Source organism: Brachypodium distachyon, chromosome 3 (genome assembly GCF_000005505.3).
Source record: "Brachypodium distachyon strain Bd21 chromosome 3, Brachypodium_distachyon_v3.0, whole genome shotgun sequence".
In the NCBI taxonomy this organism is placed as follows: Eukaryota; Viridiplantae; Streptophyta; class Magnoliopsida; order Poales; family Poaceae; genus Brachypodium; species Brachypodium distachyon.
Genome location: NC_016133.3, coordinates 22,435,073 through 22,504,351, shown reverse-complemented (window position 1 = coordinate 22,504,351; position 69,279 = coordinate 22,435,073). Strand labels below are relative to the sequence as shown.

The following is a 69,279-nucleotide window of genomic DNA, read 5'->3' as shown; positions in this document are numbered from 1 at the left end:
ACGGGTGATCCACCCCGCCCACACCTCTCTCTCCAAATCAATTTGATCTCTCTGAATAAATATGATCTCTCGCTCTCTTTCTATAGCTTTGTCACTGTTTTTTTTTTTCGGTTTGTGCAGGCTTGCGTTCAAGCTGGACAACCTCGGGAAGGAGATCATGGGGATCGCCGTGCCAGGGGCGCTTGCGCTCATGGCCGACCCGCTCGCCTCGCTAGTCGACACCGCCTTCATTGGCCACATAGGTTTGCTTCGCTTCTCTTTTTCTATGCAGTCTTCGTTCCCAAGTTTCCAATTAGTTTTAAGTTTTAACCTGCTCAAGGTAACATTGCAGATATATTCTTTTTGTTCTTGGAGATTTTTGCATATTCTTTTTCTCGTGGGAGATAAATACATATTATTTGGAAGTTAAACTGCAAGAGTTACGTGATTGCAATCTGACAGTATATAGATATATAATTTTACAAAATGAGGCACCAAAGGGTGACTTTCGAGTATCGACATATTCTAGTAAAGCAATAAATCAAGACTCGTACGTGTTCTGTTATATTTCCATAGTAAGAAAACAAATAATTAGCTTCAGTCAGGCTCACTCTTCTTCTTCTTTGGACTTGCCGTACATTCTTCCAGGATGCACAGACATTTTTGTAGTTTTCCAGCTTACTTCACATTTAGTTGCTATGATATGTTTCGTGACAAACAGGTCCAGTGGAGCTTGCAGCTGTAGGTGTATCTATTGCCGTGTTTAATCAAGTATCAAGAATCGCAATATTCCCACTTGTGAGTGTCACAACATCATTTGTTGCAGAGGAAGACGTTACTTCCAGCGACAGACAAAAAGTTGAAACAAACAAAGAGAGCGAACACAATGTTTCAGATAGTGAAATGGACGAACTCATTTCTTCTGAAGGTAAAACTATGTGGTTCTTGTACAAAGTTAGATGGTTAAGTGATGCTGTTAATAATTTTTTTTGAAGTTCCTAAAAAAGAGATACATCTTTATCTAATACTGACATTTGTTACCAGATACTAGTGCCACTTCCAGAAAGTCATCTTTGTCAAGTTTGGTCAATATTGAGCATAATCGGAAAAGTATTCCATCGGTTTCGACATCATTACTACTTGCTGGGGTGCTTGGCCTTCTTCAAACTTTACTGCTTGTTTTCTATTCAAAACCTATCTTAGACTTCATGGGTCTGAAACCGGTAAATGTTCCACTGTACCCTATTTTCCTTTGGTAATGTCCACACAAGCATTAATGGTTAACATCTCTTCTTTATTTCTGTTATTAAGTTTACTTAATAGTCAGATATGGGCATAACTTGATTTAGAGAATAAATTATAAATGCAAAACATAACTATTGAAAATAATTGCTCCTGCATCTTCATCTCTGTATGAATTTGGTTCATAAAACTTGTGCGACTTGAATTTAGATTATTTTCTGGAACTAGTTCATTGTTGTTTCTTCTCTTCGATAAATTTTATTTTATGTTTTAAACTTGAATGCACTTTTGAAATAGGACTCTGGAATGCTGAATCCTGCATTACAGTACTTGGTACTCAGATCTCTAGGTGCTCCTGCTACTCTTTTATCTCTTGCAATGCAAGGGGTATTTCGTGGACTTAAAGATACAAAGACGCCTCTGTATGCAACTGGTATGGTAGTATTTCCTTTCTTGGGTAGTACTACCTTTATTCTCTCATATATTACTTCTAGTTTAGGAGAAATAAAATGGCTCCTACATATGTTTGTAACTATCTTATAATTAGATGGCAGCAAACAATAATTTCATTTCTAATAATATACTAGGGTCCCTATAATAATAATGTAAATCTAACTTCCGTGTCTGGTATATCTAAATGTTTGTATGTCTTTATTTCGTCAAAGTTTTACTCCCTTCAGTTCACAAATAAGGGACATTTCGGACATAGACACAATCTTCCAGATGTAAGTTTGACCAAGAAATTTATAATAAATTCAGCAGTACTTTTCAAGGAAAATCTATACATATGAATTTTCAAGTTTTCAATCTAAATACTAAAAACGAAATTGGCAGTCGAAGTTTTAAAAGTTTGACTGAAGGTATGTCCAAAATGTTACTTCTGTGAACAGGAGGGAATATACGGCGATGGATGTACACATTTTAAGTTTTATAAGTAAAATATACTCCCTCCGTTTCATAATTCTTATCTCAAATTTGCTCAAAAATAGATGTATCTATTCCTAAAAAGTGTCTAAATACATGTAATATTTCGACAAGAATTATGGAATGGAGGGAGTAGAATGGAAGGAGTAAGTGACAAGAAAGATGTATAATTAAACCATAGTTCTAAAACAATGATATTAAGCAGTCCCTTCCAACATATATATAATGATTTTGAAGTTCATATTGAAACATAGTCGAAACAACACATCTTTTATATTTTGGAGGTTCCATTTATGTAAGAATTAATTGGAAGATTCCAAGGGAAGAATTTATATCACACCTAACACAACTTAACCTTTTCTATGATTACCAGTGGCTGGAGATGCAACCAATATAGTTTTGGATCCAATATTTATGTTTGTGTTCAAGTATGGTGTCAGTGGTGCAGCAATTGCTCATGTTATATCACAGTATGTAGTACTATTGATTGTTTCTTTAAAAAATACTATTTTTATTCACACTTGATACAAAATCATATAATTCATGTGTCTATCACTTGTAATAGTGTGTAGTGGCTTCTGCAGATATTTCATTGCAGCCATACTATTATGGAGATTAAGGCTACACGTTGATTTATTGCAACCCAGTTTGAAACATCTGCAGATTGGCCGGTTCCTTAAGAACGGTAATATATTCTTATTTTCCTATAGTATTAGTAAACTTTAATATTTTTCATAAACAATTGTTCCATGTCTATCATTAGTATATTGAGTTAATGACTGCTGCTCTAATTATGATTCTCTTCTATTTTGACCATAGACCATTGCAATTCTCTTGTTAGGATGTAGAATTTTGTGAAGCATTTACCATGTTAGTTTATCTTTTTTTAATTGACCTATGCTGTTGCCTTCGATAACATCCAATTAATTTCACGGTGTTCAAGTACAATGTGCTTGTTCAGTCGCTAATACGTATATGTAAGCTCTTAACCTTTTCACACTTCAGGTTTTCTGTTACTTGCCAGAGTTATTGCCGCAACATGCTGTATAACACTATCAGCATCAATGGCTGCACGACTAGGTTCAACTCCCATGGCTGCATTCCAGATTTGCTTGCAGATCTGGTTGGCTTCTTCCCTTCTTTCTGATGGATTGGCTTTTGCTGCACAGGTTAGCAAACCCTTTCTTCTCTTGTTTGACTTGCTAGCATGTTGTACATGCCATTTATTCGACCTACATTGCAAAAATAAAATACCAGCTACAGAAAATAGGCCTTCATAAATATTACAGTACTGTTGTTTATTTCGTGGAACTTCTACTGTATTTAAGATGCAATTAACATGTTTCACTACTTCGGTTTCTAGATGTTCTAACATTGAGAATAAATCATGATATTAGTTAATAACTGCATATTCCAGTTTTCATGTTGTCTTATGTTTAGTGCTTATGATTCAATAATGCCAAACATTTTCATTACAGGCTATACTTGCAGGTGCATTTGCTCGCAAGGACTATTCAAAGGCCACAGTCACAGCTTCCCGCGTATTGCAGGTATGGTTTTTCTGTTTTTATAAACCCTTTTTGTCACCTTAGTGAAGGGTTGATTTTTGCAGCTCGGATTTATTTTGGGACTTCTCCTGAGCGTACTTCTTGGAGTTGGCCTCCGTTTAGGTTCGAGATTATTTACGGAGGATAAGGATGTACTGCATCACATTTATGTAGCAACACCGGTACAGTATACTGAATTCTGAGAATATGGCAATCTTTTTTAATATCTAATTACCTTCCTGCAATTTTCTAACTCAAGAGATATTATTCTATCTGCAGTTTGTCGCTCTCACTCAACCAATCAACGCTTTAGCTTTTGTTTCTGATGGTGTCAGTTATGGAGCGTCAGATTTTGCATATGCTGCATATTCAATGGCAAGTCAAACAACCTCTTGTTATTCTACTTGTATCTAATTGGCAGCCATTTGTTCTGACACACTTCTAGTGACTCTTAATCCTCAGATCCTCGTGGCTATTGCCAGCGTCATTTGCATAGTCACCCTCACAAGTTACAGTGGTTTTCTTGGAATCTGGATAGCATTATCAATCTACATGAGCCTCCGAATGTTTGCAGGATTCTGGAGGTACAAACCTACAATCAGCTAAGCACTCGCCTTGTTAAATGGATTTTTTTCTTGGAATTTGGATAGCATTATCGATCTACATTCTTTCTATTAATGAATCGAGACGCAATCTTTTCGTTTTCTCGAAGAAGAAAAAAATAATCTGGAATGTACCATAATATGAAAACAAAGTGTTATTTGGCGTTGCATTTCCAGTTGTCGTGGATAAAACTATAACTGACTATACTATATAGTGTTCATTTTTGTTGAAACAGGATGTATAACTTGCACTAATAATCTAAAACAATATAAATTGCATTACAGAGCTGAACTTATTCTCCTCGCACCCGCCCTCCCAAAAAGAAGAGAAAGAGAAAGAATCCAATACTAAGTTTTATTTTTAAAATACCTGGCGTGTCTATATTTTCTATCATGATCAATTTACGTGGCATTTTTTCAGGATTGGAAGTGCAAGAGGACCATGGGCTTTCCTTCGCAGCTGAACATGTACATTCTCGTACAACACATGAAGGCAGGATATTTACACCTCTAAACAGCCCTAGAATAATCACTGTATCAACTTGTAAACCTGAAACATTGCAACCATGATCAACAATAGTATTACTAGTGCATGCAAAATGCAAGACTGACGGCACATCTGCTCTTGATAATCAAGTTAGTGAAACCACGTCTCACAGAGGAACTCGCAGCCCAGGACTAATGTGCAATGCTATTGTCCAGAACTAGCTTACATGCAGAGGTAAATACGAGTCACTACACAATGTCACCCTTGATGGGCATCTTCAACAACTTGTATATTAGCCTTGTACTAGCAAAGTGCCCTGCGCTGCTACGGAACACCTGCATTACGACGGAACCGTAAGTTGTTTGATTTTTGTCACTATTATTTATTCTTCTTTAATAGTTCGGTTGATGGGGAATTGGGTATTGGAGAAGGGAGGCAGCAACTGTGGGTTGATTGGGGAGGAGGTCGGCAAAAAGAAAAAGATATTAGAAAAGATTGGAGTTTGAAACGATAGAAGAACGTGAGGTCACTGTGATTCGGACGGGCCCCATTTTTCAGTTGCCAGTGTTCAGGGAGGAGATGCATGAGAGGTGAATTGACGATCACCAAGTGGAAACTTTATAAAAAAGAAATATATTACCTTGTGAGTTAAGTGTCCATTTGAATAAATCAACCAACAATAAATCATACTATTGCGTACTTCCTCCATCCACAAATAAGTGTACTTTTAGTTTTGTTCTGAGTCAAAGATATCAACATTTGACCAACTTTTCTGGAAAACGTAGCAACATTTATGACCTCAAATTAGCATCATTAGATCTGTTTTGAAATTTAGTTTCATAGTATACCGATTTGATTTCATATGTGTTGCTACTTTTTTCAACAAAGTTGTTTAAAGTTTAAAAAAAAGTTTGATTCACAACAAAACTAGATGCACACTTGTTTGTAAACGGAGGGAGTATTCGAATAGTGTATACTATACTACATATCGGTCAGGAGGCCTGTGAGAAATATTCCAAACTAGTTTTTTCTTTCCGAAAAGGAGGATAAGCCCCCGCAGGGCCCCGCTACATATTGATATGTGTTGATGAAACCTTTTTCAACGTTGTTTCTCTAGTGGACGGAGCTGCTGCTAGCAGGCGCTATATATATGTTGAATATTTCCTCTACGCACATTTTTTATTAAATTTGAGGTTTTTGAGTCGATTTGTTTTATTTAAAGAAAAAATCAAGAGAAAATCTAACCAGCATCTTTCCTGACAGCACTGGCCAGTCCCAGGTCCAGACCCCCTTCCCAGTCACCTGTCTGTCCTTTTTCCCGTTCACATTCAACGTAGCAGAAGCCATCGCCTGCATCTTCTTCCTCATCTCAATTTTGATCGCGTCTAGGAACACGCTGGTCTATGAAACATGTTTGGGTTACAGCCCGCCGCATGCATCTTTGCTCAGTGCTCTGGCCAGGAGGCGATTTTGTTTTTCCTGTAGCTCTTTGGGGTTGTGGACCTTTCGGATTGGTATGATTCTAGCTGATAGTCGTTGGATCAATATTAAACGAGTGTTCCCTCAAAAAATATATTAAACGGGGGTGGCGACGTATCTTTCCCTGGTGGGGGGAGTGGAAAGGAGAGCCGAGAGCACATGGAGCAAACTGCTGCCTGGTTGCGGGAGGTTTTGTGCCGACCTGTAACACCGAAGCCGCCTTTAAGTACATCGTCATGAAGGATGCCAACGGTGGTTTCCAGCTGATGCTCGAGCAGGAACTTCAAGACATTAGAGTGTTTTCTTGCCTAGCAGGTGGAATGGAATGGAACACTTCTGTTCCTATAAAATCGGAATGAAATGGCTTGGATTTTTTATATCCTACCAACCAAACACTTGTAACCATTCATTCCAATCGGAACCAACTGATTCTTACATAAAAAAGAGAGATGTTAGACATATTGAGGTGCTATATCCTTATATTCTAGGAACAAACATAAGTCATTACAATTTTCGAAACCATCTCAATACATACTACATAAACTCAATCAAACCAGTCCGTTTCTGTTAGCTGGGCGGACATTTTGGACTCAAACCAAACACACCCAACGTGTCCACAGCACATTCAAGACATAAAGCTATCGGGGTTGGGAAAGATAATGAAACTGGCGGTTGGAAGTCAATCGGAACCCCATTTCAAACATCATGGAGACATAATCCATAAGCGATCTTCGCAGCAAATACAAACTGTAGTATAAATATGGCTGCAATATCGAAACTAACAGGAGCTGCTAGATACTGAATACAAGTTAGATGGGAGAAAGTAAAATGGAATGTAAAAAAAAGATCACATGTAGATGGTCAATCCTCATTCACACAAAAATTACAGGTGCATAGAGTATTTTTTGAGAACACAACCCTCTATCCATAGTCCACTCCACTCTGAACAACACGGTGCAGCCAAACTGCCCAAGCTGACATAGCCTGTTCAAAGAAAACCATCAATTTGGACAATGTTGCAAAGGATTTTCTACAATATGGTGCAACGGTTCCTTTCTTCAGCGGGAGGCGCCCCATTTTGCTGATATCTTGCAGAATCGGATGGATTGTAGGTGAATTGGCTCGTGTCCAGACCATACTGCATTAGATAGGAAATTGGAATATTTTTCAATGAAAAAAATAGATATGATCAATGAGATGATAATGATCAATGCTGTTAAAAACGGTCCATGGTGTAATGTACCTTCTCTCGCATCCTTTGGCTCCATGCATCGTTTCTGCTAGCACGCTGATCAAGTGTTGGGACAGGAACACCAGTAGCAGGAGCATTCTGGGAATGGATAAGAGGCTGGCGGATGCTAGTGCTTCGGGCAGTTCCAATGATTTCATCATCACTGTCATACTCAGCAGGTTTGTTCAATGCCCGGACAACCACAGCTAACAAGAAAAGCAATACCTGCACACGGGTCAGCATTAGTCTATCTGTATTAGACCAACCATATCTCAAAGAGATAAACAAACTTTTAAATGCTGCCCCCTTCCCCTTGAGGCCCTCTCTCCAGCTCCCCTCTCTTTCTCCTCTGCCGGGAGTGGGAAAGGCAGGGGAACTCAACACTTTATGTATATTACGGTGGGGTAGTTGATGCCTTAAGAGGCTTGTGGCAATATGCCGCCTCTCTCACTCTCTCGCTCACTTTTTTCTTCTTTTTGTTCTTGCTCTTTCCTGGGCAGTGGCCTCTTCTGGCAACTGATGTTCCTCTGAGATCTTTCGCTCCCTGCAGCTGAGCAACTCTTGGGAGGACAGCAGATTCTGTGCGCACAAGGGTTGCTTGCATTCCCCTATTTATCCAAATACAACCTGCATCAAGGCTAGAGCCCAAACGCCAATCGATTTCAACATCATCTTCAAACACTGGTGATTTGATAGAAATTATTCCATTCTGGCCCAAGGAACAGACAGGCAGGCCAGCTTGGATCTAATGCAAGATTTCTTTTCTCTCTCTTGGCTTCAGATCTGACTTGGGGAGATGAATTGTTTTTGGATTACCCTCTGTATCTTCTTGAGGCTGACTTCCGACCTAGACTTTGACGGGGAGATGCTGTTCATCCCTTCATCCTCCATTGCGGAGGCCTGCTTTGCAGTGTCGGAGAACAACTCAGCTTCGTCGACATCGACGATAATGCCTTGTCTGCTCCGACAGCTCCGGCCATTTACAGGTCCCTTTCAACTGGAGCAGCAACAACAACATATACTCCATCCGTTCCAGGTTCACTATGTTCCTCCAATGCATGAGATACTTCAAGATTTGTTGGCATCAACGAGGATCCTTTTGGGAACCTTTCTGCCTAGCCAGTGGCAGCTGGAGCCTAGCTTGCAGCGATTCAACGTGGTTTCCGGGAGGCGACAGGTGTCTTATAAACTCAGATTTCATTAAGGACTTAGATGTAATTTTCATATTTTAGAAAGTCCAGAATGTAATCTGTAACTCTGCTGTAGGATGTCTTGATCTTAGTATGTATTAATATTAATGCATGAAGTTTACAAAAAAAAAACTGATTATCCACAACTGAATCATCAGAAATTTCTGTACCAGTTCATGCACTATCATGGCGTTTATCAATTAGCAACGACTCATGCACAAAGAGCAGATTAGAGTCAAGATAACAGTAGAATGAAATATGTATCAGATACACAGCATGGAACTTAGTCTGGTAACAACCACACATTTAGGAAAGGATTAGTAAAGTGTTTAGTGTGTATGAAGACCTAGTGCTATTGAAAAAAAGGGGCGCACAGAGAATAGACTTGTGTTTGCTCCTACCTCAAAAACAACAACACCAAGAGCAACCCATCTTGCAATCTCCCAGTTTTCCTCCAGAAAGTCATACATGGCATCAAAGTTCCGTGTATAATCCACTGGAATTACCTGAAAAGAAGTTACACAGAGCTTCAGTGAGTAAATAAAAGGATGAGGCCATAACTTATTATACAGATTACCACCGAACAGAAGCCTCACATCTTTCCAGCTATGGTCGAAAAATATGAATGCAGCTGCTCCAGCCTCAACAAGGATCAACAATATGATCAAAAAAGAATACTTATAACGTCAAGGGAAACAAATGCATGGATTATATAGTGGAGTATATGTTATGGAAGTACATTTTGGGACAAAACTAGTAGTAGGCTAGTAGCAATTACATATGACCAATTTACAGATCTTTTTGCATACTGATGGTCAAATATTTTGATCCACACAGATACGAGGATAACTTATGTCTATAGTAGGAAATAGTATCCCTTTGAGTCAAATCACAGCCTGATCACTTAGCAAGTTCATATTATCAGTTGGTTACTAGTTATTTTAACAATCTTTAGGACTTGGTTGCATAGGATGTTAATTGTCAAATGATGCATGCCAAATTTGGCACTGACAATGATTTTGATAGAGCCTATATAAGTGCCCGTCTTTCAGAAAAGAGAGAATAGAGATCAGTTGGAAGACAAATTATCAGGATACGCAACACAAGCAACAAGTATTTCTTGTCCCTGCACCAATGCAGCCAAACAGAGAGACGATGAAGACAACAGCGCCTACACCAATGAACAAATAGATGAACCTGCAGGGCACACATAAACTCTTTACCGAATGCAGTAAAAAATTGCAACAAAGGTTGACAGACAAATATCGGAAAACTAACGATGCAACGTGGAAGAATTCTAATATAACAGAATCAAGCTTGAGACATTAATCAGTTGGGCTGATCCACAACAAATTCATTACCCTAGAGTTTGAGAGAGCGAATTTTGGTGACCATCAAGTGTGCCAATCAATGGTCAGATGAAAAATTCCCCTACTCCTTAAACAAAGCTTCCGATTTCCCTCAATCCAAATCAATTGCACAACCAGGGATACCAAACTATCGCACGACAGCAGAAAGAAAAAAAAAAGAGGGATGCGCAATCATCTCACCATGCTTTGGGTAGTTTATCGAAGAAACCGCCGCCATCTGCGAGGCCAACGACGGTGAGCATCGGGCGGCCGAACAGAAGCAGGTCAGCCGGCGGCGCGGGAGACGGCGGTGCCCCGCCGCCTGAGATCCTCATCCACTCCACGAGCAGGTAGATCCCGTACCCGACCATGGCGAGGCCGGCGACGGTGAGGACAAAGTTGAGCAGCCTGAGCAGGCACTCGAAGAAACCCCGGCACGCCGCCATCTCCGACCAATCTTATCAGATACAACCTATCACAGAAACGCCCTCAGATTTCAGGATTCCATGGAAGAAATTCAAGAGATCGAGCCGAATTTTGCGCGGCGATCGGAAGCGAAAGAGGAGGAGAAGGAGAGGAGGGGGGAGAGAGACCAACCTGTCGATGATTAATTCCAGGCTTTTCCTTTTCCTTTTTCTTTTTTTGCGAGAGGTTGTAGAGCTTGAAGAGAAAGGACGAGGGGAAAAGAGGCGAGCTGCTTAGGTGGACGTGGCACGAACGAATGGACCGCCGGCCCACAAAGCGGTCGGACGGGACGCCGTTGACGGCTGCCATGGACGGCCGAGATCGCTTGGGTGGTCGATGACGTTAATTTCACAGCATACCTTACTCGTAGAGATATGCGCTGGAGAGATGCTCTGGACACGTTCGCTGTCGGGTTATGCCCGGCCCATAAAGATCGTGCACTGTTTTTTTTCCTTTCCTTAAACAACAGGACCGTGCTGTACGTCCGTGCATTGTTTGCCCATAATTTTATCGCCAACTTTCATGACAAACATCATTCTCAGTTTATTTCAGTAACTGCTAAACGCACGTGCTTTACTATGGGATCATATTGAAAGCAATTGCGTCGATTTTCTAACAATCCACAGAATAGTCTCAATGGAGTTTGATTCTGTTTTTTAGGATTTAGGAAAAATGGTTTTGCTATAAGAAGTGAAGGTTTGTTTTCTGCATTTAGGAAAAAAAATGTACTCTCTCTGATCTTAAATTGTTGTCGTGTTTAGTTCAAATTCATACTAAAACCACGACAAAAATTTAGAATCAGAGGGAGTATGTTATTTGGAATTGAAGGAGCTAAAAGACTAAGAAAGCCACGAGGTGACAGACTGCCGCCACCGATTGGTTCTTTTATAAGAGTACTAGTACAGTGTCCGTGCGTTGCCACGGTCACTTAAAATGCGTTTGGTTTGCCGTGAAGCAAAAGTGTGTAGAGATAGCCATTGATGGCGTGTATAAAGATATTTCTTTTCTGTGTTTGGTTGTCTAACATGGATGAGCCAGGTTGATGTTTGGTTTCTAATTAACCTGGATGAGCTGGATTGTGGTAACATTTGTGTCAAAATGAGATTACCTCCTCAATATAATGATAATGGTTAAAATTCTCCAAGATTTAATACAACATTATGCGTATATGACCAGCAACATAAGTCACCATTATTACCAACATAAACAAAAGAGAAGAGAAGGGGGAGGGGTCAGTACGAACAGAGAAAAATAGAAATAGAGACAGGGAGAGACGGAGAACAACAGAGAAGGGAAGTGGAGGAGGCACGCGCGGTCGGTGCAGGACCAGCTGCTCGACGATGGGGTGCACTGAGGAAACGCCTCGCGTGGGTCTACCGCCACCGCCCCCTCACCCAGCTCCTCTGTTGGTCGCCTCGTGCGGGAGGGAGCAGCGTCGACGGTGAGAGGGAGCGGCGCCCGGGCGGCAGAGAAGAGCGGCACCGACGGCAAGAGGGAGCGGCGCCCGCGCGGTAGAGAAGAGCAACGCCGACAGCAAGAGGGAGCGGTGCGAGCAGAGCAGATGGGAGACACGTCGGCGGCGGGACGTAGCGTGGCACGCACGACAGAACAGAGCAGCGCCGAAGTTGGGGGGATAAGTGCCGGTAGCGGGCGGAGGGAAGGCAGGAGGAGAGGGAGGGGGGCGGCGGCCACAAGAGGTCAGGAGGAAGAGGAGTTGAGGCACATCGGTATTGGGATCGGGGAGAGATCTGAGAAAGGAGACGCATATTTGCAGAATAGCCCATATAATTTGGACCGCGGGTTGAATTATCCAAACTTGAAGGGGACAAATTTCAAAGTTCACGGACGAACGACGACGAGACGAAGGAAACGTTCCTCCCTTTATTATTTTGGTAGATAAAGAAGTAAAGATAAGCAAATGTGTGTACAAGAAAATACAAGCAAATGTGTCACCTTGCTGGAGATTCGAGGGACATAATAGATCAGACAATAATGGGAATTGGTAATGTTTAGTGAAGAACAAAAAGTACAAGAAAATACATTATCTTTTTAAGCAGACTATGTGAAATGCCTGTGCTTTGCAACGTATCAACAAAATAAAATGCCCGTTCGCTGCAACGTAACAACAAAATAAAATGTCCCACGTTGCAACGTAACAACAACAACAAAAAATGATAAACTCGAAGACATGCATCAAATTTTACTCTTTTCGGTCTTCTGGGACAGCACCAAAAATTACGAAGGCATGAAATTAGTTCCCTAAAGGAAGACATGAAATTAGACGACTATTATCCAGTGTTTCTTCTACAGTGAAATAAGAAAGGCAGCACGGAGACGTAGTGGAGAGGAAGGAAGGTGAGATTTAGAAGGCTGAGGTTTTGATATGTTTCTTTCCTGGCAAAGAAGAAAGGGCCTGATTTTTGCTGAAATTTGCAGGCCTGACAGTGCAGAGAGGAGGAAGGACGAAAGACGACGAACGAACCAAAGGGCCTGATTTTTGCTGAAATTTGCAGGCCCGACAGTGCTGAGAGGAGGAAGGACGAAAGACGACGAACGAACCAAAGGGGTTGGACAATGAGGGAACCTTACGTATTTTTTACATAGAAAAACCATGGAAGGAAGCTTGCGCCCCTCCCATTCCACCCTGGGCTGGGTGCGCTACAATGACACGTGGGGTCCGCCTGATGCCCCCTTTTGACATCATCTTTATCGACATAAAACAGGAACATTATATACATGCTGCTAGATCAATTTTCATAATTATTGCATGTATAGGTAATGTTCCAATGCATACGCTTAAGATTTTTTGCTCGGATACGAAATGATACCGCCAATATTTAGGACTACATTTAGAAAATAGAACAAAATAATTATCAGCTATAGCTCTTATGTAGGAAAAGAGCATATAGAAGGTGTTGGTCATGTCGCTGCTGGATCCATTTTCATATTTGTAGCATGCTATTCTAGTGCATGCTGAATATACGAATGGTACCACCAGTGATTAGCATATACCCTATAGAAAATGTATCATCTTTAGCTTTGAAAAAAAAAGCTAGTTGCAAATAGATACTACTCCCTCCAATCCATAATAAATGTCCGGAATTTAATACAAAATTGTACTAGTCCTAACTTTGTATTAATTCCCAACTTTATATTAAATCCCCGACGCTTATTATGGATCGGAGTAAATACTAGATACCAACTTATTACTAGATACCAGCAAACTACTATTTACAACAGTGGAACAACCAGAATAGTGTCAACAGTGAATATGACCAGCATATGCTACATAAATCCAATCAATTTAGCAAAAAATGGAAATTAATCCATTAAATATGACCGGCATATGCTACAGAAATCAAATAAGTTAAACAAAAGACAGCCTAAATCAAGATTCAAGATGCCGGTATAATATAGAGAACATTGCATGGAAATGAACTGGATAATCATCACCAATCAAACTTATCTAGCATATCTGGGTTTTGCAGATCATGAGCCAAAAGCCTGCTGCGTTGCTTATACCATATGTTGTTGCTTGTGGTTCTTAATTATTTCTAAAGCAAAAAACACAGATGAGTCAGTAGATTGAAAATCTTTAAGAACAGTTGGGACTTGTCATATGCAAGAGCAGTAAGAGGCCGAGAAATGCCCAAAACTAATATTGAATCATAGTCTTATATTCTTATGTTAGTAGGGTCTAAATAGGCCGATAATCTTGTAGGCTCTGTGACCACTGATTTGCTACCTAGTGCGACAAAGATGTAAAGGCAAGGGAATGATTAGCACAATGTGGTTTTAAACATCCAGCATCACCACAAAGGCAGGGAAAATATCAGCCAGCAAAGGGAAAATTAACCACAATATCTTGGAATTCTTCCCAAACTCGACATCTTTACGTATCAGGTAGTATGCTGAAAATCACAAGCTCTAATGCTGCAAATCTAGCAAGCTAACACACAAATTACACCAGTACTCTGTTTTATTCTCTGAAGGAACACGTTACTTGTATTAGGTAACATTGTACCTACTGGGTACCATCCTCGGGAAAGCGCGGGTCGAGTCCACCCTGTCCATGCTGCCCTCCGGCGCCAGCAGCCGAATTTGCGACACCTCCTCCGCCGCCGGTTGCCCCCGTAGCAGAGGGGCCACCGGCGCCGTGCTGGAGCTCGATGACGAGCCAGCGGACGGCCTTGCTCATCTGCTCGAGGCGGACGGCGCTGATGGGCTTGATGCCCGGGGCAGCCAGCGCGGCGCTCGCAGGGGCGGAGGAGGAAGATCCCGTGGCCTCGTCAACGAGGCACTCGGAGCCGATGCGCTGGCGGATGGACTCGACCAGCTCCTCAGCGTGGTCGCAGGCGACGCGGAAGAGCTCCCAGCGCTGCTTGAAGGATTCGAGCGCCAAGTCCGTGGCCGCCGTCTTTTGCCCGCCCGACTGCTCGCGCGCTTCCATCACGGCCAACGCGGCCGTCACGAACTCCTTGTACGAAGCACTCAGCTCGTCCACCGTCGAGTCCATTCCGCCGACCGAGCTTTTATTTCTTGCGCAGCCTCAGAGCACGCTCAGCCAAATCCCCCAATTTGAGCACGGCGGGCTCGCGGACACACTGCCGTCCAAAATAAGCAGCAACAGCAGCCGTCAGAGAGTTTTGGAGATGGGCAGATAGCTAGCGAGTTAGAAACGGCTTGCTTCAGATCTGAAGCGGACGACGTAGACGAGGCGGGCTTCAGATCTGCGTGGTCGGAGGAGACGACGTCGTGCCGCAGCCGGAGGAAGCGGCGGCGGCGTCGTCTAGCAGCGTTGGAGAGGATGGCCGGTCGGGCTAGAGGAAGTAGCGGTGGCGGCGTCGAGTTTCAGCTCCGGCGATGGAGCGCGCGATTGGGGGTTCCGCCAGGACGTGGAGAGAGCGAGGGATTTGGGGTAGTGCGGGCCTGCCGGGGGGAGGAAGTCAGGGTTCGGGACTCGGGAGTCGGGAGTCTTATCGGGCCGAGTTTTCCGGAAAAGTCCGGAAGCCCGGCCGGCCCCGGCACCAAGTTAAACGGGCTGGGCCGGCCCGAAGCATGGCATGTGCCGCATTTAAGGCCCGACGGGTCGGCCCGGTCAGACCTGGTGGCCATTTGGTGCCGGCCCGGCCCGATCCCTTTATTGTCGGGTTGGGGGCCCGTTTAGTTGGGGCCCGGCAGGCCCGATAGCCACCTATACTCGGGAGGAGGCAGACAGGCAAGGCAGTTTGGTTGCACCCTGGGATCCATGCCCGGTAAAATTTCCTGTGGTCTTTCGACTCTTGCCTAACAGTAGCCCGAAAAATGAGGTAATAACGTGGCCGAGGTATCAGGTGCAAACGTGCAAACTTCTTTCGTAGTTCATTGGATCATAAACGTGTGGCTGATATCAAAGGTGGGCACCCCTCGAGGCATTTAAACAAGTAAGCACTGCAATTTCTATTTTCCTTGCGACGATTCAGCAAAACAAAACAAACGAAAAAGAGACGAGAGGATTCGTCTTCGATCCGTCAGGCCACCCAGCCACCTCCGACTACCGAGCGCCAGCGCCGCACCTCCGATGGGCGATGGCGATGGCGATGACCAACTCCTCGAAGGCGACCTTGATCACCCACAAATTGGTGACGTTTTTGCTCGCGCATCCTGGGCCGAACACTGAGGGGAGCCCTCCGCCGGCGCTGAAACTACAACGACGCAGACCACCGCCGCCCTAGAGCCCTCACGATGACGGCGACCTAGAGCTCTGCCCTCGGCCAGCCCCGTCTGGGACCACTCATCCTCTTGCCAGCCGTGACTCGTAGTCATACTTCGCGAGTACGCATCACCGCAGCTCGTCGTAAGCAACAACGTTGTCGTTCCTCTCTCACCGGCCATGAATGTGCCTCCTGGTAGCAGTACACTTGTAAGTAATGGATTTATTTGATGGTTGTTTTCGTCCTCTGCAGTCTGCACCCTCTGCACAAACCATAGGCTAACGCGTAGTTCTTTTTCTTAATTGATTTGGTAGTCCAAACCCATGATTGCAAGACTGATAGCCTCGAGGGTGTCCCGATCTTTCGATGAGATACCTAATTATCGATTTGGTAGGAGGTGACGTTGACGATCCGACTACAACCTAGGAGGCAGCGCCTTAGCGATCGATACACCAACTCCAGAAGATTATTGATCCCGCGAGGGCACGATCAACCTGACCACGAAGGTCTTTGTTCCTGCAAGCAATCGAAGAACAAGCAAGAACAAGATGAAAAGCAATCTGAAATTGCGAATAGGAGATATGAAGGTTCACGAATCTGAATATTCAATATAGTTGGAGTCTTGATGACGGTAAAACAGGTGGTCTAACCGACACACGCGATTACACGAAAGTAGCAAAGGCTAAACTTTATCTAATCAAAACCCAAGGCTCCATAGGGGGGCTCATAGGGTATATAAAGGAGGAGGGAGAGATATTTTCGTCCACCTTGAGTAAGGAGGCTGAAATCCAACTCTATCTCTAACTTTCCTAACAAACTACAACTCTTTAGAAAACAGAAAAACAGATCCGTCAGCTTGTTTTGTCCGCCACGGTCAGCATGAGTCGAATCTCTTGATGGGGCTAGATCCGTTGGAAAGGTCTTGTAATTACCTTTCCAACAAGTACTTGTTTGCTTGATTTAGACTCCGGATGCGGCCTGGGTGATTAAAACAAATTCGGGTCTCCTGACAGCTCGGACCCGAATCGGATTCAACTTTAATTCGTGATATCTTTCTCTAATAAGCTCCGAATCATGTGTCGTTTGATTTGTTGGAAAGTAGACTTGATAGGCTTCACTTTGAATCTCCCTTTGCAGGCTATCACACTTCATCTTCACTTTGGACTTGTAAAGTTCAATAAGATGCCTACATAATAAGATTACACAAGATAGTAGCTCCGCCTCTTTGCAAGTAACATATTGGAAACATTTTGTAATTGAATTCACCTGATTATAATTGTTATTAGATACACCAACAATTAGGGTTCTAATGGTCGTATCCATGGTTAGCATGTTCATATCAAAGACGAGGATGCCATGATATGGAATTAAATCCTCCTCCAATCGATTTGGACGGCTTCAGTACATTCATAATTTGTATTTACACAATATATAGCAATACAACAACAAATATGCAGAAATATGCCTGTACATCCACCGTTTGAGTACAACAAAGCTTTAGTTACAGGAAAACAAAAGGAGATCCAGTCGTAGAGGGGAAAACAGCCGTGGAGGTGAAAAAAGCAGGGGACGAAAGTCGTTGTCACGTGAACGTGGGGGATCCAGGGCGGAGGTGGTCTCCGCTATCGTGGTTTCAGTGGCGGTAGACGGTGCCAGCGGATGGCCAGCCACGATCGGCGTTCGACATAGGATACGACTACAGCACTGTCGCCGTTGGATGAGGAATCAAGGTCGCCGTCATGGAGGCGTCATCTCCGTCGGAGGTGCAGGACCCGTGCTCGTCCTTCGGAGGCGGATCCATGGCGGCTGCATCGCCTGGCCTGACGGATTGAAGATTAATCGCCTCTATTGTTTTTTCGCTGAATTATTGCCGAGGAAAATGTGAAGTGCAGGGGGTGTCTGCAAAACGTGTTTAAGTGGCTTGAGAGATGCCCACTTTTAATCCGAGCCACACGCTTTAGATCCAATGGACTACGAGAGAAGTTTGCACGTTTGAAGTGAATAACGGTTTTCACCGGATACGTCGCCAATAACGTGAGCCATATAATTGTCTTGCAATCATATAACAACTTCAAGATTGGGCCCACATGATACATGAACTTGTTAATCAGGTGATTAGTGATTGAATTAGTCCGAATTGTGACATGTGGCTGCCACACTCGACCCTAAGGTGGTGTCTTTCTGCGTTCTTTTTCTCGGATAGAAAGACGTGTTCGGTTTTCGTCTCCATGCGACCTTTGTGATGGAAATATGCAAAAAAAGACCTTGTTTTCTCTATATTTTAATTTCTATTGTACACTTATGTATTCTATACTCTTCTCGGTCCTCCCAGTCATCTCTTCATTCCCTTCTCTCGCACCTCGAACACGATGGCAACCAAGAGAATCGTGTCGGCACCGACAATGCCGCATAAACCGCAACTCTGATGATGTTGGACGAACCGCAACTCCGACAATGCCATATTACGAGGGACTTTTTTGTAAAGCATCATTGAGCGAAGGGTTTAAAAAAAATTAGGGACTGGGTATAGATCAGTTGAAAGATCGAGTATGTCACAGAGGGGGGGGGGTGAATGTGACCAATTTTAAGTTTTTTTCAAAAATGAAAACTGAAGACAGTCACAGTACATCAACAACAGAGATTATACTTAGCAAGTTTTAGAGTTGCAGCGGATTGAAGAACGATGAACAAGTTTATAACGGTAGAGACAAAAACAGTTGTACTTCAACAGAAAATACAGGAGTGAGGAACGATATCACCAGAACATGAAGACACAGAGATTTGTTTTCTGAAGTTCAGATTGTTGGCACAATCCTACGTCTCCGTTGAGGGGGCTGAGTGACACAAGACTTGCAGACACACAAATCCACCCAATCCTCCTGAGCTAAAACCAAAGTCTTGCCCAGTTACTCGTGGTAGATCTTGAGGTGATCTCCGAACCTTCACAGACTGGTTCATAGAGAATCACAAGCTTTGATTGCTCTTTAACACTGACTCCTAGCCGTCTAGGTGATGCCAATCACCAAGAGTAATAAACTTCAAGTGCTCGGCTAAAGAGGGGATCCCATTCTTCACGCTCAATTCAGTCTTAAGGGTTTTCTCAGGTGTACTTCAAAACATCTCCTTCGGGATCACCACCGAAACCAATCGGGGTGGGTCGGCTTATATAGTCTGGACCTCCGCCGATCTAGCCGTTGTGACCCGTTGGATAAAGTGATCCCTGAGACTCCAACTCACACTTTATCTCTTTGTTTCACAACGGTTAGATTATGTGGTCAAAACATAAAGCGACAAAGATTTTCAAACACATTTGAAATCAGAGTGAAGACTTCATGCGGAAATTTTTGTGAAGCTTGAAATGCTTCATTCTTCACTCCGACGAAAAACACACACAAAAAAATGGTTTTTGCCTAAGCTAAACATGAAGAATAGGGTTTCACCTAAACCAGCTTCACACTTCAAATCCCCCTTAATAGTACGGCGTTCCTATACTCAAGTGAAGAAAAAGCTACGGAAAGATCTATGAAGAAAGCTACGCTTCTCGTTCTTCTCTGTTCTTCACTGAGTTCTTCATACTTCAAGCCATTACCTGTACTTCAATTTTTAGGGGTCATCGATGCTGGCTAAACCAATTCTTCTGAACTAAAGCCAAACATGTTGTCATCATTCATCAAAACCCAAACAGGGGCAAGGTTTCCTTTTCATCAGTCAAATGAGAAATTTTTATTTCTCAGTCGACGAGGCAATCGTAGGCTTTTCTTTTGTGCCCGATCATTACCGTATTAACAAGTCATAATTTTTCTGTCTCGCGCACCAGCAGGCTGGTAACTAGATTAGGCTTTTTCTTGTGTTTGTTTCTTTGTTGGGTCTATCTGGGCCTGGGCCTGTGGAGCTTCAGATCATGATATAAAGGCCTCGAGATTTAGTATAGCATTTTGTGCTTACATGAACGTAAATCCTGTCCTTAGTGTTATGCTTCTCATGTGCATTGGCACATGAATAAATTTTCATCGATGCTAAACACTTGAATTTTGATTTCAAATAAAAATGAAAAAACTTACAGAAGGTTATTCGGAACTCTAAATTGCAACCGCAAAAAGAATATTAAAATTGCACCTGTAAAAATCAAACGACTAACAATAATAATAAAACATAGTGAAAATGATTGTGTGTTTATGTGTTTCTTTTTTTAGATTTTTCCAAGCAAAGGTTGTTTGGGAAATAATTAGTGATATGCCGATTTGAGTTTTTTAGGCCACTTGTAGAAGACTTCTTTTCATGTGTAATTGTGTTTGTTTTGGTCGGTTGCTCATGCCTCGTATTTACGTGTAATTGAGATTTTTTAGCTGGTTGCACACCATCTCTCTTGTTGTGCAATTTAGTTTTTAGATGATGAATTGCACACAAAGACAATTGATGCGCAATTTATTGCTAAGTATAAGCTGTGTGAGAATGAATTAGTGACACGCAGATTTGACTTTTTTATGCTAGTTGTACAAGACTCATTTTCATGTATAACTGATTTTTTTGGATCAGTTACTCATGTCACCTTTTTTATGTGCAGTTTAGTTTTTTTAGTTAGTTGCACATCATCTTCCTTGATGGGCAATTTAGTTTTTTGGTGGGTGAATTGCACTTAGAGACAATTGATGTGTAACTGAGTTTTTCGTGTGTGATTTGCACACCGGCTCTCTAGATGTGCAATTTAATATTTTTAGAGTGGGCTGGACATTAACTAATGTGCAATTGAGTTTTTTTTTCGAGACCAACAAACCATATTTGAACTAAAACCACGGTAGGAATTTAGGATCGGAGGGATTACTAGGTTGTAGCTGCAAATAAAATAGCATGCAAATTACGATTATATTTATGAAAAACTCTAAATTGCAACCGCAAAAGAAGAAGAATAAAAATTACACTTGAAAAAGACATCAAATGACTAACAGTAACAAAAAAACAGTGAAAATGATCCATCAATGGCATACCTACAATAAAGTTTTGGACAATATAGTTTGGTTGCACCTACGTGCTCATGACACAAATCTTATGCAGATACCATGAATGAGAGCAAGACTTCTATGCTACCAAACAAAACGAGAAGCATTGCCTCCAAAAAAATGTGAAATAGAATACAAACACTACACAAAGTAAAACGAGAGAAAAAAGACATGTACACAGCTTTTTTTTTTCTTTGAGAGGGGACATAGCTTTTTTTTTTAGAATAGACATGGACATAACTAAACCCACGAACTGTTCTCGTGCTGCTTGCCGTTTTGGTAGCTGGACTCACCGTTGGGCTGGCCCATCTGGCAATTTTTTGTTTGGCACCTGGCTACATGGATTGGGTTAGCAACGAAGGAAAATGCCCACAAGATGCTTCAGATACAGAAGAGGAGGCACACATCGCAGGATTGACTAGACGGTTAACAAATCGACTCAGGCGACTATTCCCTAGCAAAACTATTTTAAAAAAGTTAACAAGCCATGACACACGACTTTGCCATGCTGGCAGTGACACATGGCAGATCCGGAGCCTGCCTGACCAAAATGAATCCGAAACCTCCTGGTCCCAAGTTTCAAGTTGTTGTATGAAATTGATCGTGCAAGACGAGATATTGTATGGCTGGTGTTATTACCTCTCCACCTGACCAAGGAGGCCCAAGGATGTACAGTTTGGTTGCTGACTATGCCTAGAGATGGTTTGTTTTGTTGTTCTAGGACAAAAGTGCACATGTGGCAGCTCTTATCTCTAATAAAAACAAAATTAGGACATGGATGGCGTCCTGAGAGCGTCATGCCTGGCCGGAGATGTCCCTGGGAGTAACAGATGTTGGCCGGGCCTGGCTACGTACGCAGAGTGATTAGCCTGCCAGGTTTGTGTCATGCCTCCGATTTTTCACGCCTGGACATGGTGCAGCTAGTGCGTGGCAGTAATCACCATCCTATCATAATAGTCACATCGTATATTTTTAAAGTATATAAAAAAAGGAAAGACTCGAGCAATCAATGTACAATATTATCGTTTAAGACACCACCGGGTCAGGTATTCAAACAAACACACCTAACCAAGTCTAACCAAGGTTAGCCTGTACCAGACAAGAAAGACTAATATATAAGGTTTCATTCAGGCACATCTTTTTCTTAGGCAGGGTAGCCAGACCTCCAACCAAACAGGGTCTCAGTGTCTAGGCAGCTGCTGTCTCAGACCCTAGGCACTAGAATTCAGAGGTCTGAGCCAGGCTAAGCAAGTAGCAAAGCTAAAAATATGTCAGATTCTTTGACCAGGCTAGCAATATATTTCTTAGGCACGAACCAAACAACATTCGGGCAGAGCGCGAGGAACCTCCCGGTCAGGCAGGGGCTATTTGGTTAGTGTCCTGGCCGTCGTGCCCGACAAAATGTAGAGCATGAAGATAGCCTGAAAACAATGTCTTTTGCGTGGCCAGGCATGCAAGAGGCTTGGTTGTTTGGTTTGAGCCTTGGCTTGATAGAAAAATAAAGAGCAAACCGTACAATTCAATGTCTTGGTATGGCCGCACATCTCTCTCCTGATCTCTAATTAAATATTCCTTCGTTCCTAAATTCTGTCATTGTTTTAGCACAAATTGAAACTAAAATAACGACAATTTTTTTAAAACGGATGGAGTATTTTATTGCTCTGGCTATTTCTGTCACACGAAAAGGCCATCGATTTCGGTGGGCTGAGCTAGACTAACCATGTTGGCCAGGCTAACCACGGTGGGAACAGCATGCAAGGATTTTTTTATTCAGATCACCGTCCAAACAATCGTGAGGCAAATCGCAGGGGTGCTTCAGATTAGGCGTGGGGTGCTCGTTTGATGAACCAAACAGCCCCCAAATGTCCAATATGCAAACCAAACAGGCGCTATATGCAGCGGCAGTGTTGTTGGGCCGGGCCGGCTTAATGCTGGGCAGACGCTGTAGCGTATTACCGGGCCGGGCCGGCTTATTTGGGCTGGAAATTAAAGCATGAGCCCTGGTTTTGTCCGGGCTCGGGCAGGGTTTTCAGAGATCGGCCGCGGCGGCCCATTCCACCTCCGACCCCGTCAACTTTTCGACTCCACGCCACCGCGACCAAGTCCACACACCTCCAAGCCTCCAACTCCTTCCCCCCCAAAAGAACCATGGCGCCTACCGCAGCTTGACGAACCAAACGTACCCGCGCGCGCACAAACATGGCCGCGCCGTGCCCGCCGCGGCGGCCCATCTCGGCTCCGTGCTTCCTCATCTGCTTCCTCCTCGGCTTCGTCGCCGGCCTCTTCCCCTTCGCGCACCGTCACCTCCACCTCGACCTCCACCTGCCTCTCCCACCCGCTCCGACGGCCGTCATGGAGCCCTTCCGCAACCCTTCCCCGCTGCCGCTACCGCCGCCCGGCGACCAGTCCCCACTGCCGCCGTCCCGCGACCCGTCCCCGCAGCCGCCGCCCGCGCCGATGGCTACAGAACGGAAGCTGCTTCTGGTTGTGACGCCAACCCGCGCCCGCCCGCTCCAGGCCTACTACCTGGGCCGGCTCGCGCACACGCTCCGCCTCGCTCCATCCCCGCTGCTCTGGCTCGTCGTCGACGACGGCGCCGCCTCGCGCGAAACGGCCGCCCTGCTCCGCGGCTGCGGGGTCATGTATCGCCATCTATCCTCCCCCGACGCGCTCCAGGAACCACCCCAGCGCACGCGCTCGAGGCAGCACAACCGCGTGCTGCAGCAGAACGCGGCGCTCGACCATATCGAGCACCACCGCATCCACGGCATCGTCTACTTCGCCGACGAGAGCCACGTCTACTCCCTTGACCTCTTCCGCCATCTTCGCCAGATAAGGTGTGTGTCAATCATGTCTCACGACTTAGCGTTCGTCAGGGTTCATGATTGAAATTCAAGTAACTTTTGTTGTGTACAATGATTCTTTATTAGAAATGCGAGATTCGTTGGTGAACAATTTTGTGGTATTCAGGAGTTTCGGCACCTGGCCTGTCGCAATGCTGGCTGCGGGGAAGAGTAAGACGATACTGCAAGGGCCCGTGTGTAACGGGAGCCGGGTGGTCGGGTGGCATACGAATGAGAAGACCAGGAGGCTGCGGAGGTTCCATGTGAGTATGTCAGGGTTTGCTTTCAACAGCACCATGCTTTGGGATACCAGGAAGAGGGCTCATCAGGCCTGGAATTACATCCGGCTGCTGGACACAGTCAAGGAGGGCTTTCAAGTAAACTGCTTATATCCCCGTTCATTCCATTCCTTTCATGGTTATCACTGAAACATTGTGCTCATAATATAATCCGTCTAATTCTGACAACTGGTGGATTCGTGTTGATTGGCGACTAAACCAGATCTTGACTGAACTGCTCATCATGTTGCATCCATCTGAGGGAAAATTGTTTCTAAATTTTGTGTTGCCTACCTTTTCTCAGTTATATGATTGTACGGAACATGAGGTCTTTCAACCTTAAAAGCTGTGTATCTATTTATGTAATTAACGGCATTAAAAGATACTTTGGCCCTGCGCATAACCTTTGCATTGATCTAACATTGACAGTTTGTGGCATATAGATTGATCGCCTACATTGCTTTCATTTCTCTGGCTTTGTAATATTTGTCTAGATTGATCATGAAGAATTCTCACCCTTGTGAAAGATTTGTTCCAATACTGATGAATCGAAATTAATGCAGCATGACAATTCCATTGTCTTCGTTATATATATTTTTTTGAACAGTGTCTTCCTATTATATCTTTATTCCCGAATATGACTATATTTTGTTTAGTAATCTGATGGAAGTGAGAAAAACGAAATCCTTGCAGGAGACGAAATTTATAGAGCAGCTTGTAGAAGATGAAACTCATATGGAGGGCATTCCACCTGGTTGTTCAAAAATCATGAATTTTCATCTTCATCTAGAAGACAAAGGTCTTGTATATCCAAAGGGGGGGCAACTGACAAAAAACCTGGATGTAGTTATTCCTCTGAATCACGAAGTAAAGCACACGGTATAGCTCCTTGTTTACTTTGCAGGTATGAACTTGGATCTTTTTAGATAGTGTATCTGCCACTTTCTGGAAATGTGTTCTTTGTAGTAACTAGCAGAGTGGCCTGCGCATCTGTGCAGGCAACGCTTTTGATGTTCCATAAATATTTTGAAAATAAATTATGCCTAATATACCATTCAAACATTACTCACCTAATAGCCAATCGGATATTTTTACTTGTCACATGCTATTTTAAAAGAGAATATATTAATAGTCAATCGTTGACTATTTTTTCAGTATGTTGTGGTTATTATAGAGGATATATGAATAGTTTAATAACACACTTGAGCAAGCGGGTTCGGTGCTTTGACAAAAGTTCACTTAGTAGTCATGAAACCTCCTAGTTTTGGATGTACAATTCAGAGTACTCAATCAATTGAGATTGCAAATGCGTAGTGGTCGGATCATAATTAACTGCCTACAAATGGACTAAAAGAGGCTTACAATTTTTCTAACCTAGATTGTAGTTCTTATAATTGAAAATTTAAATCTTTTAGGATGTGTGTCAGTCTTCAAGAAGATGGTATCTTGACCGTCAATTTTTGTGCAGACATGTTGCCTCATGTAAAAGTAATTATATAGTATAAAAGCATACTCATTATGAATCTAGTAATAGGAATTTGATATTTTGGATCTTTCTTTAGAGAAGAAAATGTGTGACCAGTATATTTCTAAAACGACAGGTGGGTGGTAGTAAATGACATCTACTTCTTTGATAATAGGGAATATTGTTTATTTTTAATAGCAATTAATGTCCCTTAGTCACCAGTATGTCTGATTCAGCTTGTCCAAAATATAGAGTTAATGTTTTTAAAAGGAATCAAGTGCACCCTACATTGAGCAACTTGATTGGTTAAAACTCAATAATTGTGGACTGTCGACTATCCAAATTCATTTGGGCTGAGTCCACCCTTCATTTAAAATCAACTTGAAATCTTCCAATAATTGCAGAATAAAATAGCTACAATTTCCAGCATCTGTTTGGAAGCTATGTAAGTACGTGATTTTTTATACTTCATTTCCCATATCCATGCATATTCATGCTACTTTGATAACCCCTACAGAAAATATACATGTTTTACCACTAATCACTTCGATATTACTACCCAAAACATCATTAGCTGGTACCGAGTTCTTCCCTCCCTCGATATGACTCTTTTTAAACCTAAACTGAGATGCTTCCACACCAGCATATGGAATATATACATTGAGCAATGACAGATGCACAATGAGAATCAACATAAAGTTCTTTTGTTCACATGAATCATTTTCCGTATGGAATCTTCTTTATTATTTATGTGGACTCAGAATGAACTCTACAACACACTTGTAGCACAAATTCAAGCCAAGGTGAACTATGTTACCTTCTCCATGTACTCCCTTCCCTTCAGAAAGAGATTGGGAACTGAAATTAGAAAGAGTTTGCAGGTGAGCAATTGAGTATACCTTTTCCTTCTCCATGTACTCCCTTCGGCTGTTCGGCACCTCGTTGTCTTACGCTAGCTAATTGTAGTCGTAGCTTCAGATAAGTTTCAGTAAAAGGAAATTGCAGTTTATCTGTTGTTCAGAGTAATTACAGTAAAGTGAGAGTTGTTAAAAGAGATGATATGTACGAAACAAACTCAATCCATGCAAAATGGATTAAGTCTGAGGTTATCAGTTGTTAGAACGAAAACATAGACAGCTAAAAAGATTTGTAACTAAGACATGTGATTTTTTTTATTTGGCAGCCATCTCTTGCACCCACTCAATCCAACTTTTCCTGCACAAATATCTATATTGAAAAGCATAACATAATTCATCTATACTTCTTTAGTTTAGCTAACGAGTAATATAAAAAGGGAGGAATGTAGAAATGAGAAGAAGAATAGAAGCCATTACCTATCTGTACATGGATCTTTTCTAACTCCTAAATTTCATAGATCAAGTATATACGTAGGCTGCATGCAATCGTCTCTACTGAAAACACCAGAATCCATTCAGGACTGGTTCCCCTGTATTTCAAAATTGTAAGGGCAGGAAAACTATTGTAGATGTTATGCTTTGATAAGCTAGAGGGTAAGCTTTCTTCTAGATTAGTAAATATAAGAACAAAAAACTTCCTGCTACCTGTTTCAAGAATGTGAATTCCATAGCATCAGGGCTTAATTATATAATAGCTGAACAAAATTAAGGGTTCTTTCGATGTAGTATCTTGTGCATTTTCTGCAGCAAATGCATGCTAGGATACATACAGTGATACACTTACCAGGTCAAGGATCGATGCAGACGTTTAGGTTGAAGTGTTAAAACGACAAACGACAGGTGCAATGCAATTAAACCTTCCGGATCACACACTTGGATTCATCTGAAAAAAAAATCATCACAGTGCACAGTAGTTCTGAATTTCTGATGTTGAAACACATGATGTTCTCATAAGGAATTACCTCACAAATAAACAAATCTCCCAATATATATTTAATACCATTTAATTTTATCAAGCTTACAGAAAAGCAGGAAAGAATTAACCAACCAACTTAACCAAAATTTCCTTCAAAATCTGATCATGAGCTGCCCTTTTTGTTCCTATTTTGTGGGGCAGCGGTCTGGATGCCTGAGAAGAAGCAGAGGACAGCGGAGGCTCTTCGTTAGTTATTCTCTGGCCGTGCCGCCATCGCCAGCAGCCGAGTCTGGCTCTCAGCTGGGTACTCCTTCCATAGGATCGTTTAAGCCTTGTGGGAAGGGTTTTCTAGGAATAGAGAAGATGAAGAAAACCTTGTTGATCCTGTAGTAGAAAACAAACTGTTTATGGTCGCAGTGGCTGCATGACGAGGTCGGCACCAAAAGTAGAGCTTGGTGAATGCTCACAAGGTGTCCTTGGCGGCGCGCCGGCGCCCACGCGTAGCACATCACATCAGGCGCATCAGAGAGGGAGCCTGGGAGGGCCTGGGCATGGATAGGGGACGGGCAGCGGCCAGGTGATGGCAGGCGGCCAAGGAGGGGAGCCTGCATGTGAGCGACATGGGAAATCAGAGAGGTCTGGGGAAATTTAGTTAGGGCAGAGGTGGGTAATTTCTTTCATCTTTAATGTTGGTAGGTTCTTTACCTGATCTATCGGCTAAGATCGGTTGACCCTCTAAATGGATGGTCAGAAATTTTGCTTTTTTGTGGGATTTTCTAGCCTCTCTATCTTTTTTGTGGTTGCTCCGTCATGTACTTTTAATATATAATAGATCCTTTTCTGGGAATGTTATTTCATATGTTACTATGTGCTCCAGTTTTGCTATTGATCTAATACACATTGCTGGTCTACATAAGAATAATAGAATCCCTGTAAATAAGTAGTTTAGAGTCAATTGCAGAGAGGTAGCACCTGATTTGAGACTAAATGATAGTTGCCAGGGGGTCTTAGTTTTTCTTTTTTCTGGAACTGTCATTTCATATGTTACTATGTGCTCCAGTTTAGCTATTGATCTAACACACATTGCTGATCTACACAAGAAAATAGAATCCCTGTGAATAAGTAGTTAAGAGTCAATTGCAGAGAGGTAGCACCACATTTGAGACTAAATGATTGTTGCCTGAGACTCCCAGTTGTTCTCTTGCGTGCTGTGTCTTTCTGAATTGCTCCAATTTCGTGTGATTTTTCATTTGCCAAAAGCAGGTAACCTTCAGTTACGGCCAAAAGGAAGAAGATATTTCAACAAGTCTATCGTAACCCTTGGAAATACCTGCTTTGCGCATTCTGCTTTTAGCAAACCACACTCCAGGGAGCCCACAGAAACACAAGTGGTTCTTTTGGCATGTAAAGTCCGAGAATGTTGACAGGGAGCCTTGCAGGTTCGGTGTACATACATCATACAAAATGCAAACGCACTTATTTATCTCAGTCTTAGATCCAAGAAGCAGCTAACATCTGATGTCAGTTTTGTTTGTTCTTGGTAACTTGTATCGCCTGTCCTTGTGCATTACTTCTAGGAATTCTACGCTGTCAGCTAGATGTATGTTTGTGCCTCCTTTGTGCATCTCCAAATGTGACAGTAGCAATCTTTTGAACTGAAGCAAGTACTCCTCCGTTCCGAAATAAGTGACGTTTCTATACAAATCCACGGCACTTGTTTTGGCACGGCACTTGTTTTGGGACGGACGAGGCAGCACCATTTGATATTCATTCTCGTTTGTTGGATGCTGCGGAAAGAGTTGGCACAGTATTCAGGAGGATCTTGAATCATGATTATCGGACCTGACAAGTTCGTCCACCGAATTACCAACACGGTAACGCATGCCCCTACGATGCATGCAGCCATCTCATCTCCGAGAGCTTAATTAACCCATAGTACAATGGCACGAGACAACGACCTCAAGGCAGTGAAGAACTGAAGATGACGCAACTCCACCACTGTTCAGCTTGGTCCATCCATTTCTTCTTGGGTGTGCAATATGTTGAAAGGAATTTCACAGTGTAACTCCAAAGAAATAGTACTTCCTATGCTGCATGCGCAGCTCACATTCGACGCCGTCCGCTCGTCCTAGCAAAAGTTGTGAGACTGGCCTGTTTGGTTGCTGCCTTGGCCAACATGCCTGACAAAATGTGATGCCTCGATGTAGCCTGATAATTTGCTAATCAAAATTTAGTGTTTGATTGGAACCGTCTGAGGAGAAACGTAAAGTGAATATTAAGCATTCAACATTGAGAAAGCGTAAAGCGTAGAAATACGCTTTGTTCAATCGCTTTCTCCTTCCTAGATCGGTTCCAATTCCACGATTCAACTCACAAAATTCATCGGAATCACCTCGTCCCATCTCGTTCTCTTTGTGAAAATAACAAGCCCAACTCATCAATTGCAGCATGGAAGTAACCATGAGTATACAAGAACAATCACGCGGACATGGATGCAGCGATTGCAAAACTCCAATTGGTCATAGAGCACTGCTCCACTTGCAATCTGCTGCAGCGGCTCTGGCATCCAAGAAGAAATTCATACCTGCATGCATCTATACAAGCAGCGGAAGAGATTGCAGGCTGCATCTACCATCGTGGTTGGAGGCGGCGGCTGCACGGCATGGTTTTCGTTTGCAGCCACGGCAGCAAAGATAGAACTTAGAGGTGGTGGCAGGGGCTTGAAATCGTTGTTGTCACAGGACGAGACGGAGAAATCGCTTGGTTTTTTTGTCTCCGACGATGCTGATCGACGCCGTCCGATGGCAAGGGCTCAGGCACGCTCGCTTGAAAGGAGGCTAGACTCAGGCGCCTCGTTTTCGGTGGCCTGAGCCAGGAAGGTTTTCAGGCAAATAATTAACAACTCACATGCAGCTCTCAGGAATCCTCCGGGCCAGGCATATCAAGTCCAGGGTGGCAACCAAACAAACAAACAACCAAAAAATCAGTCCCGAGAGCAGTTTGAGCCCAAACAAACATCATTTTTTGCGCCAGATCCGGCTTGGTATTTTGGTGCTTCTCGCAGCAGCTATCGGCTCCAAACGCGCCTTTTACCGAAATACCTTCCCACCAAATCACATATAACAGCAAACTTGCCCTTGCCGGTTCGACTTCTGTTCCTCCCCCGACCACACGCACTGGCGCACTGCCCTGTTCCGAAGCCAACAGACGGTCGGGGTTCACCCCTGCTCGTCTGCTTCCCACGAGCCGCCCCCTGCTCCATACGACGCCACCGCCGCCTGCTCCCCAGGTCGCCGCCCTCCCCCTCCAGACCTCCACTGCACGACTCGGCCGCCGCCAACTCCCCTCCTCTGCAGGAAGCCGCCGACCGATCTCCCATCACCGCGGCCGCCGCCTGACGCCGCCCAGTGGAGAGGAGCCGCCGTGGCCCATCTCGAGCGCCGGTGGACCTCGTCTCGCCGCCACCTGCTGCCCCCAGATCCCGACGCCCCTTCTGCCTCCGGTTAGAGATCCGGCCGCTCCGAGCTTGTCCGCCCCGTTCCCACAGTCGCCGCGCTCCTCTCTCTGTACCGAGCCCCTCCGTCCCCTCCAGCGAGCAGATTCTGCGAGCGGCCCGCGCCGGCCGCGGCCATAGCTTTGCTTGCTCACGCTGTGATTAGCGTGCGTATTTGTGATGCAGATTGCGCTTGCATCTCATTGCTAGCTTGATCCTTGCAGAATCTGAATTGTTTTTTTTTTCTTCCGAAGGCATCGTCCTAGGGGAATTAAAATGGTTCCTAATGTGTGTTCAACTTAGGGTAATCAATAATTCCAAACAAATAATAGCTTAATTTTATTTGTTTTGCTTCCAACAGAAATATTTATGAGCCAAATGTTTTAAAAAAAGTGTTCATGCATTTAAAACGGATGTTCATAATTCAAAACATGATCACAAGAGCAAAAACATCTCTTAGACATGTGGTACGGTCAACATTTAAACCCAATATACAAAATTACAGGATCATTCGGGTCATTTAAACACATTTCAGCTGCAGCTCCAATCGCACCATCCGCTGAAACAAACAGACATTAGACAACTCCATCCAGCCGCAGCTGATTCTGGAATCTGCAGCTGTGAAGCTGCAGCCCAAACAAACACAACCTAAAATCAGTACTTTCAGGTTGGGAAAGTATCAAATGAAAACGTTCATTGGGTGAAAACTTACAAACTTTCCTCGTGGACCGTTGGATTTAAGACATGTGGTCTAGATGAGAGGTGGGAATCACTTAAACATATTTTCGCAAAAAAAAACCCGTTGTTTTTTAGAAATCCTATCAAAAAATTGAGACTTCATTTCTACCGAATGAAATAAAATGAGAGATACCAAATGGACCGTAACAGCTCGTTTGGTATCCCTTGTTTCATTTCATTTTGTAATTTTTAATAGGATTTCACTTGGTTGAATTTAGATTCCGAATTCAAAATCCAATGTATGTCACATGGATTTGTAGAATGAGAGACAATTTGAAAGAAATGATGTATTTAGAAACACTGTGATTCCGCGTAACTTCAGATTAAATTTCTGCATCCAATTCCACGTCTGCCAAACTAATTGTTTCTGAAATTTAAAATAAATTTCAGAATTCTAAACGCAGATGACGCGAGCGAGGGGGACTAGCTGTAAAGGAATTCTGGCTGAAGTCATAAGACGCCCCATCGGAGCAGTCACTCGATAGCCATGTTCCGCAACAAGGTGCTCGTGCGCGCCATCCCCTCCTCCGCGCCACCGCCGCCGTTCCTCCTCCGCCAGGTTTCCTTCTCGGCCGCCGCCCCATCTCTCGACCTCGACATCCTCTGCTGCAGGCTTTCCCGCAGCCACCGTCTTGCGTGCCTACCGCAGCCCCCAACCGATGCCCTCGTAATCTACCAGGTCTCGCTAAACAACCTCAACTGGTTCTTGTAAGAGTATGATGCTTCGTTGCGGTTCCTGAGAAGAATTATAACCTGTGAGTTCCGATCCTTGCAGAGATGCCAGTCTCGCGCGGCCGACGAGGTAGTCTCCAAGATCGCGGCCGCCTTCCCGATCGCTTCGGTGAGTGCCTAACCTCCCATCGTCGCACGCCCCTCACCTGCTCGACGCTTTGCTGAAATGAGTACTTCAAGGCTAATTTAATATGGTGCGCTCTTTGTAAGGTCGGCGAGGAGGAGGAGGTGGTGTGTTCGGGCTCGCTGGTTGCGAAAGCGATTGAGTGTGGGCTGCGCTGTTTGATGCTTGAGCATGGATGGAGTTTTGTCGGAGAGAGCATATATGTTGAGACGATGTTTGCTGCAAGTGAGGAGAGGACTGATCTGTGCGCGTTGAATGTGGTATGGTGTTTCTGACTCTGTTCAAGAAGCGCTATATTGCTGCATCGTGTCTTCTCCATTTGTGGACATGATTATGCAGGATTACAGGATGGTCAGTTCAAACCTGATCCATGCAGACACACAGTGACGAAATGGTTGGAACGCGATCATGTAAAGAACATGGTCAAACCCCATCCAACATAGGAGTAGAAATCACTGTTTAGTTTGTAAGGAAGACCTTGCATGGCCCGAGCTTTGTTTGAGGAAGCTCGATGCAATTGGAATCGAATCAATGTTGATTTTGTGTGGAGTCCGTGTTGGACTCTAGTAACATGGGTCCTATAATAAGGGGGTGGCCACACAATGTAACCATGACAACACAATAGCGATAGGCTCGCAGGAGGGCTGGCGACTTGTGCCGCCGCCCAGGGTGGCCGAATTGCAGTATTATGGGGAGGAGCGCATGTAGTCATGCTCCGGGGATGTAGGCTTCGGCCAACCTCGTTAACAAATATCGTGCATCGATCTCGATGTCATCCTTAATATTGCATCCCCCCTAATTTCGTAACAAGTGGCTGATCTAGCATGTCTGGATGTGAAGGTTGATGATGAAGACAATTCCATAGTTCTTTTATGTGCACTGCCATAGTCTCGTGAGCATTAATCCACCACTTTGATATATGGCAAGGAAACCATCAAGATTGAGGATATTACTGCAACGTTATTTGCACATGATATGAAAAAGAAAAACAGGAAAGACGATGTAGATGCAAATTCTCATGTCGAGGGTTTGGTTGTCAGGGGTGAGATCAGGAATGGACAAGGGGCAGAGAGTACGTCCAAGAACAAGAAGAAGGTGCAGTGCAAGGATTGGGGACATATGAAGAGGGCCGAAACTGAAAGGTGGGGCATGTGCTAACGCAACAACTGAAAAGTATGACTCAGATGGCAACTCTTTTGTTCTATTAATATCAGATACGCGGTCAATTAAAGAAGAAGCGTAGATGTTGGATTCAGCTAGCCGATATCATGTGACACCCAACAAGGAGTGGCTCTCTTTTTATGAGTCTGGTGACATGGTTTAGTCTACTGGGGGATGACTTGGGCTACCGTGTTGTTGGCATAGGCGACATCAAGTTCAAGATGCATGACGTTGTTGAGCGGGTGCTTCAGGGGGTGATGCATGTGCCAGGGCTAAGGAGGAATCTAATTTCGCATGGTCTCCTACAAAATGTTGGCATGTATTTCCGTTCAGAGGTAGAAAAGGCCATAGGCCATTAAGATCATGAAAGGAGAGAGGACGGCTTCGCATCTTTTGAAGTTGCAAGGAGGGAACTTTTGCTGGTGGAGTCATGAAGGATGGAGTTCCAACCTTGGTGGTGATGTTCTAGGATGGCGGCGGGTCAGAGGCCATGTTAGATCCATCGGGTAGCTCTCAGTAAGCTACAAAGAAGACAACCCAAGTCTTGTGTACCAAGAGTTTCTTGAGTTTGTTTTGAATAATAATTGTACTAGGTAGGTTACATGGACTTGGTGTTGTAATTGTGGTATAGGGTGGAGTCAGTGTTGGAGTCTAGTAACCCGGGTCCTACATACTAAGGGGTGGCCACACAACGTAACCATTACAACACAATAGCGATAGGCTCACAGTGGGGCCGGCAACTTGTGCCGTCGCCCAGGGTGGCCGGCATTGCAGTATTATGGGGAGGAGCCGGTAGTCATGCCCTGGGGATGTAGGCTTCGGCCGAACCCCGTTAACAAATACCGTGCCTCGATGTCATCTTTGACCTTCCTTCGGCCTAATTCCGTAACAATCAACTTAGTTGTAGTGTGACCAACTTGTAGATTGGTCGAAAAGGGACAATTAACTTGAAAACTTAAGTGCCATGTTTGAATATTTTGAGTAGTCTTGGCAACTCAATAGTTCGCAATTTCACAAAATTAATACGTACATTTTCAATTAATACGCACATTTTCGTGAACTGTTGTCAGCCATTTCCATCTGAGCATCAATATGTGAGTGCACTATTATACCCTTACTAATGAAGCATAAGCCTGAAATGGTTATTTGAATGTAAACAATGTTAATTTTCTACTACCAAAGATGGTAAAGTAGTTAATTTCAGTGAAACAAGACAAGTATAAAAATTTAAGATAACCACAGATTGTTGGTAGTTGGGGTGCTTTCTGTAGTGTTACATAAACAGTTGTTCTCCTTTGAAGTCACCATCTTGTGCTTTTGCAGTTGAGCCACTACATGATTTCACTACACTATTTTCGGTTATTTGTATTTTTCTCTTAATACGGGCTTATGGTATATGGTTCTGGTTACAAATCTTTGGTTGTGAAATGGCTACAGGAAGTCAGATCTGGACCAAATGATCATTTTGACTTTATTGTCTCACCTGATGCATTTCGGTTTACTGCACATAAGGTAATCTCTGTTGCTCATTGGGTACCTTCGAGCAGAAAATAGTTCAATAAACTATAGTGTATCGCTCTTAGATCTCTGACATTGCTAGCTCCAGTATGATGGAAACATTCGAACATAGTAAGGAAGTAAGTTTGGATGGTTGTAACCTTCAGACAGCTTGTGCAATTCTTCCAACACTTAAGGAATGCCATGTGATTGGTAAGCTAGTGTTTTCATATTACTTATCAAAACATAGCTCATTCTTCTGAAGATATTTCTTTTACTTTGTAGCTTTTAGCAAATCACTTCCTCCAGGACACAGCTTGGACAAGTTTATAGAGTTTTGTTCAATTAAGGTAGAGTTTGAAATTTCATATCCTATTAATCTTTATTTTATTTTTTTCTCATTTCACAAGATTTGTGTTCCGCAGCATGGTTTAGAGACGAATTATAGTTATCATGCAGCAGTCAAACTGACACATGGAGATTCCTGGGAGAAGCAATGGTTATTATCTTACAAAATGCTCTTGTGCATTAACTACTTTGAACAGTTGATTCCGATATGTTGAGCATTATAACTTACCACTTTCTTCTTAACATATATCTGAGATTCTGATTTAATTACTGCTATCAAACTTGTGTAGGTTGCCTTCTTCATTCATCCTCCAAGGTTCAGCACTTCAACCTGCCCTAAAATCTGTTAGAGCATTAAAGGCAATGTCTTCTTTGCGATCATTTATAGAATTTTTGAAAGGTGAGGGGTTTTCTTTTGTTTATCTTTTGAAGTTTTTCTCTATGAACTGTGGATTGGCTTACATGCTTCTAGTCATTTAATCAGAGAAACAAATCTTTGCCAGAAACCATTTCTTTGTGTAATATGAGATTTATTTTGACCAGTCTAAAAAAAATCAGCTTGGTTTGGCATTTAAGCATACAAGTCGATGATTGTTCAAGTCCCATGAACGTACAAATTTCTCTTCTTTTTCCTGGAAAAAATGGTTGTCAATCTTTTTTGGCCAGTTTCTCTATGTTCTTTTTTAAAATTTCTGGTTTCCGTTTTTTGGCCGGGATTTGTTTTCATTGAGATTGATTTATCTGCTTCTAAGTCATCAAATATCAAGAGACACAATGCCAACCTTGATATATAGTTACTGTTGGATCATATTTAACTTGTGCTCCTTATTTCAGCTTGGAATTTCTTTGGCCAGCATCAACTAGTAATTAAGGTACTGCTTGACTAATTGACCTTTCAAGTTCAGCATGTCATATTGTTTTTTCCTTTCTTCATAGCAGTACTAAATAATAAGAAAATGCATGTTAAGTAAATGCACTTCACTTGTATTGATAAATAGCTATTACTGGTTTTAATTGAGGTTCTCATTTTGAAATATGTAAACCTTTATTTGTCATCACAAGATTATAAAAGTTGAACATATTAGACCTCTATTGTTTTCAACGTGGACTGTAATGTTGCAGGAGCAGTTGATACTTAACTGTGCAACAACTCTGCCTAGTTGGAAGAAAGCCATAACAGTGCACACTGCAAGAGCTGACTATTCAGAGGATTTTGGTTTGTCTCGTCCACATTTGAAAGAAAAATTACTGACTCTAGGTACATTTTGTCAAAAGTAGTTGCTTGTATGCCTGAAATTTTGATTTAACACCTGCTAAATGCTTATTTACTTTCAAGACTTCCGCACCCCAAAACCAGCTGTCTTCTGCTCTTTGAGTGCCAAGTTGGGCAATACTAAAGTTGACGAGAAAGCTCTGTCTTCGGATGATGATGGCACTGGCAATGGCAAAGGTTATACCGGCCATGGTTTTCAATCACAACCTATTGTCCTAACCAGCTCATTCAAATGTAGGATTAAATTTTATTTTCTTCCTTCTGTTTATCATCAGGAAATATAAAAGAATGTCTCAGGATAATAAATCATGTTTGTTGTTCCAGATAGTCCAGTATGGATATTTTGTGTACAAAATTTCATTTAATTTGGTCAATCTCATTTCTTTCATAGTTCAAGTGTGAGTGGCTGGAGTTTTTTCTGTATTAAAATCTCTTTTGCAGCACATGTTGCATTGTTGAAGCCTTCATTCAGCAGACCTAAACGAGCAGATACAAACAACACGAGGCATTTTTCTGGTAAGAATTATAATGTTGGTAAATTTATATGCTTTGTCAGGCACATTGGATGAATTTGTTTGATTAACACATATTCCTTTTAGTAGAAATAAACTACAGTTTCCTCTTTAATGTTTTCTGCAGTAGAATCATCTGATGCTGATAGTTTAAACAAATTAAGTGATACTAGCCTGCCAAAATCATCACTCAGATGTTTTACTAAAGCAACACATGCTAACCCTGTCAATTCATCAAGTGCAAGTAATATAAAGCAAGTCATTCAGGTATGCACTTACCTGAAAGAATATCAATTTATCAACTTCTTTCATCTTGTGTGCTTGGTTTAGCTATACTATTGCCAAATGATATACTATTGTCACATGCTGTTATGTGTGGCATGGCCTACAGGAGGTGCAAGAAGGCCACCAAGGAGGGGACCACGCCAGAAACTTTAAGGTGATAAGTATTATCCCTAATTATCTTTAGCAACTTAAATCTCCTAGCGATATTTCTTGATCCTCAAGTTAGTTATTTCCCATAGTTGTTAGTTCGGGCTTAGCCCCCAAGTTGTAAACTGGCTATATAATGCCTAACGGCATCAATGAGTAAAGCAAGAAGAAAATTATCCCAGTTATCCTGCCCCTAATTTCCTCCCTGCTCATGTGTTGTGGCAGCCTCCCTCTTGGCTGGACGTCGCCCCACATCTGTCCAGGGCCATCTCCCCAACTCCTACCCACATTGTAACATCTTAGTGCTAGATTTGGTTCAGTCATGACCGCTACCACTGGTGATGTCCAGAAGATCAACAGTATCCTCAATGCCCTCATGAAGTGCTTGGACGCCAGCAACCAGAGATTAGACGGCCAGGACTAGAAGTTCGACTCCATCTCTGGCAATCTGCGGGACACCAGCCAGCAGGACTGAGCCCATAATCTGGCCCTCAGCAAGCCAGGGAATGGCATGTTACCTGAATCCAACACCAATGATGACAAGAAGGCGGAGCACATCCTTGCTGCCCATACTTTAAACTAACCCCAAGGCAGTGGATTCCCATCACCCGCACTTCTTCTAGATTAAATTTGATGTGCACTAGGATTACCGGATCTTTTGATGAGAAACATGCGAATGATTTGGTGGAGATGACCTTGATGATCCAACTATACCCCACTCAAGACAATGTGCCTTAGCAATCGCTAAACCAATCTCTCATGGTTATTGATGGTGTTTCCCGCAAAAAAAAAAAGGTTATTGATGGTGTTGGAAACAAAAACCAGCCTAACATAGCTGAATAAATATCTACTACTCAAATTACAAGCTACAACCTGTAACAAGCCATTTGGTTTATAATCAGCACCCATATTGTAGGTCGTATCAAAATTATTAAGAAATTTCATAATATTACACTTTCTCAAATCAGGGAGGTCTTCTCATGATATACAGATGTCATGAACTAAAAACTTTGTGTATGACACAATCTCCAATCAGGTTAAAGTCGTAGTAGGTACATGTTGTGAAAGTTCTTAAACATGTGATTTCAGCTATCTTATTTCTAGCATAAGGCAATAAAATAGGTGGATCCATTATCCATAATAACAGAACACAAAGACTTATTCAACGAGATTCTAGCTAACTCTTTGTTCTTTCTAAGAAAACGTACACGATCCCAAACATATTTAACTATCATGTCACATGGTTCATTCAAAACATGAGGTATATCCTCACATAGCTCTTTATTATTATCAAAAATGAAAGCAATGATGCACTCAGATGAAAGGAAGAATGAATTTCAGCACTAGGTGCATTCAAAAAAAGCAATGAAGCCAATCATCCAATTTGTTTCATTAGTTACGATGTCCAAAAACAGACACTCCCTCCGACCCATATTACTTGTCTCAAATTTGCCCAAATATGGATGTATTTATGTTTAAAAAGCGTCTAAATACATGTAATATTTCGACAAGTAATATGGGTCAGAGGGAGTAGTAAATCATCATCCATATTGCATAGCTCATCTCAATCACGTAGTTCAGAATGTGTAGCATGCAAATAATCATATTGTGCAATCAAATCAGTAGGTAAATCAATTGTATCACATAATGCACAAAACTCATCAGCTAAGTAATCTACTTGGTCACATAATACAAAACAACAGGAATGCGTGGCTCCGACTTCATGACCTAGCAGCAGCAACCCTACCTGCTGCAGCAAAAGGAAAATTTGGACCTCGGTACTACGGTCCCTACCACATCATCAACAAGGTCAAAGGTGTCGCCTGCAAGCTGGAGCTGCTACCTTCCACTTGTATTCATGACGTATTTCATATCAGCTTACTGAAGCTTTATGAAGGTGTACCACCAGAAGGTCCACCGTATTTACCACCACTATCGCATGGCGAAGTAATCCCTGCTCCAGTAGCAGTACTTTGAGCGCATCTGCATCGGGATAGTTGGCACTTGGCAGATCTTAGTGCAGTCGCAAGGCATGACAGCTGTTGATGCCACTGGAGGTTTTCAAAGAAACGTTTCCCTCAGTCCAGCTCGAGGACGAGTACTTCGAAAGGGCGGGAGAGATGTTATGTGGGCCATGGCCTACAGGTGGCGCAAAAGGGCCACCAAGGAGGGCCCACGTCTGAAACTTTAGGGGATAAGTATCCCTAGTTATTTTAGAGATATTTCTATTCTCAAGTTAGTTATTTCCTAAAGTTAGTTCGTCTTAACCCCCAATTTGTAAGAGTATCAATGCCCCGTATAAATGATGCAAGCAGAAAATTATCCCAGTTGCCTTTCCCTATTTTCCTTCCTGCTCTTCTGGTGCGGCAGCCCCCCTCTTTGCTGTGCGCCGCACCCCATCTATCCAGTGCTATCTCCCCTGCTATCCCACCCATGTCATAACATGCGTGGCCCAACCACCTGTGTAGTCCGTACTCCATAGTGTGGTACTATTTTGGAAGTGCAAGGGTTTAGGGAAATATATATCTAGTTACTTTCCCATAAAAATATGTATCTGGTTACTGTTACTCTACGCAAAGATCCCACTATATAAAAATATAAAGAGTAAAATGCACCCACGGTCACTGAACTTGATATCGACTCTTAATTTAGTCACAGTATTTTGGAAATCGAAAGTTACGGTCTGCGAACTTGACGAAATATCCCACATACGGTCACTGATACCATATCTTGTACGTATGGGTCCGTAACTCAGCTCAAATTTTTGCATTTTGCGCCCTGAAAAATAATTCACGAGGATCAGAGTGCTTTTTTCGCATTTTTTTCAGGGGGCAAAATGCAAAAATCTGACCTGAGCTGTCATAGGCTAAGGACCCATACGTACAAAATACGACAGCGGTGACCATACGTGGGATATTTCGTCAAATCACGGACCGTAACTTTTGATTTCCAAAATACAGTGACTAAATTGAGAATCGAAACCAAGTTCAGTGATCGTGAGTGCATTTTACTCAAAATATAAACAAGAGATTTTTTTAGGCGTGCTAGAATGAACTAAAGAAAAATCACCCCCCTAACCTACTCATCTTTCATGTCCATAACAGATTCAATCCTGATAATTCCCTTATGTCATCTCACGATATATTGTTAGCACTAGATGGTGTTCTATTTGAACAAAATAGATTATAATAGACAATTTTATTTTAGATCATCTACTATCAAATCTTGTTACTTGTGTCAAACCATGCACTAGATGGTTTTAGGTGCATGATTATTTAGGAAACATGAATTTTGAACATGGCAGCAGCATCTTTACAGGCTTCTGAGTATCTGAAAAGGAAGCATGCAGAATTTCTGGGGAACAGTGGTGAAGGAGGAAATGTAAAAGGTATTATCAATCAAGAACTGATTCATCCGCACATATCAATTCTAGGAACCTTGTTAATCTAATCATCCATATTCGCTGTGCAGTGCTAGATAAAGATTGTTCTGGAAAGAGGAATTGGGACATGAGGGAAATATTTTGTTTATGTTTTTCTACTTCTTTGCTATGCAAGATCATGATATTAATTTGAAAACATAAAATGCTATAAAAGGACCTGTCCTTTTCTTAAGTAAAACATATTGTTTTTATAAAGTAAATTTGGATATTGCGAAAATTGTACGTGGATGAAAGCATCTTAAGGTCAGACATATCTTGTATTTCATATAAAGCAATGGATTCAAAATGGTTAATGGGGGAAGAGACACCAAGCCACTGATTCTCTTGCTTTGTTCTAGACTCTAGTTAAGTTCTTGTTTTACTTAGTTCGTACATGGAGTGAGAAACTTAGATTTGTATGCAGCTAGGGGAATGCTTGCCTATGTAGTACTCCCTCCGATCCTAAATTCTTGTCGTGGTTTTAGTTCAAAGTTGAACTAAAATCGTGGAGTGACAAGAATTTAGGATCTGAGGGATACAATGCTGTAAAATATGCAACTATATACATATAAAATCATGGAATATTTAGTTGGCAATTGGATGATGTAACTTTATAAAAGAAACAGTACGACGAGTTGGATCGAAGAAGGAAAATAAATGTCTGCATCAGTTTTACAAATCACCATATATATGAATGGATGCTATTATCTTATAAATTTCACGGAATTAGTGATATGTTGTGCTCGACACTATACATCTAACTCTCATAGCTGCGGTCAGTAAACCTACTGAACATTAGGACACGAACCATGCATATTTTGTAGTTGAACTGGCAGACGTTATAATCTTACTTGCTGGTTGCTACTTCAGTAATGCTAACTCAAATATTTTTTTGTGCATGGTAAAGATTATATACCAGATGTCCTGCAAGAGACAAGATCAATGCCAGATATTCAGGAGGATTTTCTTAGCACAAAAGCCATACAGCCAAAATCAAAGTCTATGGGTTGCAAGGGCAAGATGACTGCAACAACAAAATTGAAAAGAAAGCCAGAAGTTGTTACAAATGAGTTTAACAAAAAGGTGATTTACCAAAGTTTCTTTTTTGGATGATAATCTCTGCGAATTATATACGAGATAGTTTCAACAATAAAATTGTGGCTCAGATTGAATTCCTTCAGGTGGTAGATCATCAAAAGGATGAGTTTTCCAAAAAGATAACAAGGGTGAAGGTGAAGGCTAAGGATGAGTTAACTTCAACAAGGACAAAAGCAAGATTAGATGTTGACAAGGATGAGTTAATGGCAAAGGTGGCTGTCATTTATTCTATCTTTCTTAGATGTTTATCTGCTGCGTTTCACAATAACTCAATAAATTAACAGCTTGACACCAAATACTTCCAGGTGATAGATCATCATAAGCGAGGTGAGCTGCATTTGCTTACAGTTGCAGAATTGAAGGGCTTCCTCAGTACAAAGAAAGCAAAGGTTGGAGGTTCAAAGGAAGTGCTTATCCAGAGAGCAAGTGAACTCCTTTCTTGACATAGGTATCGCTGTTCACATGTAAGTCCAAGCCTAAAATGTTCAGTACAGTGCTGGAACATAGTGTAGCTCTGCTATGTGTTCATATAGTGGACTGGCAACATGATATTAGAAGCAGACATAACATGATACTCCCTCCGACCGGTATTAATTGTCTCAAATTTGTCCAAATATGGATGTATCTATATGTAAAAACGTTTAGATACATGTAATATTTCGACAAGTAATTCCGTCCGGAGAGTATTAGAATCTTCTTTTGTCATAAGATATATGACATGTCAGAGTGCAACCGGTTATTTGGAGCTACACAACACACCACACAGTAACCGGTTCTGCACACCACACCCACCACGTACGGCCGGTTCTCCAGTAAATCCCAGAGATCTTTAAGGACAAAAGCTGTCGATCTTTTAGGAAAACAAATTGATACTTGATCAACATAATCATTTTGCTTTAATACCATAAAGTTCAAGTATTTACATATAAGTGACAAAAGTGTTTCTTCTTTCACTTCCCCCCGTCGGTTCGTCCCGTTCCGGCTCGCGCGGCGCCCTGTCCTGCTCCTGTCCCGTCGTCGCCCCCTCGCCTTGTCGCCCCCCACTCCCGCCTCCTCAAGCCCCAGCCTTGGCTCCCCAGGCGGTTTTCTCGGTTCGTCCTCCGGTCGAGCGCGTGATTATCCCGCGTTCCCCGGCGGTCCAAGACGCGGAAGATGGTCTTCGCTGGAGTTTGGTGGTCTCCCTGTCTGGCGAGAGAAGGCGCGTCCCGGCATCGGAGGTCAGAGGAGTGATCAGTCGGCTCTGCCCGGCAGTGGCAGATCACTTCTCCCTCCGGCCGTTTTGGCCTGCAGAATTCCTCTGCATCCTCGATTCCCGTGCTGCGCGCGATGCTCTTCTCGCCGCAGCTCCGCTGGAGGGCTGCAGTTTCTCCCTGCGGTTCAGGGTCTGGAACAGGCAGTTATAGGCCAAGCTCCGCCACCTCCGCTTTCGCGTGCACCTGGAGATGGACGGTATCCCGCCCCATGCTTGGGATCGTTCCACGGCGACCGCTATCCTCGGCCCTGCCTGCTGGATCGAGCGCCTTGGCACTGAGACGGCCAGGAAGGAAGATCTCGGTTGATTCTCGGTCATTGCTTGGACAGACGACCCTGGTCTGTTCGCCAAGGAGAAGGTTCTGGGTGTCCCTGAGCCCCTCCCTCCGATGGACCCGGAGGTGGACCCTGCCCTTTGTCTGTCTCCCGAGGATCTCATCCCAGAGGAGGTGCAGATCCTAGACTATCCGGTGTTCATTCACGTTCTCCGGGTGGAGGATCAGGATGAGTGGACCGATCGTTCTACGGGCCGAGGCGACTCTTCCTCGGCGATAGCAACGATGTCAACATGGATCCCGGCAGTGGTCCGTCCAGACGGAAGCCCCGGAGCCGCTCGTTTGCCTGCCGTAGGGGAGTCGTGGACGACGACTCGCTCCAAGGTCCCTGGCCTTCTTCTTCTCGCGGAGGGGGCCCCTCGTTGCTCGGGGCGGTGTGGGTTCGCCGTCGTGTCCGCCGTCGCCCGTCCCTCCCCGAGAGAGGGTCCCTTTTTCGGTTTCGGCGGGGCCCTCGCTGACGCCCAAAGATATGGTCTTGCCTGATCCCGAGGTCAGTCTGTCGGTCCAAAGTGCCGATCCTCCGCTGCTTTACGTTTTGCCGTCTCTCGGCGAGGCGCCAGAACGGTCGGGAGATTCCGTGGACCCGATGAGGTAGGAGGCTATGCTTTCCCAGTTGTGCTCGTCCCCCTCTTCTTTTGTCTCAGCCGTTACTGGGCCGGTCAGCGGGCCGTTGGTGGTCTACCAGAGGCGAGCGGCCCAGTCCCCTCTCAACTCAGACTTTGGGCTGGCCGACGGCTTCGGGACGCCAGCGTCCGCTTGTTCCCCCATCGTCGCGGCGCAGCCCTCCTTTTCGGGCCCAGAGATGGACATGTTCTGCGTTAGCATCTCTCCGGGCGCAAGCTCCCTCTCGGCGATGGCTGAGCCGTTCACGCCATCACGTCCCTCCCCCCAAGTCTCCCCCACGGTGGAATCTTTTAGAGCACAGCTCCGAGCGAAGACTTCCAGAATTCTTCCTCTTCCTAAAGTGGTCCGTGCTCGCAAGGGCAGCGGAAGCCCATTGCGTCGCAGTCAGCGCATCGCCCTGCGGCAAAGGCCAGGCGCTTCCATCAAGCGGCAGCAGAAAATCCTCATCTCCAAACTCGGCATTGAAGGTGATCGTTTCGGAGACGAGGCCCTTTGTAACATTTTGACTTTTCAGTCATTTTTTTTCTCTTTTTCATAAGCCAAGGATGTTACAGCATACTCAATATCAATAAAGTATCTTGGTTGGGGTTCTCAAAAAAAAATTAATTTCAAATGTGTTTGGAATTAATTTAGCATAAGAAAAAGGTGGAAATACAATTCCTTAATATCCTTGACTTTTGGCATTGGAAGAATGTTCGTTGGATTCATATCTTTAACTTGAGTTACAATAAAATTCCTTTTCTCAGATTGTTTGCTCTCGGTTTGGATGCAGTTTTGCATCGATTTAATTCTATGATTTATGAGATTAAAAGGCCAATTTTTGCTTGATGGGCTGATTTCTCTAGCCCATCTCTCTTTCTTTTCTTTTCCTCTTTCCTGGGCCTTGCCATTTCATTTTTTTTCTCTTCCAGTACGTGGCCAAGGCTGCAGCGACTGAGTCCCTTCTTCCTCCTCGTAACACAGTTACTGCTGTCCAAATCAATGCAAGAAACCATGGCTGTTCCTCTTCCCCTTCCCCTGCCGTTTCTCCCATTACTCTCTCCATTTCCATATCCTGGCTGCCCCTTTGAATCCCCCCTCTCCTTGAGCAGCAGATCCTTTCGTTTCCCCATTCCCGCTACAGGCAGGCCCGGCCACAACTCGGGGCATAATCGGCGCCGGTCCTTCCGTCCGCCGCCAGCCAGGTAACCACCGCCATTTCCCTCCCTCGCAGCCATGCTCTGATTCCATTTTACCATCAGCCCACACCACAGCAGTCCTTTCTCCGGCGAGTACATGCACCTGAACTCCCTTCTTCTATAGTCAGCCACTAGGTTGGGTTTAGAAGGTTTAGTTTCTAGCCTGACGAAAATGGATTATAGAGACACTTGGGGCCTTGTGCAAATAGTTGTTTTGTTCACCAAGATTATTGGTAGTTGAATCTGCAGGTTTGTGCAGTGGCAAAATTATTCAGTTTATTTAGCGCTGTTGGAGAATAGCTCATGTTCTAGTCAGGGGATCTTTAGTCTTCCTGTTTCAGTAGTGGCAGCTAGCATGATATCCTTTATTTCAGTGCATATTCTGTAATTGTTTGCCATGAAGCTCAGAATTGTTTAATTGTTGGATGCTTAACTGTCAATTTTCAGCATGCTAGTGTTCTGTTTCAGTAGCACATATGAAGATTAGATGCTTGCAGGTTTAATTGTTTTAGTCACCATGAATCCCTGCTGCTTTGTATGAATTTTGCCTTCCAATCCTGTGAGTTATAGGCTGCTGTTCTGAATCTGTTCCGGTGACAGTAGAGTTTTAGTTTTCTGTGTGTTGTTGTTTCTGAATACACTCCAGTGCTTGTACAGTTTCAGTTTTCTGAAATCTGCAGCAAATGCCATGTTGAGGTTTAATTCGGTTGTAGGTATATTGTCTTCTGGTGTATAACAAAGCTGCTGCAATGGTTTATCTAGCATGCATAAGTATTAGTTGCTGCACTGCTTTTATCTCTAAATCTGCAAGTAGAATGAGTGTGCTTGTGAAGTCAAGTTCCAGCTGTTAAATATAATGGTTTCTGCACTGTTGCTGTTTAGCACGCATAAGGTTTTCAGTGACTAGTACAGTAAGCACGTTGTATGTGATCTGGTGCTAATAATTCAGTGAAATGTATTGTTCTTTGCTTGTGTATAGCAGCCTGTTGTATGCCTTTTCCTAGTAGAGTGTTCATGCTTGCAGCTGAGCTTACATCCTGTACAATCTTCCTTGCCACTGCAGTTTGCTAGCTTAATTAACTTGCTGCCACTTTGAGTAGAAGTACTGTACTGACATGGCATGCTTGGTTTAGTAGTAGTGATATTTCATTTGTCTTTTTAGTTGCATGCTTGTCCAGTTTGCCATATAGATACTATTGTATACCTGCTGGTGCTAGAAATGCATATCTGTGTGTATAGCTTCAGAATTATCATTTTGCTGTTTTAAAGTATATTGGAGAAATCTGTTCTTCTATGCTTAGAGCTGTGAGTCAATTATTAAATTTTGCATACTGTTGGCATCCTGCTTAGCTTAGAAAGTAGCTAGTGTTTATTTCTTGGATGCTTTACATGCTTATAACAGTAGCTGCCCTGTTCTCTTTTCCTTACTTTATGTTCATGTTTGCTTGATTCTTGAGTGCCTAAAATAAATTAGACCATACTACTTTACTTAATAAGGTTATATGGGAGGATATCATGATACTATGGTTAAGGACATTAGGAGGCCAGCAGTAAGGATTTCCTAGTTCCACACTCTTTTACTATTCCACGACTCGGAGACACACACACTCCGTGTACAACCCTATCCTTTCTAAGCCGGTTCAAGTGTTGATCCCGTTTTCTCTCGGATTCTTCTTTCGGATTCTTTTATTGGATTCGTTTATTTATTTGGTGGCACTTTATTTTTTACGACGATTAGGGAGTGATGGGATCGACCACAACCAGGGCCAGGAAGGAGAAGAACAGTACCCCGACAACGAAGGCATGCCCCCCCCCCCCTCTCTTTGATCATATTTATCCTATGTTTTCAAATGGGCATTAGTTAGTTATTTTATTGTTTTATAAACATGCATGCTATTTTATTCCTGTAGCTAGTGTGTCGATTGAACACTTTGCCATGATCTGCTTGTCGCCATTCCTTTGATACCTGGAGTAGTTTTATATAGTAATCTTGTAGAGTAGAAATGCTTAGCCATGCTCATATTATTCACTAGAAAGTCTCCAAGGATTCTAAGTGATCTTCGGATCGATGATACTATTGCTGAAAGTTGTTGAGCTTGCCGAGCTGGGCGTAGTCCCTCATCTTGGAATCCCCTTCTTGTAACATCCCAATTTTCAAAACTCTTCTTGGAATCCCCTTCTTGTAAGCATCATGTCACCTTTACATTTGATCACCTTGAAAACTATAAAATTTGCCCAGAAAACTCTTTTGCAAAGATGCCTTTATTTGATTTTGGACCTTGATCTTGCTTTTGAGTATTTGCATTTTAACCCATGAGGGTATTGCGATAAAAAGGGATCTAGTGCATATATAGAGCTATCTCATATTTTGGCTTTTGAAAGTATTTTGAAAAAAAAATATTTGTTTCGATAGCCTAAGGGCCCTAAAAGCCATTTTATAGGCAAATGTATTTTTAAATATTTTATTTTGAGGAAATTCTTGTTCCAGAAGTTAGATCATATGAAAATATGATTTTACAAATTTTGTTGCATTTTATTTGGAGTGATTTGGAGCTTCGAATCAATTTTGAGGTTCAAAAACAGAAAATAGATAAAAGAAAAGGAAAAAAACGAAGAAAACCGGCCGAACTGGGCCGAACCGGCCGAACAGGACCGAACCGGACCGGACCGATCGGCTCAGCTAGCCGAGCCGCCCGCTCCCACTGACCGGTGGGCCCCGCGTCTTCTTCAACCTCCGTCCGAGAAATCCGGCCACGCACGCCCCGCGAACTGCCCACGACTCCACCTCCGATTTCTCCGCGCACGGGCCGTTTCCTCCAAATCCCTGCGCGTCACCCCGAAGCCCTCGCTTTTCTCCTCCACTTCCCCAAACCGCTCGCCCAATTTCGCTTCGGTTAGAGATTAATTTCTCGCCGGAGTTACTCTCTGCCGCCGCCGTTTTCCGCGTCTCGCCGCCGTTCCGGTGAGTCTCCGCCCGTGCTGACCCCCTAAGCCTCTTCCCCTCTTCGTTGCGCACGTAGTGACGTGGTCCGATTTGCTTTTGGAGCGCCGCCTGCGCTCCGCTCGTCTTCTTCCCCGCCTCCGGCCGCCTGCGCCGCCCGCCGCCGCGCTCCGCCCGCCTGCCCGCGCGCTCCGCGCCGCCGAGCCGCCCCGCGCCGTTCGCCGCCCGCGCAACCCGCTCGCGCTCTAGCCGCCCGAGCCCGCGCCCGTGCGCCGCCGCCTGACCTCGCGCCGCCGCCGGCCGGAACCCGAGCCTCGGGCCAATCCATTGCTGCCACGTGGCGAAGCGTTTTCCTTTTTGTTTTTTTTCTCTTTTTTTTTCCGGCCGATTTGGTTAATGTAAATTTTGCAGAAAAGCCCCTGTAACTTCAAAGCCTCATATCTGTCAAACCATTTGTCCAAAAATTATGATCCGCACCTTTCTGGAATCGTCACAACTTGTAGAATATTTTGGCACTGTTTAATTTCAGTTTTGAACAATTTAGACAGTAGCTATTTACAGAATGGTTGAATATGGTTTAAATTTCAAATGAATTGTTTCAAAATAGTTTTGAGCATGTTAGCTTGCTATAAAATTACTTAAACTTGTTCTCTGTCCATGAGGACTAGAAAAGAAATTATTTTGTGTATAATCATGGCATACAAGTTAAATATTGCTCTATGTTGCAAAAGCCGCACAATATCTTGTTTTAAACCCTATTCATGTATCATGCATATTAATTACCACTTGTTGTTGTATAATCTGTCTAAATCTTTTGAAAAACTTTTCAAAACAGAAACGAAACTTTGTACGTTAGAAGTAACCCTTGCGTGCATCATCGTGGCATGGCTTTTGTATTGAATGTTGTGTTTATTGAGTGTATGTTTATTTTATTTTAGATTGTGTGGAGTGTAATCATTGTTGTTGCGAAGAGTGCGAGAACTACCACAACCTTGGACAAGGCAAGTTCACTTTGATCATTCTCCTAAATATTTTTACTATGCACTAGATGTTTTATTAGATGCATCAGGAATATTACTCGTACTTCTATGCTAGCTATAAATCCCAGGTAGTATAGTTTACCCTCGCCATTACCTTGCTACCGAATTGCCATCGATTGTAGTTGAATGCTAGGCTATGGTAGTATCGTGGGGGAAATAACTACATTATGATATTGTTATGCCTTTGGCGATATGAAATGTTTTGTTAAAAGTAAGACAAAACAAATAATTCAATGAACCGTCTTGGGTGGGCTGTTTGAAGATTTTGAGGATTACCGGCGTCAGGTCCATTTCTATGGGTCCCTTTGAGTCGAGTTCCTGTGGATTCAGGAATGGATCGTCCATGGACGTCTCTCCCGTGGATTCGGGGAGCGCCTACATTGCAAATGTGGAATGCCACCTGGGGTAACCGAGACTGGACTAGTTTCCTATTTAGAAGCTTCTAGTACAACCACAATGCTATATGGGCTCTGGAGAGACAAGAGTAAGTTGTATGAACCTAGACCCGAGGAATTGTACTGAGGTAGCCGTGTAGGGGGAGCGTGATTCTCTCGTGGTTTAGGGAATTACCTCTGAAAATCTCGTAATCGATGCCCTTGCTACTCTACCTTGAGGACAGCAAGGGATTAACACGTCGGTTTCTTGTGGGGAATGTGTACAAACTCTCGAGAGCGTCAAAACTAAGTACTTAGCCGTGTCCCCGGCAACGGACAATTTGAGCAACTAGATGTGGAGCTGTAAGGAAAGTCTCACTCATTCTAACTTCTTAAATAAAATGGATGGTTGAACAGGGTAGGAGCACTTGAAGAATCTACTTCAATGTGCTCTAGGATAATAGGAGCATGGGTGTGTCTACCCCGTGTCCAATAGTGATAAAATTCTATTTGATTAAAAGATAGGATTCAATAACTAAGCTTTTATTCAAATAGCCTTGTACCCCACTTTACCACATTATGCATATACTTGGTAGGTTCTGATATAACTCCTAGTGAATCTTGCCAATACATTCAATGTATTGACCCTAGTGGCTGCATCGTTTAATGATGCAGGAAGCTCCGATGACGAGTAAGATGTACGTTCTGCTTGTTTGGGTTACGGGCCTATATTCCAACATGCTCTCACCGTGGTGTTGATGTGCCCTTGTATCTTTCGCTTTCCGCTGCTAAACAGTTGTTTTATTTCCAGCTAACCCGTGAGGTTATGCGAGTTGTAAGTACCTTTTAAATTCTGGATGATTCGTTGTAATATTGAGACCTTTGTTCTATGATATTACATCTTGAAACTGTGTGTGCTAGTGAGTCGATCCAGGGACTAGCACTAAAGCACAGAGATCGAACCCGTATACGAGGGCGGTCGTTTCACTTCTACTCTCTCTACCTACTCCGGGTGAAACTTACCATACAACTGGTGCGGGCGGCAGCTGGATCATTGGTTGAAGGAGCAATTGCTAGCCTGTGTGGGAGCAATTCGCTGCCCGTAGCGAATGAGGCCTAAAAAGTCTTGAACCTGAAGATTGTGATAACCATGCGACCACATGCTATATAGGCTCTGGCTTGGTTTAGTATGGAGTTCATGCTTAGTGTGGTCATAGCCGTACCGCTCATGGGGTGTCGCCTGAGATAGGGAACCTTCGGCACAAAAGGGGGGCCCGGACTGTGAATCGACAAGCGATGTCCTTCCGTGTTGAAACCTAGTGGGCATGTCACATTAAGTATGTTTTTTTGAAAGACCTTGTCACGAACTCGAAGTCGGTACACTATTGTGAGTGTATTCACCAGTTAGCTGCTGGTTAGGCCCAATGCGAGATCGTGTCATGTGGGTACAACGCACAACCTCTGCAGAGTGTAAAACTATTCGAATAGCCGTGTCCACGGTCATGGACGACACATGATTCTTTCTTGGCATACGGGACCTGTCTTCTTTCCCTTCCTATCTCCCTGTCTAACTTCTTGCTGGGACTAAGGTTTTGGGTGAGTGGTCGAGGACCCTCACGTGGATGGATAATGCTTTTAAGATAAAACTTGTGTTATCAAAACCGCCTTCATCAAAAGTATAGTTGTATTTCAAATAAAATTGCTTTTACGCAGAGGAACCATATAGCCTTCCTTTGAAGCCACATATAGTTATTCAAGGTTCCCAGAGGGGGCACGCTGAGTACGTAATGTACTCATGGCGATGGTTTGTTGTACAGAGTACTATGAAGAGGAAGATGTTGACGGTGACTACTACGGTGAACTTGAGGAGTGAGGCCTCGTGTGCTACATCGACTGCCTGTGGCTGAGATGGAGGCACCACACGTCGTTTATGTTTTCCGCTGCTAATTCAGACTTGTAATAATTATGCCCCCAAGACATTGCTTTATGTAAGCCGAAGGGCATTTTACTATTCAAACTTTATATTAACTTTTGAACTGTCGTGCAATGAGATACATTTCGCATGTACATTAGCATTCCTGGGCTAGTGTTACGTGGGGTCTGGGAGTTTGTTTTCCGGTTCCCACACCCTTCAGGCGTATTTGAACATCTTCAAGCAACCTCTCTCCCAGGATCACATCGCTGCTATCCTAGCGCTTTTCGGTTGGGACGCCGACGTTCTTCCCCTGATGGATGATCCGCCGCCGACGGAGGAGACCGCCTAATTGCGGTCTCCTGTCAGTTGACTGGTGTCCTTGCCGATGTCGCAGAACACTAAGATCTTGGTGTGGAATGTGCGCGGTCTCAACTCTCTGGCCAAGCGCGCTGCGGTCCTGCGATCGTTTTCTTTCAGGAAACCAAATTACAGTGCATCGATCAATTGATTGTAACTTAGTGTTTGGGCAGGAACATTTTCGATTTTGTCTATTTTCCTGCGTCGGGAACCAGAGGAGGCATTCTGCTCGCGTGGGATCCTTCTCTAGTTGTTCTTTCCAATGCTCATTTCGCCGTTTTTTCTATCACGGCTCTGGTGGTTGAGCCCGAAGGGCACTGGTGGCTGACTGGCGTGTATGGACCTCATAAGGAAGCAGACACGCCCCTGTTCCTCCAGGAACTTAGACACATTCGCAACCTACATGCAGGTCCATGGGCCATGCTGGGTGGTTTTAATTCCCTTGCCAATGCCTCGGACAAAAACAGTGCTAGGCTTCATCGCGCCTCCATGTCTAGATTTAGACGGTTGCTTTCCGATCTGGATTTAAAAGAGCTATATCTTTCGGGATGAAGATACACGTGGTCTAATGAAAGAGAGGCGCCGACCCTTGAGAAGCTCGATCGCGTCTATTCCATGGTGGACTGGGAAGCTGCCCGGCCTAGCGCATTCCTCTTGGCTCTCTCAACCGCTGTTTCTGACCATGTTCCTCTTTTCCTCGAGATCAATGCCGACTTCCGTCGCGGTCGTCGCTTTCATTTTGAAGCTCATTGGCCTAAAGTTGAAGGTTTCTTCCAGGTTGTCCAGGAGGCTTGGGACAACTGTCGAGAGGTGGCTAATTCTTTCAAAAACTTTGATAATAAATTGAGGGCTTGTGCAAAGGCTCTCCGCAGTTGGAGCGACAAAAGGATGGGCAACATTAAATTGCAAATTATTCTCTGCAATGAGCTCATCCTCAGATTAGACGTGGCGATGGACTCCTGTCAGCTTTCTTCCAAGGAGCGAGCTCTTAGACGTACTCGCAAGAAGAAACTTCTTGGCCTTTCCTCCCTTCAGAGAACGATTGCTCGCCAACGTTCACGTATGCTTTGGCTCTCTGAGGGAGACACCAATACGTGTTTTTTTCACCTTGCAGCCAACCATAGAACGAGGAAAAACTTCATCACCAAACTCAAGGATGGGGGAGTCTACCACACCGAGCACGATGACAAGGCTCGCGTGGCCGAGGCATACTTCCAGGAGATCATCGGATCGGCCAAGGACAGGGATTTTGCTCTCAATCTGGACTTCCTTAATATTGGTCCCGAGGACCTCTCGATTCTTGAAATTCCTTTCTCGGAAGAGGAGATTCTCAGCACCATTAAATCTTCTCCTTTCGACAAAAGTCCCGGGCCTGATGGTTTCACGTGCAACTTCTTCTCTTGCTGGACCATCATCAAGGACGATCTCGTGGCCTGCTTCGACCAATTCTACCTGATGCGCTTCAGTGGCTTCGATGCGGTCAACAAAGCGCTTCTTTGCTTGCTTCCCAAGAAACCAGATGCCGAGGCTATAAAGGATTTTAGGCTCATAAACTTGAATCATGCTGTTAGCAAGTTCGTCGCCAAAGTTCTTGCAAATCGTCTGGCCTCTCGTTTGCCTTCTTTGGTGGATAACTATCAGAGCGCGTTCATCAAATGGCGTTGCCTTCACGATAATTTTGCACTGGTGCAAAACTCAGCCAGGCTGCTAAACCGTTCTAAAATCGCCTCGGTCCTACTTAAACTGGATATCACCAAAGCTTTTGATTCCTTGCAGTGGGCTTTCCTACTCGATGTCCTCATCCAGAGAGGCTTCAGTAGAAGGTGGGTAGCTTGGATAAGTGGTTTGTTGGGCTCCGCTTCAACGAAGATTTTGATCAATGGAGTTCCCGGGTCCTCCATTCCGCATCTACGGGGTCTTCGACAAGGAGACCCCCTCTCGGCCATGTTGTTTGTCATTGCTATGGACACCTTCAACTCCTTGTTCGAGAAAACCACAGAAGTGGGTCTTCTCTCGGATTGTGGCCTCCGGCTCCGCACATCTATTTTCGCCGATGACATAGTCACCTTCATTTCCCCTACTGCCCGAGATCTCTCAGCCTGTGCTGCTCTTCTTTCCGACTTTGGAGAAGCTTCTGGTCTACGGGTGAACTTGGCCAAATCCTCGGCTCGTGCTATTCATTGGTCTGAACAACAAATTGATCTTCTTGAGAGCATCCTCTGCAAGGATGAGGGCTTTCCTTGCACTTATCTTGGGCTCCTGCTCCACCTTCGCAAACCGACGGCCGCTCAACTTCATGTGCTGGTGGACAAGGTGGGATCGAAGTTGCTCAGTTGGCGGGCTCCGATGCTTTCTCTAGGAGGGCGGCTTACACTGGTGAAATCCACTCTTTGCGCTATCCCGGTCTACGCCATGCTCTCCCTCGATCTACCAATCAAAGTTCTGACGAGCATCATGAAGATCTGCAGGGGTTTTCTGTGGAAGGGGCGGAAGGATGTCCGCGGTGGTCACTGCCTCGTCGCTTGGAGCAAAGTTTGTACTCCCAAGCGCTTCGGAGGGCTGGGTATCCCTAATCTAAGGATGCTCAATGTGGCTCTTCAAACCAAATGGAAGTGGCTCCAACGCACGGACACCAGCAGACCTTGGCACGATCTGGCGCTTCACATCCATCAACAAGCCAGACATTTTCGAAGCGGCGACGTCTGCCTTCGTTCAGGATGGGCGTAACACTGCTTTCTGGACAGACCCTTGGTTCTTTTCTTCACATCTCAAAGATCTGGCGCCCAACATCTTCGCTGCATCCCCCAGGCGAGGTCACTCGATGTCAGTGGAGGATGCAAAATTCAACTTCAGATGGGTCAGATCCTTGAATCTCTCGAAGGTTGCTGTTCACTGGGACGAGTTCCTATGTCTCTGGGAGATAGTGGCTAACACCGAGTTACGTCCCGGCGAAGACTCGTTCATCTGGTCCTGGACTGCCGCTGGCAAATTTTCTCCAAAGACTGCATATGAAGCGTTTTTTGGTGGCCGAGAACGCATGATCGGTCATGACTTGATCTGGAAATCAAAAGCTCCTACCAAATGTAAGATCTTCCTTTGGCTGGCTTCTAGAGAAAGATGTTGGACAGCGGACAGGTTAGAGAGAAGGGGATTGGACCACCCGGCAGCTTGCCCACTCTGCAATCAAATGCCAGAAACGATCGATCATCTCCTGCTTGGCTGCTCCTTCTCGAGAGCAATATGGTATGAGTTTTTTGTGTTCTGGGGCAAAGAACAATGGGTGCCAGAAGCTGGTGCCAAGCTGGCTACATGGTGGTCGAAATTCCAGATCAGGGGCAAGGAGAAGAGGGACCCGGCGACTGCTATCAGCTTGGTCTGCTGGTCGCTGTGGAAACACCGCAATAACATAGTGTTTGAACGCAAACGCCCAAGATTTTCTTCTTTGTTAGCAGAGATGAAGGCGGAATGGAGAAACTGGAAGGACGCGAAACTCTTCAACGGCGACACAATTTTCTGTAACGTCCTAGGTTCAGCGGAAGGTGTAACGTGGAGAGACATGGGATAACTTTGTAATCCACACTCTCTCTGCCCCTAGGCAGATCTTTTTATATCTATAAGCGAAGATACGTCGTTCTCGACGTATTCCAGAAAAGAAAAACTTCGTTAGAAGCCTTGTGAACAGTGGCGGAGCCACCGCCCGGCCACCCTGGGCAATACACTAACATTATTCAGGACTGTTTTTTGGGCAAGTACTGACTGGAAGGGCTGCATGAAGAACTTGCCCAAGCTGTTTGAGCTGGCTAGCTCCGCCAATGCTTGTGATAAGGGAGCTCTATAGTTGGGGATTGTCGAGTGAGATCTTTTTGTGAATAGCTGTACGGGGCTTTTGGCTAGATTCAAAACCCTTTTAAGACAATCACTATCTGAGCTAGCTGAAATGCCCGTGCGTTGCAACGGAGCAACCAAATAAAATATACACCCGATTGTCAACCGGTCAATGGAACATTAAGCCAAGTATGCCAATTCAAAACCGTTATATAAAATGGTCATGGAGTAATGATGCTATTCTGCATGGTTTGATAAAAACAACATGGTTATTTTGGTTTTCACAAGGCTTGATATGTATTTGTATCTAGGTTATGGACCACCTGATACAAAATGATAGAAAAAAATGTCTGGAAATAAAGAAGCTACTCCCTCTGATCCTAAATTGTTGTAAACAAGCAACCTGATTATTTTGGTTTTTTGATGACAGATATAGCATCCCATCCCGTTAAAAAAAAGATATAGCATCCCATGTGAGAGATCTGAAAGTGACCAAAATCCCCCCGACGGTGCTGCCATTATTCAATTAAAAGAGAGACGTCACAGCCACAAGTGAACTTTATACAGGCTAGCTTAGCGAGAAGACCAATCAAATTCTGTAAATGAGAACAAACAACAATCAACTCCATCGATAAAAAAAATCAGGGCCGCATAGAAGGCCCAGGAGAGGCATACAGCCCGTTGGTGTTGATAAAAGGAAGAACCTTCTCTGCTACCACACCCTGGTGGCAGAGCCGGTCAAGAAGATCTGAACTACTCAGTCTACAATGCTTATCAAGCAAGTTGCAACTTTTTCTAGTACGTGCAATGTTATATGACCTGAAACATTAGCAGAGCACTACATACATGCTTACGATAAGCTCAGTTGAACTGGTGACCAACAATACCATCTTGTTCTCAGACTGCAGTAGATTACACAGCAATCTGGAGGGGGGTCACAAAAGATGGAAATGCTGCAACTCTAACCTGAATATTTGCAGAGAAGAAGTCAATGTATGCCAGCAGGGCAGTAATCATGTCTGCCTGCAAGCACGGTGTCGGCTGCCTCCGTGATATCTTCTCAAACGCTTGCAAGCACTGCTCATCCACAAGCATGATCACATAAGACACGTCAGATTAGTGTGATCGTCTGATTCGTGTTTGTCAGAGCTGTCATGTTACTTGCTCAGCCACGTCAAGGTACTCAATCACGAGGAGCCGGGAGCAGAGTATGGGGAGCAAGCCATGGCGGACACCGGCGTCAGCTGCGCGTGGCATGGCATCGAAGAGATGCGTGATGGCGTGAAGAGAGAGCAGCATCTCGTCGGGGCTAGCCACCTTGCTACCTCCTCCGCGCCGGCCAGCCGCACCAGCGCTAGCACCGCCGCCTCCGTCGGGAAGTAGCTCCGTGCAGAACGAGAGCGCCTTGCAGAGCTTCGTCAGGGACGCCACCAGCGTGCCCTCCCCGGTTCTGTCCGTGGCCACAGCCGCCATACTTTTCGCCCCCATCGCACAGACCGGGGCTCTCGCCCCCCATTTCGCACGATGATTCGCCGTACCCATCTCCATCATCCCTGTCACCATTGCTGACGCGGGCGTGGCCAGTCGACGAAGTGTCCATGTCCGAGGCGGCGTGCTCTGCGGCCGCGGCGACGGTGATGGAGCTTGGAAGCACGCATGTTGGGAGTCGGGGCAGGAGCATGGCGAATGCGTGGGATTGGGGCAGGAGGCGCCTGCGTTCGATCGATCGAGGCCTCGAGGGATTGGAGGAGGAGGCGGCACCTGCGTTCATTGAGGGAGAGAGAGGGACGGGAAGAAGAAAGAGAGAATTCCATATTTGCCATTGAGAATTTGTCCGTATGCACAAATGCCACTAAGAATTTCCCTGTTCCAAATATGCCACTCAAATTTTGCACGGGGTATAAATTTTGCACGGGGCATATTTGGAACAGAGAAATTCTCAGTGGCATTTGGGCATATGGGTAAATTCTCAGTGGCAAATATGGAATTCTCTCAAGAAAGAAGAAACAATTGGAAGCGGTGGCACAAGATGTAATATTTACGTACGGGGACGTGCGAGAGGGTCAGGCGGAAAGGGCGGAGGACGTACGGCGACCATACCATCACCGCCAATCTATACCAATATATTAAACTAGCAAAGAACCCGTGCGTTGCTACGGAACAACGGAAAATTCTATCAAAACGTCAAATTAAATGTTGATGTGTTTCATGAGCACATATGTATATAGCGATTATGATATGTTTATTTTTGTGGGCTATACTCTGGTCTCTTTCTTTTTTCGCATGTGTTATTTTTATATTTCTCCTTGCCCTGCTCTCCTATTACTCCTACTCTGTACTTTATTTCTCAATTCTCTTCTCCCAATTTCTCGCTCTTCATCTGACTATTCTCTCCATCCACCCAGAGTGCAAACTCCTCCTCTTCCCGTCCCGATTCATCCCGCCCGTCCCCTCCCGCGCGCCGTCTGCTCCCACTTGCCGCTAGGTACGCCTGTGCGCCGCCCACACATCGCGTCCGGCCACTGGTCGCCGCACGCCACTGCCCGTCCGGAGGGCCACCGATGGCTCGTGCCGACGCGGTCCCTACTGCCTTGCGCGAGGCCACCGCCATCCCGGCCTTAGGCTCATCCCATTGCCGTAAAAGTTCCGCGGGGAGCAACCGGCGCGCACGAGCCGGTGGAGGCGGCGGTCGGAGCGCGTGACGGAGCTATGGGTCTGCAGCCGCCTTCCACACACGGACGCCGCCGACGCGCACAAGCTAGTGGAGGCGACAAGAGCGATGGCGGGCAAGATCCGAAGGGCGGCGGCGAGAGCCGGATTGGGCAGGGGGTGGGGGTGAGATTCGTAGGAGAGGAGAAGAAGCGAGGAGGCACTGTTGGTTTGTTTTTTTTTCTTTTTTGGGCGGTACATGTTTTTTCTGCGCTTGAGGACTGCGGGAGCCGGGATTAAAAGACACGTGGGGACATCGATGGCAGATTCGTAATTTCGATGAAGTGATGTACCGCACTTCATCACTTTATCGAAATTACGAATCTGCCATCGTTGTCCCCACGCGCTTTTTAATCCTTGCTCCGGTGGTCCTCAAGCGCAGAAAAAACACGCACTGCTAGAATCCACCATTTTCCCTAGTGCCAAATACTCTAGGTGAAAGCAAGAAAACCTTAGGTACTGCACTAGGGAAAGAACCCTAGGTATAGTATGGTGGGGGAAAGAGTTCTTTACCTAGAGGCATTTCCACATCTCTAGGGGAACATTTCTTTACCTAGGGGTTGGAACTCTAGGGAAAGATCTCACATGGGGACTGCATATGCCACATCATCATCTTCCCCAAGAGTACTTTACCAACCAAAATCTAAAATACACTCTAGGGAACCATATTCGAATTCGTATTGACCATATATGAATTTATATTGACCATATTCAAATTTTTTAATGACCATAATTCAAATATATTCAAATGCAGGCAGAATTAATAACCAATAGAAACTGCACAAAACATAAATTGTTTCATCTATCTCGCTCTTCATCCAAATAACACGTTCATGACCAATATCAAGTGTTGTTCATACACCAAAAAACATCATCATTGCAGCTTAAGTATTCGATAAGTAAATGGCTAGAGTTTTCTATGCCCGTGAGCAGCGACGAGAAAGTAAATGCCGTTCCAGACTCATGGAAGAAAAGCTCCGAACAACCCATCTTGATCTGCAGAAGGCTCGTGGGCAGAAACATCTGAGTGACATTGTGTTCCTGAAAATAAGATTGCAAGAATTTTTAGGAGTTTGATGAATAGATGTACATAATTTGGACAACATAATAGCTGTAAATATAGCAATTTGGCCATCAGAAGATGCAACAGTAAACTCCTAGATTTTTGTTGGCTTTACCATTCATACAGATCAAACAATACCAACAAACAGATTTCTTAAGTATTCAAATGGAAAAAAGCTTTGATTTCTTAAGTAGTATGCAATGTCCAGCAATACGGCAACTTGCATAAGTAATAAAACAGATTTTCCCAAAATACATAGCAAGTAAAGAGGTGAAACGATTAACTCTTGGGGAAGAGTTTTGTAAGCTCACAAATTTTGCTCTAGTTTAAGGCCAGATTGCAGGCCTATGTAGAACTAGAATATGACACATACACGCTCCACATTTAAAAAGGAATTGAAATGCTGCACTGCTGAAGAATAATATAAACACACACTAATCAATTGAGAAGAAAATATGAAGAATAAAATTGAGAAACTAACATGTGTTTTGGAGGACATGACGATGGCAGCCAACACCTATTCATCCTTAGTCTGAACTTGCCGGAAGCAGAACCTGTAGCAGAAGGTGCCTGCAACAGCAGAAAAAACAAGGATTCCATGCCATGATAGCTCGGGGTATAGTAGCATAATGGCTAATGTTATGATAGCTGATGCCTAACAAGAGGAATAGGTGTACAACAAGAGTACTTTAAATTCATAGGAAAGTAAAATATGTGCTAGACAAATAGAATTTAATTGCAGAGATACATATGGAGCAATATTTCTTTTTTCTTGCTTTGTGACTGTAATCGAACCTCTGCTCCTTCTCTTCCAGCCACAATCTACAGGAAATGGATGGTGTTAAAAGATACATAATTTCGGAACATCTATTATCTCCCATTCGTCTAAAGATATGGAAAGATTGTAGTGAGCTAGCTATCACCAAAGATAGCTATTGCTAGAAACCTTGGACATAGGGCCAAATCCTGAGTGAATCAGCTTCTTATCTTGTCTCCAGGAAGACCACAATTTCGAAGGTTCACAGCTAAAAAAATTAAATAGTAGTAAAGATTGGAGATACACAGACCATCTACTTTACATAGCATATTTTATTCAAGATTCATGCATGTCATCTTCTGAAGCTACAACGCTACAGGAAAAAAAAATTAATTCATGGTGATAATAACTAATAAGTAACCATCTAAGGGACTGCTCTTGAGCGGTTCAACTCTATCATATAGCTGAGCCCAGTTTCTTGATCTTTGCCTAACAAAAATAAGACCCAAGCAAAAAGAAAATACCAAAGCCATCATAAGCAACTGAAAACGCTGCTAACAGGTGCATCAATCGAGACGCCGACGACCAGATAATGCCGTTGGTACTGCTCCTGCTCTTGCGGAAGGAGGTGATCTGCAGCCGGCGACTGTCGGAGCAGGGGAATGGCCAGATCCACCAGCGCCCTGCGAACGGCCTCCTCCAGCAGCAGTGGAAGGCCTGCTCGCCGCCCAGTCCGCCGAATCCGGACCGGGGATGGTCGGATCTGGTGGAGAGGAAGGGGGTCTGATCCCCCCTACCCCTGATCTGGGGAGGAGCACGGTGCGAGCAGGCCGGGGAGCGGTAGCCGCGGAGGTAGGGAGGAAGAAAGGAGAGGGGGGCGGTAGGGAGGAGAAAGGGGAGAGAAGGGAAAGGGTGGTAGGGAGAAGGGGGAGAGAAGGGAGCGCAGTAGGGGTGGCATTCCTCGCAGGAAAGGTGGTGGCGACGCTGGGCACGGCGGGGCGCGAGGTGCGGGTACGACGGTGAGGCGCGGGTACAACGGTGAGGCCCAGTGCGGCGTGGAGATGGCGAGAGGGGAAGAGAGACCTAGATTTGTTTTTTGTTTTTTCGAGAGGTTGCTGTCTCGCGGGAGTGCCTCAGGACTTAGTTGAAGTTTTTTAGCTCCGCCTATGCATTTTTTTTCCAGCCAGGTGGCATTCTTTACCTAGGACCAAAATTATCTCTAGGTATAGTTTTACTTCACATTTGTTTTTGCATGCAAATTCTCTTTCCTAGAATTACGCTGTTTCTACCTTTACTTTACCTAGAAAAGAGAAATCAGCTCTAGGTAAAGATTTTTGGCCTACGGAAAATTGTGATTTCTAGTAGTGACGTACCACCCAAAAAAAAAACCCAACATAGCCCTCCTCGCTCCTCTCCTACGAATCTCACCCCCACCCATGCCCGATCCGGATCTCGCCGCTGCCCTTCGGATCTCGCTAGCGCCCGTCGCCGCTCTTGGTCGCCTCCACCAGCTCGTGTGCGTCAGCGGCGTCCGTGTGCGGAAGACAGCTGCGGACCCGCGGATCCGTCGCGCACCTCGACCGCCGCCTCCACCGACTCGTGCGCGCCGGTGGCTCCCCGCGGGACTTGGACGGTGGTGGCTTCGCGCAAGGCAGCAGGGACCGCGTCGGCGCGAGCCACCGGTGGCCCTCCTGACGGACATGCGTGCGGCGACCAGTGGCCGAACACGATGTGTGGGCGACGAACGGGCGGACAAGGCTGCGTGAGGGTGCAGGCAGGCGGCGCATAGGCATACCGGGCGGCAAGTGGGAGCAGGCGGCGCGCGGGAGCGGACGGGCGGCGGGAATCTACAGACGGAGGCGGTGCGCACAAGTGAGCGGCCGCGGATCATGGCGGCGCGATGTTCGGTGGCAGGATGAATCGGGACGGGGAGAAGACGTTTGCACTTAGGGTGGATGGAGAGGATAGTCAGAGTGAGAGCGAAAAGTTGGAAGAAGAGATTTGAGAAATAACGTACGGAATAGCAGTAATATGAGAGCAGGGCAAGGATAAATACAGAGCAAGTCGCCAACCCAAATTTTCATGTTCATCATGAATCACCACACCTCCACAACCACGGCCCTCATCCAAGCTAAAAGCCGGATCAAGATTAATTTTCATCATCCTCGAGGGTTTTTAGACCAGCCATCCCTCCGGACACCAGCTGAAGTCTTCTTCGCACGGCTGTAGTTCGTCGCCAAATTAAGCTCCAATTAACGGCCAATGCCGAACTCTGCGGCGTCTGAACGATCTGCCTCCGCTCCCACCAAGTATACCACGCGCTTGTGAAGATTAATTCCGGTAAGCCCATCCCGCCCAGCAATTACCATGGACCTTTGTTACAAAGTATGTGCTCCAGCCCGAGTCCAACGAACAGGCCTCGTTAATCACATCCTCAACACCAAGGAAATTCCACACCTGAGCAGCTCTTTGGCACGTGAACATAATGTGTTTGATATCCTCACGATCCTGATTACATTTTGGGCACCCACGTACTAGCAGTACCAATATGGCGATTAGATAAAATCCCAAGGCAAGGAACCAAACCATGCAGCACCCGCCTCCCAAAGATATTGATCTTCGAAGGAATACGCATGCGCCAGAGCTTCTTCCGCACCTGACTGATTTGCGACCTGTTAACTCTCAAAATGTTGCGCTCCCTTCTCCCGAACTGGTGTCCCACTCCGCATGATAGGCTGATCGGACATTGAAAATGCCATTGGACGAATGATGCCACGCAACAAAATCTTCCATTCCAACTGCAGCAATAGGAATCTCGAGGATCCGATTTGCATCAATGGGCCAAAAAATATCACAAAAAAGATCTTCATCCCAACCACCAGTTGCTGGGTTTTTATTTTTTTGAGGGCTCCCCTCGGCGTGATCACCTTCCTTGTTGGACCGGTAGGAATCCAAGGATCCTCCCATGTGTCAATTTGCCCCTAGCGAAAATTTCCCTACCAGCAATAACACTGCCATGTAAAAAGAGCTTCTACTCTTCAGCTTGGCCTTAAGCAAATTTCCATCTGGGTAGTATCTTGCTCTTGATACTCTTGCACATAGCGAATCCGGATCAGCTAGCAGGCGCCAACCGTGCTTTGCCAACCAATGCCAAATTCCATTCCTCCTCTCTATTTAGGAATACACATCTTCCACCAAGCAAGCAAATGCATCTTACTGTGATCATCATCGTCTCCCTACCACAATTGCGGCATAGCATCATTTATTCCTTTGCATATACTTTTAGTCATGTTGTGACTCCTCTTGCTGCCTGCAAATTTGGCATTGGTTGGTCTGGTATCTCAGGATCTTAGCCACATTTTCTGGACATGTACTGCATCAAAACAACATGCAGAAAGAGTTTTGTTTTGGAATTGTTTGGATCATCCCGAACTTCATGTCCAGAAAATGTACTTCACTGTGCACTGTCCGATCTAACTACACCGACGTCTCGGATCATCCTGAACAGAAAAAAACTTTGGAGCGAACCCCGCGCGGCCGCGACCCAGCCCCCACATCGGTCTGCCTCCTCACGTCCATCTCTCTTCATGCCCCGCTGCCCCCTCTTCAACCACCACACCCCTCTCTACCTTTGCCCGCTGCCGCAGGTTGCCCATCTGCGGGCGCCGCCGCCCCCTCTTCCACCACCGCCGGCCGGACACCCCTCTCTACCTTTGCCCGCCGCCGCCGGTCGCCCATCGCCGGCCTCGCCCACAGATGGAGGGACGCTGCCGCCGCTGCGCCCTCCAGCTGTCCAGCATCCAGCACGGCGGCCATAGGTGGAGGGATTCTGCCTCCCACCACCGCCAGCCTCGCTCGCAGAGAGACGCCACCGCCGCCGCCGCCGCGCCCTCCGACCGGCGCCTCTCCTCCAGCACCCAGCACGGCGGCGGCCTCTTTTCCTTCGGCATGGAGACGGCCTTGCGACGGCGGTTCAGGCGAGGCGCGGGTACTGCGACGGCAGTTACGGGGTCAGCAAGCGTGGTCAGCTCCGTGGACTGCAACCGCCCCACTTCCGGCGGTTCACTCCTCCCGCGTCTACAAATATAGACCAGGTACGAGCTCTACCCCTTTGTCTCCTCTCCTCTGCTCTTCTCTTCACTGCTCTCCTCTCGCTTCCTGCATTGTTGGTAGTTGCAAAGTTCTACGGTTTCTCCTCAATTCTTTTTTTTTTGAGGGAAAGCCTTAGGTCAATCGACCTATTGCAAAATTTAATTAATGAAAAGAAAGAGTTATTTACAACACCCTAACCAAGACGGTTAATGCCAAGAGAAGAACAAAAAAAGAGGGAAATCAACGAAAAGCTGACATCCATTCCTGCATGCGCGCATAATGCTTTCTTCTGGCTCTGTGGAAAACCAAGTTCATCTCTTCTTTGAAGATTTTTCTGCAGATGTAAAGTGAGGGGGGCATCCCTTAAAAATAGCATCGTTCCTGCACTTCCAGATGCTCCAACAGGCTAAGGTGACAATCTGCATATGAAAAGGCACATTGAGCTGATCCTTCAGCGCCTTGAAGTTCCCATGAACAATGCCTGTGGCTGAAATTGTGGGAAAATATAATTCCAGCAAGCTCTTGCAAAAAGGCAATGGAAAAACAAATGATCTCTAGACTCAGGAGCATGCAGATGGCAGAGCACACATTCATATGATTGGAGCTGGAAAGTTTTCCTTTCAGCATGCATCTAGTATTGAGTCTATCCACAATCAGGAGCCAACAAAAGAATTTATGTTTCAATTGCAAACAGGACTGACAGAGCCAGTGGAAGGTGTCGGGAATATCAATATGGTCAATAAATGAGAGGTAAAGCTTGGCGGTGCTAAAACACTTGGGAGAGCAGTTAAGGGACCAAACATCCTAGTCATGGTCCAGTTGCAGCTGATCTAATGCAACCAAGAAAGCCTGAAATTCCTCAAAAGCCTCAATGGAAAGAGGGAGCTGGAAACGATCAGTTCTGTCCTGAATTTGAACCATCTCTTGAACAGTTATATCTTTGTTCCATGCAAATGAAAAGAGATGAGGCCACTCCACACATGCTAGGATGTTTCTCCATTTTTCTTTCCAAAAGAGGATGGTTTGGCCATTATGAACCACACAGGAAGAAGCAAGCTTGAATTTATCCAGAATTTTCAGTGAGTCTTTCCACTAGAAGGATGACAGATTAGCATTCTTTGATGGATTTCCATGTGAATAGTGTGTGCTCCAGATCAATTTTACCCATGGTAGATTAGCATGATTGAAGAATTTATGGAGGTTCTTACAGATCAATGCCTTGTTCTGCAAATTAAGGTTCAGGATACCAAGTCCCCTTTCCTTTTTGGACCTACAAACCATCTCCCAAGCAGCAAGCGGAGGGTTTTTCTTAGTGATGTCCTGTCCACGCCAAAAACAATGCCTTCTATATTTATCAATTTGATTGATAACCCCAGCAGGAAGGAGGTAAGTACTCATGTAGAAAGTGGGTAATGCCGAGAGAACCAATTGACAAGTTGCAGCCTGCCACCATAAGAGAGCATGGATGAAAAGCAAGTTAATCTTTTCTCAACTCTTTGAATGAGGGGAAGAAATTCCTCAAGTTTGGGCTTGGTGGTGCCAAGGGACAGACCAAGATAAGTGAAGGGGATGGTACCAATCTTACAGCCCAAAATCTCTGCTAATGCATGGGTTCTATTAGGAGCCATATTAATGGGAATCGTACTGGATTTGTGAAAAATGATTTTAAGGCCTGTTGATGCATGGAATCTAGTGAGGATGTTCTGCAAGACCTGAAGTTGTGCCTCATGTGCCTGCATAATTATCAGAGTATCATCTACAAATTGAATGATAGGGAAATCAGGGCAGGCATCAATCTGAATAGGCTTGGAAAGGCTGCCTTGCCTCATCGCATCATTAATCACTGACTGAAGAAGATCAGCCACAATGACAAAAGGCAAGGGGGAGAGTGGACCCCCTTGCCTAACTCCTCTTTTACAATGGATAAGTTTGCCAGGCACACCATTAAGGAGAATTTGGGAAGTAGCAGAACCCAAGATAGATCTGATGCAATTGCACCATCTGTCACCAAAACCCATAGACTGCATGATTTGGATAATAGCAAAGAATTCCACTTTATCAAATGCCTTCTCAAAATCAAGCTTGAGAAGCACCACCTCCTTCTTAGACTTGTGGCAAGCATGGAGGTACTCAAATGCCCAAGCCAAACAATCCTGGATAGTTCTGCCTTTAATGAAACCATATTGGTTTTGGTGGATGATCTTCATGATGATGGTCTGAAGTCTATTTGCAAGCAGCTTGGTGATCAATTTAAGAGTGCAATTAAGAAGAGAAATGGGCTTGAAATCATTTACCCCATCAGCAGCTTCACTCTTAGGGATAAGGGTAATATAACATATGTTGATTCCAGCCAGGGAGATATTGCCAGAGTGGAACTGGTTACACAGCTCATAAAAGTCAAATTTGATAGTTTGCCAGCATTTCTTAATGAAATCAGTATTAAAACCATCAGGCCCTGGTGACTTGTTAGAAGGGAGGTTCTTTACAACTTCATCAATCTCCTCATGAGTGAAAGGATCTTCCAGGGAGGAAAGATCAACTTGGTTATTCAAGACAGCTTGCAGGTCAAAAGCCGTCTGATGTCCCTCAGCTCTTCCAAGTCTATTCTTGAAAGCATTCCAAAAGAGGGCAGCTTTAGTCTCATGGTCATACATTTGTGAGCCATCTGCTCTAGTGATGCATGCAATCTTATTTTTCCTATACTGGATAGTGGCAAGAGAGTGGAAAAACTGGGAGTTCTCATTGACGAAGATGTGACTTCGACAATGTCCATATTGATAGACTTTTATGTAGGAAAGATTTCGACTGTGTGTTGGCGAACTCGTCGGCTAACAAGGATACAGGGGACACGATTTACCCAGGTTCAGGGCCCTCGATGACGTAATACCCCTACATCCTGCTTGTCAGATTGTGTTGCTGAGTCGATTACAATGGGGTGCCGCAAAATCTAGATGCACGGAGTTGATGAGTGCATTTAGGCGACTTCTATCTAAGCTGGGTTGTCCTCTTGGCTCCTCCTTCTGGTCCTTTATATATGCAGGAACTCAGGTATAAGGTAGAGTCCAAGTCGGTTACAATGAGGAGATACACTCTAATTAATCTTTCTTATCTTAAGTCGCAAGATTTGACATGTAGACTCCTGGAGACGTAGTAGGCTTCCTTGTGGGCCCCCAGCTGGGCTGTACCGGGTATACTCGAGTCGAGTATGTGGTTAGTCATAACCACGTCAGTAGCCCCCAAGTGCCTGGTTGAGTCGAAGACTTGACTAGGGACTTTTTCCGTAAAGAATGAGCTCATTTTGATGTTGAGCCAGTTGCATAGTGCTGCAGACTTGGAATTTTATTGCCTTGTACTTCGAATGAAAAGTATTTTGACTCAGAGAATGTCTGAGCTGATGCTTCGGTGTTTGACTGTTAAGTAACAGTTTCACAATATGATTTGATAGCGGATCAATGCGATGAGTAAGGGTCTATTTGTTTGGGCTTCTACTTCAGCTTTTGGTGCTTTTAGCAATCTCAAAAGCACTTCTCCTATTTACAAATGAAGCTGAGAAGCACCTCCGGACGTGCTTTTGGTGCTTCTAGCTGAGAAACACGTCCTGAGGTGCTTCTCAGCTACGTGTGTAAACAGGAGAAGTGCTTTTGAGATTGCTAGAAGCACCAAAAGCTGAAGCAGAAGCCCAAACAAACAGGGCCTAAGAGTCATAGGGATATATATATGCTTAATGTGCCCAAATACTCAAGAAGTCGAGTCCAGTTAATCGCTTTAGGGCAAAAACAACACTAGCTTTCATCAGTATTCGAGTCTCCGGGCTCGAACCTAGCGACTAGCGAATTTCGACTTAGCCTGCTGGGGTCTTAGAGTCATATTCTAGGTTTTAAGTACTCGACTCGTTCGTTAAGATTTGTAACATCCCAAATTTTCAAACCCTTCCATATGCATTGCACTCATGAGCATCATGTCACATTTGCATTTTTGAATCAAAATTTGAATTACAAAAAGCTTTGAAAATGTTTTATTTCATTTTAAACCCTAGCATTTCACCCTTTTGAGCTTTGGATCTTTAAACCCATAGGGTTTATTTATAAAAGGGGTTTATTGCATATATGAGCTATCCCATAATTTATAATATTCAATTTGGAGTTGAAAAACTATTTAATTTAAAATAGTTATAAAGCCCTAAAGGCATTTATAGGGAAAATGTATTTTTATATATTTTATTTGGAAGGGAAATTACTCCCAAAAGTTGAATCATGCTATATCATGATTTTTCAAATTTTCTGAAATTTATTTGGACCAATTTGGAGTTCAAAATCAAAGGTTACAAAGGTATTACATAAAAACAAAAAGGTTAAAGGAAAAAAAAACAAACGGACCGGCCCGGC

At 44.4% G+C, this 69,279-nt stretch overlaps 6 protein-coding genes across 26 annotated transcripts in view; 4 read left to right on the top strand and 2 right to left on the bottom strand.

Moving 5' to 3' along the window:
- The window catches only part of LOC100842762 (protein DETOXIFICATION 42), a 5,360-nt gene extending 201 nt beyond the window's left edge, over positions 1-5,159 (top strand). Inside the window, exons 1-13 of one of the 2 annotated variants that reach the window (XM_010236379.3) lie at positions 1-4; positions 121-242; positions 806-907; positions 1,024-1,202; positions 1,519-1,654; positions 2,519-2,615; positions 2,730-2,830; positions 3,151-3,314; positions 3,624-3,695; positions 3,758-3,874; positions 3,972-4,067; positions 4,155-4,276; positions 4,716-5,159. The exon at positions 1-4 is cut by the window's left edge and continues 201 nt beyond it. In XM_010236379.3, coding sequence (XP_010234681.1) covers positions 1-4; positions 121-242; positions 806-907; positions 1,024-1,202; positions 1,519-1,654; positions 2,519-2,615; positions 2,730-2,830; positions 3,151-3,314; positions 3,624-3,695; positions 3,758-3,874; positions 3,972-4,067; positions 4,155-4,276; positions 4,716-4,758 — 1,355 coding nt within the window. In that variant the 3' untranslated portion in view covers positions 4,759-5,159. Of the gene's footprint in view, positions 5-120; positions 243-700; positions 908-1,023; positions 1,203-1,518; positions 1,655-2,518; positions 2,616-2,729; positions 2,831-3,150; positions 3,315-3,623; positions 3,696-3,757; positions 3,875-3,971; positions 4,068-4,154; positions 4,277-4,715 lie in introns of both variants that reach the window. The other variant, XM_010236378.3, reaches the window with a different exon arrangement.
- Positions 5,160-6,943: 1,784 nt separating this feature from the next.
- Positions 6,944-10,782, bottom strand: LOC100824715 (tobamovirus multiplication protein 2A). Its single transcript, XM_003573801.4, has 7 exons — positions 10,628-10,782; positions 10,232-10,502; positions 9,779-9,878; positions 9,278-9,358; positions 9,083-9,187; positions 7,504-7,716; positions 6,944-7,398 (listed from the first exon to the last, which is right to left on the bottom strand). The coding sequence occupies exons 2-7, from the start codon at positions 10,474-10,476 to the stop codon at positions 7,291-7,293; spliced, it is 852 nt and encodes a 283-aa protein (XP_003573849.1). The 5' UTR covers positions 10,477-10,502; positions 10,628-10,782; the 3' UTR covers positions 6,944-7,290.
- A 3,478-nt stretch (positions 10,783-14,260) lies between these two features.
- LOC100842454 (mediator of RNA polymerase II transcription subunit 32) lies at positions 14,261-15,455 on the bottom strand. The gene has a single exon (XM_003571679.4). The coding sequence runs from the start codon at positions 15,009-15,011 to the stop codon at positions 14,520-14,522; it is 492 nt and encodes a 163-aa protein (XP_003571727.1). The 5' UTR covers positions 15,012-15,455; the 3' UTR covers positions 14,261-14,519.
- A 7,826-nt stretch (positions 15,456-23,281) lies between these two features.
- On the top strand, positions 23,282-29,329 carry LOC100842146 (probable glucuronosyltransferase Os10g0205300). Of its 7 annotated transcripts, none has more exons than XR_001406558.2 (5): positions 23,282-24,022; positions 24,156-24,405; positions 25,000-25,185; positions 27,806-28,267; positions 28,868-29,329. XR_001406558.2 is itself a non-coding variant. In XM_014900007.2 (4 exons), the coding sequence occupies exons 1-4, from the start codon at positions 23,385-23,387 to the stop codon at positions 27,992-27,994; spliced, it is 1,263 nt and encodes a 420-aa protein (XP_014755493.1). In that variant the 5' UTR covers positions 23,282-23,384; the 3' UTR covers positions 27,995-28,544. The 7 variants fall into 7 exon arrangements, 4 of the variants coding, with proteins under 4 accessions (XP_014755493.1, XP_003571726.2, XP_024318016.1 ...); XR_002965517.1 differs by lacking the exon at positions 27,806-28,267 and adding an exon at positions 26,558-26,652 and having other exon boundaries at positions 23,283-24,022; XR_002965516.1 differs by lacking the exon at positions 28,868-29,329 and adding an exon at positions 26,558-26,652 and having other exon boundaries at positions 23,283-24,022; positions 27,806-27,940.
- Positions 29,330-30,764: 1,435 nt separating this feature from the next.
- On the top strand, positions 30,765-43,119 carry LOC100841852. 13 transcript variants are annotated; one of them, XM_014901133.2, is made up of 19 exons: positions 30,770-31,106; positions 32,226-32,514; positions 32,611-32,676; positions 32,778-32,951; positions 35,290-35,364; positions 35,436-35,562; positions 35,635-35,699; positions 35,775-35,848; positions 35,988-36,097; positions 36,532-36,569; positions 36,820-36,955; positions 37,034-37,147; positions 37,412-37,486; positions 37,613-37,749; positions 37,874-37,921; positions 41,233-41,302; positions 42,243-42,418; positions 42,502-42,645; positions 42,739-43,119. In XM_014901133.2, the coding sequence occupies exons 2-19, from the start codon at positions 32,323-32,325 to the stop codon at positions 42,874-42,876; spliced, it is 1,959 nt and encodes a 652-aa protein (XP_014756619.1). In that variant the 5' UTR covers positions 30,770-31,106; positions 32,226-32,322; the 3' UTR covers positions 42,877-43,119. The 13 variants fall into 13 exon arrangements, with proteins under 13 accessions (XP_014756624.1, XP_014756619.1, XP_024316517.1 ...); XM_010236374.3 differs by having other exon boundaries at positions 30,771-31,106; positions 37,610-37,749; XM_010236373.3 differs by having other exon boundaries at positions 30,771-31,106; positions 37,034-37,204.
- Positions 43,120-43,274: 155 nt separating this feature from the next.
- LOC106866542 lies at positions 43,275-52,212 on the top strand. 2 transcript variants are annotated; one of them, XM_024460752.1, is made up of 4 exons: positions 43,275-45,110; positions 47,560-47,622; positions 49,701-49,763; positions 51,994-52,212. In XM_024460752.1, exons 1-4 carry the CDS (start codon positions 44,621-44,623, stop codon positions 52,047-52,049), a joined length of 672 nt encoding a protein of 223 aa, XP_024316520.1. In that variant the 5' UTR covers positions 43,275-44,620; the 3' UTR covers positions 52,050-52,212. The 2 variants fall into 2 exon arrangements, with proteins under 2 accessions (XP_024316520.1, XP_014756626.1); XM_014901140.2 differs by lacking the exon at positions 49,701-49,763.
- Positions 52,213-69,279: the final 17,067 nt, after the last annotated feature.

Bases quoted from the DNA above. Each gene is read 5' to 3' on its own strand.
- LOC100824715 (XM_003573801.4), bottom strand. From the start codon at position 10,476: ATGGCGGCGTGCCGGGGTTTCTTCGAGTGCCTGCTCAGGCTGCTCAAC. The intron at 7,717-9,082 runs GTAGGAGCAAAC...ACCCGTGTGCAG, and splicing joins TTGGTGTTGTTGTTTTTGAG to GTATTGCTTTTCTTGTTAGC. The intron at 7,399-7,503 runs GTACATTACACC...TATCTAATGCAG, and splicing joins GCCAAAGGATGCGAGAGAAG to TATGGTCTGGACACGAGCCA.
- LOC100842454 (XM_003571679.4), bottom strand. From the start codon at position 15,011: ATGGACTCGACGGTGGACGAGCTGAGTGCTTCGTACAAGGAGTTCGTG.
- LOC100842146 (XM_014900007.2), top strand. From the start codon at position 23,385: ATGGCCGCGCCGTGCCCGCCGCGGCGGCCCATCTCGGCTCCGTGCTTC. The intron at 24,023-24,155 runs GTGTGTGTCAAT...TGTGGTATTCAG, and splicing joins CGCCATCTTCGCCAGATAAG to GAGTTTCGGCACCTGGCCTG. The intron at 25,186-27,805 runs GTATAGCTCCTT...TTTGTGGGGCAG, and splicing joins ATCACGAAGTAAAGCACACG to CGGTCTGGATGCCTGAGAAG.
- LOC100841852 (XM_014901130.2), top strand. From the start codon at position 32,323: ATGTTCCGCAACAAGGTGCTCGTGCGCGCCATCCCCTCCTCCGCGCCA. The intron at 36,570-36,819 runs GTACTGCTTGAC...GTAATGTTGCAG, and splicing joins AGCATCAACTAGTAATTAAG to GAGCAGTTGATACTTAACTG. The intron at 37,750-37,873 runs GTATGCACTTAC...CATGGCCTACAG, and splicing joins ATATAAAGCAAGTCATTCAG to GAGGTGCAAGAAGGCCACCA.
- LOC106866542 (XM_024460752.1), top strand. From the start codon at position 44,621: ATGCTTTCCCAGTTGTGCTCGTCCCCCTCTTCTTTTGTCTCAGCCGTT. The intron at 47,623-49,700 runs GCATGCCCCCCC...ATTTTATTTTAG, and splicing joins ACAGTACCCCGACAACGAAG to ATTGTGTGGAGTGTAATCAT. The intron at 49,764-51,993 runs GCAAGTTCACTT...TTTGTTGTACAG, and splicing joins CTACCACAACCTTGGACAAG to AGTACTATGAAGAGGAAGAT.